Source organism: Schistocerca gregaria, chromosome 2, assembly GCF_023897955.1.
Source record: "Schistocerca gregaria isolate iqSchGreg1 chromosome 2, iqSchGreg1.2, whole genome shotgun sequence".
In the NCBI taxonomy this organism is placed as follows: domain Eukaryota; kingdom Metazoa; phylum Arthropoda; class Insecta; order Orthoptera; family Acrididae; genus Schistocerca; species Schistocerca gregaria.
Genome location: NC_064921.1, coordinates 955,730,246 through 955,802,334, shown reverse-complemented (window position 1 = coordinate 955,802,334; position 72,089 = coordinate 955,730,246). Strand labels below are relative to the sequence as shown.

General features: G+C 41.2%; 1 protein-coding gene across 1 annotated transcript; it reads right to left on the bottom strand.

Annotated features, from left to right (window-relative positions):
- Positions 1-35,324: 35,324 nt before the first annotated feature.
- On the bottom strand, positions 35,325-71,488 carry LOC126335433 (mitochondrial fission 1 protein). The gene is made up of 4 exons (XM_049998714.1): positions 71,337-71,488; positions 70,752-70,958; positions 44,993-45,098; positions 35,325-35,984 (listed from the first exon to the last, which is right to left on the bottom strand). Exons 1-4 carry the CDS (start codon positions 71,379-71,381, stop codon positions 35,890-35,892), a joined length of 453 nt encoding a protein of 150 aa, XP_049854671.1. The 5' UTR covers positions 71,382-71,488; the 3' UTR covers positions 35,325-35,889.
- Positions 71,489-72,089: the final 601 nt, after the last annotated feature.

Below are 72,089 nucleotides of genomic sequence, written 5' to 3'. Positions count from 1 at the left end.
GTACTCCTTAAACACAGCTATTGTTTCACAAGACAATAAACACACTGCTTTATTCCCAACATCAAAAACCAACTGTTAGTTTACCCATTTGTCATTAAACACATGGCATTCCAATTTGTTAGCTAGGTTGATAGATGGAGATATACAAAGTTAGAAGGAATGGAAAAACCCACAATATGAAAGTTTGCCCTTTGAAAAGTCCAACAAAGACCTAACAAAACTGCAGATAAAATTCTGTCTAATGATACACAACATTTCTACCCATGACTGGTAAACATCACTAACCTATATTACAGACTTAAGAAATGAAACTGCTTCAAGAAGATATGAAGCACATGTCAGTACATAAATAGATGAAAAATAAATTAAAAACTTCATAGCTAAGTCAGAAAGCAACCAAATATAGGAATATAGAAATGAAACAAGTAAAGCAAATATTGGTCTAATGAGATCTAGACAGCAATGAAATAAACTTAACAAAGATTAAAGAAAACAATGGAAACCAAAACTATACAGACCTCTTAACACCAACAAAACTAAGAAAGAAGTGAGAGGAATACAACACTATCATGACAAAAGCAAAGGAAAATGTGGTACTTATGGATAGTTAGTTAATTAGTTACATGTTCCATAGATAATTTGAACAATTCTTTTACTGGATTGTCGTGGAATGAGACAGTTTACAGGATACGTATAGATGATTAGCTCTTGCATATTTAGGAAATGCAAAGTCTGAAAGGCAAAGACCAGAAGCCAGAATGAGTAAGTTTTCTAGAAAGTACCTAGAGTATAAAGGATGATGATGATGATGACAGTGACAATGCTGGTTTGTGGTGCACTCAACATCGTGGTCATCAGCACCTGTACAAGTTCCAAATCTTTTCATTTCCACTCTCAGCACTTCCTGAATGATGATGAGATGATGGGGACAACACAAACACCCAATCCTCGGGCAGAGAAAGTCCCCAACATGGCCAGGAATTGAACCCAGGACCCCATGAGACAGAGGCAGTAATGCTAGGAGTACAAAATGAAAATGAGCATATGGCATCGTGGGGTGGGAGTCCCTCATTCGAAGAAGTTTGGCCGAAGGAGACACCACAGGTTGGTTTAGGTGTTGGCCACAAATGTTACACAGACTCACTAGCTATCATGTGAGCTCACATGGAACCATAAGGTGTGGCAATTAAGGGGCAGTGACCTTATATGGTCACACACTAAGCCCTGCAGGGAAGTGGCCGGAAGCACCAAACTGGATGGGGTGATGTGGCCTTCCTCACAGCAGAAATGTGGAGGCGGTGGTGCCCAAAAGACAACTGGTCTGGAGAGACAGCTGTGTTGGTCAGGCACAGGCCTTGGACTTTTAGTATTTGCTCTGGCTCTGATCACATTCATACTTAGCTCCACTGGAATTTGAGAATCAGGAGTAGTGTTCTTTCATTCAAGTCATTTATTAATTTTGTTGCTCAGATGAGAATTGAAGATTGTTGTTGTTCAAGTCTTGCCTTTTGTTTGTATACTTCCTGAGTGAGTTCCGTAACTCCTTCAAAGTATTCATTTAGCTATCTCTACATTAGCTAATTGGATGGTTAGTCCTCAGCTTCCTTTGTCATTAAGCATCTAGACCACTCTTTGAAAATGACATGAAGGATTTAATTTTCTGGTGCCAGGTGTTTGGTTCAGTAAGGTTTAGCACCCTGTTGTCATGCCATGAGTTACAGGGATAATTACCTCTCTTGGAAATACTGAATCTGCTTAGCTCAACACCACAAACATAAAATTTCCTGCCCTCCATGCATTAACGGAACAGGAGAAAGCTCAAATAACTGATACAATGGGACACACCCTCTTCCTTGTATTCCACAGTGCTTCATAGAGTACAAACGCAGATTTAGATGTAGACAGGCAAAGCACTTCTCAACCCATGATTTTGTGATGGGCTATTGTCTGATTTTATTAATCCCGTATTAGATGACACATCATCATCATCATCATCATCATCATCATCATCATCAGGATTTCCTTCCAGTGAGCCGGGTAGGAACTTTGGGAATGATATACCTCCATTGGTTGCTGTCCTGGTATAGCTTTTCCCTCTCCACAACATCCCATGTTACTCCTCTCCTCTTGAGATCTTCCTTAACCTGGTATGTCCCTCTCTTCCTAGGCAGCCCAACATGACTGAACAACTTCAATCTCAAAGCACTCATTCTATCCTCTGTAGTCAATGTGACCTGCAGGTCTCTCCTTACATAATCATTCCTGACTCTGTCTCTCCTGGTTTTTTGTAGAGCTGACCTAAGGAACTTCACTTCACATGCTTGTATTTGACTCTCTTCTGTCTTATTTAATACATAATGATTGGCACGAGATAAGTTTCATACGAGGTCTGTTTGGCTCTTTGAGGGACTTTCTTGTCCCAGATTAGATTTCGTACTTAGTGGAAGAAGCTAAATCCTTTTGCTATTCATGTAAAATTCAAGTGCAGATGGCCTGCCATTGAGCAGCAGAATGCATGAAGCTATGATTTCAGACATTTATCCACTGGGGAAAAATAGGAACTGTTCTATTTTGCCATGGATCTGCACACTCACAATTGAAGAAGTCAATGCATGCCCATGCAGAATGCATCATTTCGAGTGGGCTTTCTGCCTGTTAGTGTTTTCACGTATGGTAGGCAGACAACAGTTAAGTGAGCTCTTGAGTTTCAAATGATGGGCCACAGCATTAGCCATCCTTACCTTTCAGATTTTTTTAAAAGCAGTTAGAGGCCTTTTTCCCCTCACAAAAATGTCAGCTGCAACCTGATCAATGACCAGGTTGTGACACTCACCTACTTTATTTCTTCGTTGATAGTCTACATCTACATCACTACTCTGCAATTCACATTTAAGTGCTTGGCAGAGGGTTCATCGAACCACAATTATACTACCTCTCTACTATTCCACTCCCGAACAGAGCGCGGGAAAAACGAACACCTAAACCTTTCTGTTCGAGCTCTGATTTCTCTTATTTTATTTTGATGATCATTCCTACCTATATAGGTTGGGCTCAACAAAATATTTTCGCATTCGGAAGAGAAAGTTGGTGACTGAAATTTCGTAAAAAGGTCTCGCCTGTAATGACTTCCATCCCAACTCGTGTATCATATCTGCCACACTCTCTCCCCTACTACGTGATAATACAAAACGAGCTGCCCTTTTTTGCACCCTTTCAATGTCCTCCGTCAATCCCACCTGGTAAGGATTCCACACCGCGCAGCAATATTCTAACAGAGGACGATCGAGTGTAGTGTAAGCTGTCTCTTTAGTGGACTTGTTGCATCTTCTAAGTGTCCTGCCAATGAAACGCAACCTTTGACTCGCCTTCCCCACAATATTATCTATGTGGTCCTTCCAACTGAAGTTGTCCGTAATTTTAACACCCAGGTACTTAGTTGAATTGACAGCCTTGAGAATTGTACTATTTATCGAGTAATTAAATTCCAACGGATTTCTTTTGGAACTCATGTGGATCATCTCACACTTTTCGTTATTTAGCGTCAACTGCCACCTGACACACCATACAGCAATCTTTTCTAAATCGCTTTGCAACTGATACTGGTCCTCGGATGACCTTACTAGACGGTAAATTACAGCATCATCTGCGAACAATCTAATAGAACTGCTCAGATTGTCACCCAGGTCATTTATATATATCAGGAACAGCAGAGGTCCCAGGACGCTTCCCTGGGGAACACCTGATATCACTTCAGTTTTACTCGATGATTTGCCGTCTATTACTACGAACTGTGATCTTCCTGAAAGGAAATCACGAATCCAGTCGCACAACTAAGACGATACCCCATAGGTCCGCAGCTTGATTAGAAGTCGCTTGTGAGGAATGGTGTCAAAAGCTTTCCGGAAGTCTAGAAATACGGAATCAACTTGAGATCCCCTGTCGATAGCGGCCATTACTTCGTGTGAATAAAGAGCTAGCTGTATTGCACAAGAGCAATGTTTTCTGAAGCCATGCTGATTATGTGTCAATAGATCGTTCCCTTCGGGGTGATTCATAATGTTTGAATACAGTATATGCTCCAAAACCCTACTGCAAACTGACGTCAATGATATAGGTCTGTAGTTAAATGGATTACTCCTACTACCCTTCTTGAACACTGGTGCGACCTGCGCAATAAATACTTCAAGAATCCTAGTAGTTCTTCTTCCACATGTTTATAATTAGTACAGAATTTATATTTGTTTATAAGTCAACAATAGAACCTAAGTCACGAAACAACTACCAGTTTCACCCTATAACAAAAGATATTTATTAGGAATGGTCAAAATACATTAGGAAATTAATTACATACACAAAACTAATCACAAAATTAGACCAGCTGTTATATTCCTTAAGACAGAGGGCCAACCTTTCTCTTTTGTGGAAACGCAGATTATATTCATGCACATTAATGGTAATTTGGCAAAAATGAAAGTAAAGTGAATTTAAGGAGGCAGCCAGCAAAACAAGAGAGGAAAGAAAAAAAGAGATATCAGCTTTCTTCATCACAAGGTCATCATGAGAATTGAACAGTTTTGGGAATAGTTTGAAAAATGCTGGCTGGGAAGCAGTGAAGGGTATGATCAAGGGGGTTTGAAATAGCTCCTGCCGTATTGCCAATATGTAGCAGCCATTAACATAATACTGTACAAGTGGAATGGTTATGACATCGAACCCACAGAACTTTTTCCACATTATATGAATTTAGATGCATGTACGTTGTTAATGACAGCAACTCAGTATATCAGTTTTGTTGTATTCATTAAAATCTGTTTGAAATGGCACAGAGAATAGTATTCTCTACATCCATAATTGAATAGCAAGCCACCCCAACTATCAGCTTGCTAGCATTTGGCGTCATCTATGAACTACTCAATAAGTAAAAGGAACCACATACCTCGTCACCATTATTTAATAAAGAGAAAAATAATACAAAGGATAAAAATATTTAAATCAAACCAATTCTAACAGTTGCAGCATACAGCATGTGTCTGTATTCTGTAAATATTTTTTCCAAACTGACATTACCTATGTGTTTTAGAGAACAACAAAACAACTATCCCACAAGAAGTGAATATGGGAATTTTTTACATCTTCCAAGTTAACTGTTAAATGTGGCAGTAAGTCACACAACAATGTAAATAATTTTACTTGTATTTTATTTATGTTATTCCTATGCAAAGTTGAAGTATTTTTAGTAGAGACCATAACTGCTTTTCTTTGAGTGTTACATATTACTTCATATAGAGGGAGCCATACAGCCAACCAATGTGTTCTCCGCAAAGCCTACCTTCATTACCACAGTAGTCTTGAATGAACTGTGATAGAAGCTGAAACAACAAGGGACCGACATACTAGGTCATGTATTGGAAGTACGAAATAGTGGTATGTAATTTAATGTATAAGCATTATAGATTATACCATGAGTTGTAACTTTTTATACTATCCCCTGACTATGTACTACTTGTATTTTTTAGCATTGATAATGGTTAGGCACTAGCCGAAATCTAGATTAAAATGCTTTAATAAAATCAGCAAGGAACCGATGACTGATTACATTTTGAGAGTCATATCACAGTCAATGAATGCAACCACATTCTCAATGGAAGGTAACTTGGTGAGCTCTTGCACACTCTTTTGTCTATTGTGTGATATAGAATATACATTTCTTGATAATTTTAAAAAAATACAGTAATAAATGAATGAAATGTCTCTCTTTCTTGTATTGCTGTTGCGAAAAGCAGTATATCTAATGATAGCTTCTCACTGAAGAAAAGGAAAGGAACAAAGGAAGCACAAACATCAAAAAACATTTTGCATTACCTTGATTCTGAGAGTTACGGAACCTGTACAGAAAATTCTAATACAGATCAACAAACATAATTTCTGTCCTTTTTATTCCTCGTGGAAACCACACATTGCATGTTGTACCACCATACAGCGAGACCTTCAGAGGTGGAGGTCCAGATTGCTGCACTCACTGGTACCTCTAATACCCAGTAGCACGTCCTCTTGCACTGATGCATGCCTGTATTTGCCGTGGCATACTATCCACAAATTCATCAAGGCACTGTTGATCCAGATTGTCCCACTCCTCTACAGCGATTCAGCGTAGATCCCTCACAATGGTTGGAGGGTCATGTCATCCATAAACAGCCCTCTTCAATCTATCCCAGGCATGTTCGGTAGGGTTCATGTCTGGAGAACATGCTGACCACTCTAGTCGAGCAATGTCGTTATCCTGCAGAAAGTCATTCACAAAATGTGCACGATAGGAGAGTGAATTGTCGTCCAAGAAGATGAATGCCTCGCCAATATACTGCCGATATGGTTGCACGATTGGTTGGAGGACAGCATTCGCATATCGCACAGCCATTTAGGTGCCTTCCATGACCACCAGAGGTGTACGTCGGCCACACATAATGCCACTCCAAAACAGCATGAAACCTCCACCTTACTGCACTCGCTGGACAGTGTGTCTAAGGCGTTCAGCCTGACAGGTTTGCCTCCAAATGTGCCTCTGACGATTGTCTGGTTGAATGCATATGCGACACTCAGTGGTTAAAAGAACGTGATGCCAATCCTTAGCAGCCCATTCGGCATGTTGTGGGCCCATTTATACCATGCTGCATGGTGTCGTGGTTGCAAAGATGGACCTCACGATGGATGTCGGGAATGAAGTTGCACACCATGCAGCCTATTGCGCACGGTCTGAGTCGTAACATGACAACCTGTGGCTGCACGAAAGGCATTATTCATCTCAGCGGCGTTGCTGTCAGTGTTCCTCTGGGCCATAATCCATAGGTAGCGGTCACCTACTGCAGTAGTAGCCCTTGGTCAGCCTGAGCGAGGCATGTCATTGACAGTTCCTGTCTCTCAGTACCTTCTCCATGTCCAAACAACATCACTTTGGTTCACTGCAAGATGCCTGGACACTTCCCTTGCTGAGAGCCCTTCCTGGCGCAAAGTAATAATATGGACACGATCAAACTGCAGTACTGTCTAGGCAAGGCTGAACTACAGACAACACGAGCCGTGTACCTCCTTCCTGGTGGAATGACAAACTGATTGGATGTCTGACCCCCTCCGTCTAATAGGCACTGATCATGCATGGTTATTTACATCTTTGGGCGGGTCTAGCGACATCTGTGAACAATCAAGGGACTATGTCTGTGATACAATATCCACAGTCAAGTCTATCTTCAGGAGTTCTGGGAACCGGGGTGGTGCAAAACTTTTTTGGTGTGTGTAGAAGGTATGTGTGAGGTATGTAAGAAGGAAAGACATCCACATGTTACCCTAGGTACGCTGTACTATAATAAGGTGCATCCACAAATGTTAAATTCTGAGAATGTATGTTTTACATAAATGTGCTATAATTTTACTTTCAATTTGTGCACATATTACTGTTACTGGTGAAAGTACCACAAGTTTAGACTTGATTGCATCTTTTGTGTTATTTAAGCACGCCACGAAGGATGCTGTTAAGGAAATAACCACAAGAGTCGGAGATCTGTGCTGGCTGCGATCAGTGATGACTACAAAAGTCATTTTGCATCTTTGCGGTTACACTATTATGCTGAGTTGAAAAAGACAGAGGTGTAGCGCACGCACACACACACATACAATAGTATGTGCATAATCCAAGTGTGTAGTGGTTCCCACATTACTATGTCGTTTGCATGAATCACCATGTGCAGTCAAGCAACTTCTCAAGAAGCTGACGAAGTTCCTAGATTCCTGTGGATCTTCGGGCTCAACTATCATTAGCATGGGGTGTATGTCCCTGCCTTCATTCCTCCTTCGCAGCCAGGCTTGAACCCAATTCCTACTCCTGACATCTCCTCCTAATGACCACAGCGGCTAGTCTCACATCAAGTGCTGAATACATAATTTTGTCCTCCACATCCGATATGCTATGAAATGTAAACTCTACTATTTGCTTGTACCTGCATGACGTAAGACAAAAACGTGACTCCATATCTCTGTATATGATGTTGCAACACTATGTAAACATAGCTCAAACAGATGGACACAGTTGAATTCCATTTGTAGTTTTTGTGTATAAATTCTATTTTGAATCGTGTGACTGAATATAAGCCATATGAGTTGTTCTTTGGGATAACATATAACATTCCAGGGGCACTACAGAGAGCTCCAGCTTGACTGAGTTATAATTTTGATGATTATGTGCCACTACTTTATCTCTAATGGAGAGTGAAATAGATGATGAACTGAAAATCTTCAGTTCAAACGAAATATTTTGTGTTTCAGAAATAACTGGCTTCATTTCTTATTCTTCTCTGCCATGTCAGCTTTGAAAATCTCATGGGCACCAATATTCTTCGTACTAGCAAATTGGACCTCATAAAATTAAACATCTGGCAGGTTCTGAATAATTACTACAGTTCATACTGATCTCCATGAGAGAGCCATTATGATGGGTAAACAGACATCACCAAACTAATTATTCATATTTATACACCACGACTCACACACATTTTGACTTGTGCACCTGTCAATAACACATTAAAGAGATTAATGGTACTAAATAATAATGTGTCCAAATCTGCAAAAAATAAATGCATAAATAATTTTGCTCCCTAATATGAACTTACAATGATACATATATCTTAACAGACCAAGGAAAGTGAAGAGGTAAGTAACAAAAGAACATCAGATAAATAATAGAGATCACTTCACAAAGATATCTTAATTTGACTTACTTTCTACAGTTTAGAACACTATGTATTCAGATTTCACAAATAAAATTCCTTTCTTTATCAACATTGCCGAAGTGCATAATTAGATCATTATATTTAGAAAACAATAAAACTTTGCTAGTGCAGAAAAATAGGAAAAATTACTTGTGTGTTATAAGCTAAAGGAGCACATGCAAGAAATGCGCCCATGTGAGAGAGAACAGAATGCACAATGTAAAATAAAGAATAAGGAATACTATGTTAGAATGCAAAATCCAAAGGAATTCCGTTGAGAGGATAATGTTCCATTGTATAACTGCAGCACCAGAAAAGCAGATCGCTTGAATCAGATATGTAATGGTGAGGTCCACACACAGTAGTATGAGCACAGGGGCCTAATGTAGCAACCTGTCTGATATGAAATAAGTATATTGTGGTTCATGACAACAGGTTGAAGGAGTTTTTCTAGATGGAGTCATGCAGTATGAGCAACACTCATACAAGCAATAACAAATTGTCCATGTTGTCCTGACAAATGAAAATTTACAGCCTAACTTGGAAAACTGCAAGTTATTTTAATTTGATGGACTTGAAAGATAAATTTGGGCACGGTGAGGTTCTTATGCTGATGTGAAGATAAGTTGGCGTTACTGAAGAGTGCCACAGAGTACAAAATTGCACAACTCGCACTATGGCATGTAGGACAAATTGAAAAGGTACAGGGTCCAACTGGACAACTGGCACAAAGTGATTCCCTTATAAAGAAATGAGGGATCTTAAACTTTGTAGGCAAGGTCACTAAGAACTTGTCAGGAACAACGAATGAAGATGACACTATGTACTGCAAGCCACAGATAGATGTCTTAGAAGTGGAACAGAAACACACACTCAGATTTTTGAAGACGTAAGTGACGAAGTGTTAAGCTCCACAGCAAAAAATGAAGATATCACGCATGACATGAAACAATCAAGTTGGCACATTGTAGAATTTGAAAACAGTTCTATAAACAGTTGAGGAGAGCAGTAATTTTTATCACTGTTAATGAACAGCTAAACAAATTATGAGAATTTTCAATGAGCTAGAGTGGGAATATCACACAGTAATATCAGCAATTGACAATGTGAAAGGTATTTTGTAATCTTATCTGATCCACCCAGTTCAGACTGTAACTAGAACTAATAGAAGACAACATTGCTGCAAACATCTTAATTTGTGTTTCAAATATCCTCCTAAAAGAGGAATATGTATACAACCTCTTTAGGATACTACCATTGTCAGAAGAAGACACAACAAGGTCTCTGTGTATACTGCCCACAAGAAAGAGCTACTGCTAACTGATGGCATGGAAAGGCACAGGGTAATATGGTAGATCAGAGCTTCAGAATATACAAGCATGTATTTACGATTTTGTTCATATATTATCATGAGGAGTACAAGGCTAGGATGCTGCAACCCACCCAAGCAGTACCGGATGACTGTGTGCAGAAGCTAATGTCTGAATGTCTATGGACTATGTTAAATAATAATGAATGGCTCTTTGTTGCTCCTGTAGACAAGGGCATTACTGTTGTCTGTCATGAAAGAAGATGTGCAGCTATCATGCTCTGAGGCACAAGGAAGTTAAAATTTTTAGGGATATGTTGTGGACACAGCTCAAATAGTGAGACAATCTGAACATATAACAAGAACAGATGTCCCAAACCTGAGCATGTAAACAGACGCTGCATACTAAATTATGAGAGAAAAAAATACAAGGAACTTAAGATTTGACAATATGGCAAGCTGTTGAGCGGTTGGGTGAACTAACAGCTTGAACTGAACCTTCTTGTAGGAGAAAATTACAGAAAGGAAAAATCCATTCAAAGATGTGCATAATTCAAAAGATTCACATGTATGTTTTTCTGCTTGAAGAAATCATATTCCAATAGCAATGGGGTTATTTCTCATTCTTAGTTTTTCTGAGCAGCCTCAGTAAGAAAATTTATTTATTTTAAGATTAAATAAAGTTTCATTACTATTCTCCATCATTTTCATGTCAATGCACTGTGGTTGGCTTCTGTCATTGTTCGCTGCCTTTTGACCGTAAAACTTCAGTAAGTGATGGTGTAAAATAACATGATCGGACTTATTCTCTTATGAAGATGGGGTCTTTCTCTAATGTGAGAATGATTAACGGAAGAGCTAACATGGTCAATCATTTTATCACTGTGTTTGCAATCCTACTGAAGTCTGCCTCTCATGAAAACATCAACTAACAGTTCCACCCGATTACTGACACAGGAAGTGGGTATTTCATATATTTCTGCTAAATAAAACACATTACATATTTTTCTCAAATAAAGATACATCACAGAAAACTTACATATGCATCCACCAAATCTTAATAACAGAAACAGAGAATGAGAATGAGATAGGGTCTCAATGAGACACTAGAAGTATTCTAACATACTCTAGTTCCAAAAGAAATGAAGAGACTAAGCAGCGTCACAAAATACAATAAGTGATCTCTATGGGTTTACTTCTTTTTAGTGTTTTGTATGTGAGTAGCACAAAAACAGTCATATTTTCTTGAATGAGAAAAGGTATTGTTATAACCTGCAGGATAGAAACTGGACAAACCTATAAAACAAGACTGAATATGAGGAGATATGTGCCTTCAGCACATCATTTCTCATTTTCAAGTTTTGTGGGCTCTGGTGTAGTGATTATGTATGTTGTTTATGCACATACCTTAAGGGTTTCAGAGGTTGTTTTAAATGCGTGTTCAAAACAATGGGTGCTGATTTGTTGTATGAAACTATGTGTTAAAAACACTATCATAAGTCAGTACACAGAGAGGAATCTAGTCCATCATCATCCTAGCAGAAGGGCCTCTCGAGACAGTGAAGAGAGAATTTTTGACAGACTTTTGGTGCCTTCCACACACATGCAAAGTGATGTTAGAGATGTCATTTATTAAACTGTTAAAGCAAAAATGGGCACACTATGAAGAATGGTAACACTCGTAGCAAGTGTGGAAACTAGTGTTGAGTGTTTTCTCTTTCAAGTATTAAAAACTATAATCATGTTTTGCAATGCTCTTCAACATATTAAGTCCAGTTCATTGTGAAGTTGATTGTTAAATAAAAACATTATAAACCACATACCAGAAAAAGACAATATTAATAATATCCAATGTCTAATTGTGAAGTAAAATGTTTCTTTATTCCAGTTATCAGACTATTTAACAACAATATCAAATGTGAAATGTAAGTGTGTTTCCCTTACAGGAAACAACTAGTTTATACATATTTCTATTGTTGAGAATTGTAATGTGTTTTTGTAGGCAAATGTGTGTTTTCCATTAATTGACTAAGACCTGTGCAATACTTCTACAAAAATTTATAGTCACTGAGGACAGTGTCTGCAAATTTTTCCCTAAGTGGGGGAAGGAAATGGGGTGGGGGGGGTGGGGAGGAGGGAGGATATTTCGTGTATTTTGAAAATGCAATGCCTGAAAGGCAAGGAACAGAAGCCAAAATGAACAAGTTTTCTATAAAGTACCCACAGTACAAAGGAGCCACCACAGGATGGGTGTTGGTTTAGGTGTTGGCCGGAAATAATGTGTACACTTGCAAGTTATTAAGCCAGCTCATGTGAAGAAGCCACAGTATGTGGCAATGTGTTGGCAGTGACCATACGTGGTGTAATGTAATCAACTGTCAGAGATAAAGTTTATCCCATGCAAAGTACAATGGCCACAATAAAGAGGAAACATGCTTAATTTATTTAATTATGAATATTTCCTTTTATGATAAATAATGGACTTGTTTAAGATGTTAAATGCTGTATATTTCTATGTATCTTTAGAGTTTATTATGGTCAGTAGACCAAAGAATCTAGAATGCAGGAATGTCTGCAACTTCCGGGCACATGTTGGCTTGCCCGCCACTTCTTTGTCAGTGTTGAAGGGAGACGGGCGTGCTTATGTGAGGAGTGCAGTATAATGGATTTAGATTATCTATGTTCTTAGTGAAAATGGTGTAGTTCGTAACAAAAAGAGCGAATTATGTAATTTTTAGCTGAAAGTACTTCAGATCCCCTAGTGTTTATTTCAAACAAGAAGAAAACCCAGGCCATGCTTGTTGGAATGATTATTTTGCAGACAAAACTACGAGAACCCCCTAGAAAAACGAGATCTGCAGTGTGTAACCTTTCAGAAGCTACTAAAAAATAATTGTAGCTGAAATTGTGCTGGAACTGGGCACATTATTCCCATGCAAAAACATATGGTGAGGGTGGTACTACCACAATTTACTATGTAAGATTCCACAGACAATTTTTATGGTGAGGGTGGTACTACCACAATATACCGCGTAAGATTTCACAAACAATTTTTTAGTTATCTAAGAAACGATGACTAAGTGTCAACATGGAAGGCACGATGCGGCACACTGCACAGTATAAACCAGGAAGCAGTGGTGCGAAAAGAGAGCAGTTCAGATAGTGGTCCAGGAAGGACAACTGTTACGTCAGACCTGGTACCTGGACTTTTAGAATTCATTCTGGCTTTGCTAGTGTTCATACTTAGCTATGTACCTCCCTCCAAGGGAATTTCAAAATCAGAATAGTGAGCTTTCATTTATTCACGTTTTGCTGAGATGAGCATTAAAGATAGTTGTTATTCTTGAAGTCTTGCCTTTTGCTCATATTTCCCAATGGAGTCCATAACTCCTTCAAAATATTAAGTTAGGCACCTCCGTGTTAGCTAACCGGACAGACTTCCATCAGCCTCCTGTGTCATTAAGCATCCAGATGGCTCATTGGATGTGACAGTGTTAACATTAGCGAACACTTCTTTTTATTAGTCCTACTCATGCAACTGCTACATAAAGATTTTTTTCTCATCTAGCTATATGTTTTCACTTAGAAATTCCTTAATGGACTAAAAGGAGCTGACAGGAGAAGCAATTTTAAGTCAGATTTAAAACTCCCTTTGCTACCTATCAGACATTTTATGTTACTGGGCAACTGATCAAAAAATTTTTGTCAATTTATACTGAACTGACAGCTTTAATAGGGGGTAATAAACGTCATTTTCTCCCTAGTGTTGTAGGTATGGACATCACTGTTCCTCTCAAATTGTAATGGATTATTTATGATGAATTTTATCAGCAAATGTGTGTTGTGGTGGTGCACTTAAAATGCCTAATTCCCTGAAGAGGTATATACGTAACATTCGTGGGTGAACATATATTAATCTTACTGCTCACTGTTGTCCAATCACTAGTTTCTTTCTAAGTAAAAAGTTACCCTAGAAAATTATTCCATAAGACACGGAGTGGTAATATGCAAAATGTGTCACGATGTTGATTTGTTTCTTTGCAAGTTTAGCATTTATACGAAGAGCAAAAGTAGCTGAACTTAATGTCCAGGAAGCTCTGTAATATGCTTCTTCCAGTTCAAGTTTCCATAAATATATACAGGGTGTTACAAAAAGGTATGGCCAAACTTTCAAGAAACATTCCTCACACACAAAGAAAGAAAATAAGTTATGTGGACATGTGTCCGGAAACGCTTACTTTCCATGTTAGAGCTCATTTTATTATGTCTCTTCAAATCACATTAATCATGGAATGGAAACAGACAGCAACAGAACATACCAGCGTGACTTCAAACACTTTGTAACAGGAAATGTTCAAAATGTCCTCCGTTAGCGAGGATACATGCATGGAATCCCTGATGCACTTATGCAGGCCTGGAGAATGGCGTATTGTATCACAGCTGTCCACAGTACGAGCACGAAGAATCTCTACATTTGATACCGGGGTTGCGTAGACAAGAGCTTTCAAATGCCCCCATAAATGAAAGTAAAGAGGGCTGAGGTCAGGAGAGCGTGGAGGCCATGGAATTGGTCTGCCTCTATCAAACCATCGGTCACCGAATCTGTTGTTGAGAAGTGTACGAACACTTTGACTGAAATGTGCACGAGCTCCATTGTGCATGAACCACATGTTGTGTCGTACTTGTAAAGGCACATGTTCTAGCAGCACAGGTAGAGTATCCCGTAAGAAATCATTATAACGTGCTCAACTGAGTGTACGTGGAAGAACATGGGGCCCAATCAAGACATCACCAACAATGCCTGCTCAAACGTTCACAGAAAATCTGTGTTGATGACGTGATTGCACAATTGTGTGCAGATTCTCGTCTGCCCACACATGTTGATTGTGAAAATTTACAATTTGATCACATTGGAATGAAGCCTCATCCGTAAAGAGAACATCTGCACTGAAATGAGGATTTACACATTGTTGGATAAACCATTCACAGAAGTGTACCCGTGGAGGCCAATCAGCTGCTGATAGTGCCTGCACACGCTGTACATGGTACGGCACAACTGGTTCTCACGTAGCACTCTCTATACAGTGACGTGGTCAACGTTACCTTGTACAGCAGCAGCTGCTCTGACACTGACATTAGGGTTCTCATCAACTGCACGAAGAATTGCTTTGTCCATTGCAGATGTCCTCGTCGTTCTAGGTCTTCCCCAGTCGCGAGTCATAGGCTGGAATGTTCCGTGCACCCTAAGGCGCCGATCAATTGCTTTGAACGTCTTCCTGTTGGGACACCTTCGTTCTTGAAATCTGTCTTGAGACAAACGTACCGCGCCATGGCTATTGCCCCCTTGCTAATCCATACATCAAATGGGCATCTGCCAACACCGCATTTGTAAACACTGCACTAACTGCAAAACCACGTTCGTGATGAACACTAACCTGTTGATGCTACGTACTGATGTGCTTGATGCTAGTACTGCAGAGCAATGAGTCGCATGTCAATACAAGAACCAAAGTCAACATTACGTTCCTTCAATTGGGCCAACTGGCGGTGAATCGAGGAAGTACACTACATACTAACGAAACTAAAATGAGCTCTGAACATGGAAACTAAGTGTTTCCGGACACATGTCCACATAACATCTTTTCTTTATTTGTGTGTGAAGAATGTTTCCTGAAAGTTTGGCCGTACCTTTTTGTAACACCCTATATACATATAATAGACGGAAACATTCCACGTGCGAAAAATATATCTAAAAACAAAGATGATGTAACTTAACAAACGAAAATGTTGGTATGTTGACAGAGACATTAACCAACACACACACAAAATTCAAGCTTTCGCAACCCACAGTTGCTTTATCAGGAAAGAGGGAAGGAGAGGGAAAGACGAAAGGTTGTGGGTTTTAAGGGAGAGGGTAAGGAGTCATTCCCATCCCGGGAGCGGAAAGACTTAACTTACGGGCAAAAAGGGACAGGTGTACTCCCTCTCTCTCTCTCTCTCTCTCTCTCTCTCTCTCTCTCTCTCTCTCTCTCTCTCGCGCACACACACACACAAGCAGACATATTTAAAGGCAAAGAGTAAGGGCAGAGATGTCAGTCGAGGCGGAAGTACAGAGGCAAAGAAGTTGTTGAAAGACAGGTGAGGTATGAGCGGCGGCAACTTGAAATTAGCGGAGGTTGAGGCCTGGCGGATATCGAGAAGAGAGGATATACTGAAGGGCGAGTTCCCATCTCCGGAGTTCTGATAGGTTGGTGTTGGTGGGAAGTATCCAGATAACTCTTACGGTGTAACACTGTGCCAAGATGTGCTGGCCGTGCACCAAGGCATGTTTAGCCACAGGGTGATCTTCATTATCAACAAACACTGTCTGCCTGTGTCCACTCATGTGAATGGACAGTTTGTTGCTGGTCATTCCCACATAGAAAGCGTCACAGTGTAGGCAGGTCAGTTGGTAAATCACGTGGGTGCTTTCACACGTGGCTCTCCCTTTTATCGTGTACACCTTCCGGGTTACAGGACTGGAGTAGGTGGTGGTGGGAGGGTGCATAGGACAGGTTTTACACCGGGGGCGGTTGCAAGGGTAGGAGGCAGAGGGTAGGGAAGGTGGTTTGGGGATTTCATAGGAATGAACCAAGAGGTTATGAAGGTTAGGTGGACGGCGGAAAGACACTCTTGGTGGAGTGGGGAGGATTTCATGAAGGATGGATCTCATTTCGGGGCAGGATTTTAGCAAGTCGTATCCCTGCTGGAGAGCCACATTCAGAGTCTCATCCAGTCCCGGGAAGTATCCTGCCACATGTGGGGCACTTTTGGGGATCTTCTGTGAGAGGTTCTGGGTTTGAGGGGATGAGGAAGTGGCTCTGGTTATCTGCTTCTGTACCAGGTCGGGAGGGTAGTTGCGGGATGCGAAAGCTGTTTTCAGGTTGTTGGTGTAATGGTCGAGGGATTCAGGACTGGAGCAGATTCGTTTGCCACGAAGGCCGAGGCTGTAGGGAAGGGACCGTTTGATATGGAATGGGTGGCAGCTGTCATAATGGAGGTACTGATGCTTGTTGGTGGGTTTGATGTGGACGGATTTGTGAAGCTGGCCATTGGACAGATGAAGGTCAACGTCAAGGAAAGTGGCATGGGATTTGGAGTAGGACCAGGTGAATCTGATGCAACCAAAGGAGTTGAGGTTGGAGAGGAAATTCTGGAGATATTCTTCACTGTGAGTCCAGATCATGAAGATGTCATCAATAAATCTGTACCAAACTTTGGGTTGGCAGGCTTGGGTAACCAAGAAGGCTTCCTCTAAGCGACCCATAAATAGGTTGGCATACGAGGGGGCCATCCTGGTACCCATGGCTGTTCCCGTTAATAGTTGGTATGTCTGGCCTTCAAAAGTGAAGAAGTTGTGGGTTAGGATGAAGCTGGCTAAGGTGACGAGGAAAGAGGTTTTGGGTAGGGTGGCAGGTAATCGGCGTGAAAGGAAGTGCTCCACTGCAGCGAGGCCCTGGACGTGTGGGATATTTGTGTATAAGGAAGTGGCATCAAAGGTTAAAAGGATGGTTTCCGGGGGTAACAGACTGGATATAGATTCCAGGCGTTGGTGTCTTTGATGAAGGATGGGAGACTGCATGTAATGGGTTGAAGATGTTGATCTACGTAGGCAGAGATACGTTCTGTGGGAACTTGGTAACCAGCTACAATGGGGCGGCCAGGATGTTTGGGTTTGTGAATTTTAGGAAGTAGGTAGAAGGTAGGAGTGCGAGGTGTCTGTGGGGTCGGGAGTTTGATAGAGTCAGGTGAAAGGTTTTGTAGGGGGCCTAAGGTTCTGAGGATTCCTTGAAGCTCTGCCTGGACATCAGGAATGGGATTACCTTGGCAAACTTTGTATGTAGAGTCGTCTGATAGCTGACGCAGTCCCTCAGCCACATACTCCCGGCGATCAAGTACCACGGTCGTGGAACCCTTGTCAGCCGCAAGAATGATGATGAATCGGTCAGCTTTCAGATCACGGATAGCCTGGGCTTCGGCTGTGGTGATGTTGGGTGTAGGATTAAGGTTTTTCTGGAAAGATTGAGAGGCAAGGCTGGAAGTGAGAAATTCCTGGAAGGTTTGGAGACGTTCGTAACCTCTTGGCTCATCCCTATGAAATCCCCAAACCACCTTCCCTACCCTCTGACTCCTACCCTTGCAACCGCCCCCGGTGTAAAACCTGTCCTATGCACCCTCCCACCACCACCTACTCCAGTCCTGTAACCCGGAAGGTGTACACGATCAAAGGGAGAGCCACTTGTGAAAGCACCCACGTGATTTACCAACTGACCTGCCTACACTGTGACGCTTTCTATGTGGGAATGACCAGCAACAAACTGTCCATTCACATGAATGGACACAGGCAGACAGTGTTTGTTGGTAATGAGGATCACCCTGTGGCTAAACATGCCTTGGTGCACGGCCAGCATATCTTGGCACAGTGTTACACCGTCCGAGTTATCTGGATACTTCCCACCAACACCAACCTATCTTTACTCCGGAGATGGGAACTCACCCTTCAATATATCCTCTCTTCTTGATATCCGCCAGGCCTCAACCTCCGCTAATTTCAAGTTGCCGCCGCTCATACCTCACCTGTCTTTCAACAACTTCTTTGCCTCTGTACTTCCGCCTCGACTGACATCTCTGCCCTTACTCTTTGCCTTTAAATATGTCTGCTTGTGTCTGTGTATGTGCGGATGGATATGTGTGTGCGTGTGCGTGCCCGTGTGCGTGCGCGCGAGTGTACACCTGTCCTTCTTCTGTATCATCTTACTTTCTCTTTTTGTTTGTACAAGTAGTTTCACTTTGTATTCATCTTCCCTTTTTCCGTAATCTACCATACATTTTATCCTACCTAATTGTACTCAATAATACGTAATTTACTTCCAAACCATAACCTAAAAACTTAACGGTTTCAACATAACCGATGCTATAACATCCACTGTTCCAAGTTTACAAACATTTCGTGTAAACTCGTGAATACTATTTCACAGCTTCAGTTCCTTTCACCCATTAAACAACCATCTCAGTTAGTTCCAACAACTTTCATTTTATTTCCATTCCCGTTTTTCCCACTTAACCGATCATTTTTTAGCAGCTTCCTACAGGTTTAAACGTTATTATTTCTTCATCAAACAATTGTTAGCCTCATTCTCATAACCTGCCAGTACACAACCAGTCCTTTGAATACATTTACACACATATTTTTCGAGATTTTATTCGAAAAAATTTTTCTAATTATATTTTTCGAAAATTTTTTTCGAAACTTTTTTCGAGAAATTTTTTTGTCGAAATTTTCTTGAATTTCCCCACCCTTTAGCGTGTTCTGGAGACAACATAACTACCTAACCTTTGCACCCATTGTTGTTCACCAGCCTAAGTTCAGCACAGGATCAACATAGCTCATCTCAAACCAACACTTTTTCGACTTTTGTCATACCTTTATCTCTCTCTCTCTATAAATTTCTATTTACTTTCACTTGAACCTCATATTACCCTTTCCTCCTTCTAATACCATGTCAACCTCACAACATCCCTACAACGACCCCATTAAATTTTATTTACATTCCCTCCGCAAACATGCCTTCACCCTAGCCAGATTACGCTCCCATATTTTATTTACTCAGGCTTGTCTGACATTTGGCATTACCACCAAAGGCCTCACACTGAAAGTTCCCATCTCTGGCTGCAATCCTTCTTTCCATCAGTCCTTATACCAGTTCCAAACAGCACAATCCATAGCCCTCACCCCCCTAATCCTTCACCTATACATCAACTCGGCCAATGAACACAGCCGTCAACTCCTATCCCAAATCAAAGTCCTCAATCTTTCCTCTCCCACATCCACACTGGCTGTACATAGCATCATCCTACAGGCCAACCGCAAATTAGAACAGCATGCCACCCTCCACCTCAAAAAACTATCCAATCTCCTGGTTTCCCACCTCCGGAAAGGCAACTCACTCACCCTCCACAACCTTTCCAACAAACCTCAACCTCCTCTCATTGCACACAAACCTAGTCTCTCCCATCTACTCAATCTCCCACTTCCTGCTCCACTCCCCCAACACCTCAAAATTTTAGTCAACGCAATCTGGAACCACAACACCCCAATTCAGTAGTTAACCTTTCCTCCAACCCCTCTCCCAATCCGAAACCTCTGTCCTATCCAAAGGCCTCACCTTCAGCCCCACTCCCAGGTTCAACCAAACTGCCCTTGTCAAAGATTTACTGTGCTACACTCGTAGTCTCTGCTGGAAATATCACTTTGCCACGAAGAAAAATAATCCTAATCCCACTCCTAATGATCCAACTCCCCAAGACACTATCCAAATTGAACTCTGCCTGGAACAGTTCCGTCCTCCATCACAGCGGGACCCACCTCCTCTTCCTCAAAATCACCCTCTCCTAACCTTCCAGGAATTTCTCACTTCCAGCCTTGCCTCTCAATCTTTCCTGAAAAACCTTAATCCTACTCCCAACATCACCACAGCCGAAGCCCAGGCTATCCGTGATCTGAAAGCTGACCGATCCATCATCATTCTTGCGGCTGACAAGGGTTCCACGACCGTGGTACTTGATCGCCGGGAGTATGTGGCTGAGGGACTGCGTCAGCTTTCAGACGACTCTACATACAAAGTTTGCCAAGGTAATCCCATTCCTGATGTCCAGGCAGAGCTTCAAGGAATCCTCAGAACCTTAGGCCCCCTACAAAACCTTTCACCTGACTCCATCAAACTCCTGACCCCACCGACACATCGCACTCCTACCTTCTACCTACTTCCTAAAATTCACAAACCCAAACATCCTGGCCGCCCGATTGTAGCTGGTTACCAAGCCCCCACAAACGTATCTCTGCCTACGTAGATCAACACCTTCAACCCATTACATGCAGTCTCCCATCCTTCATCAAAGACACCAACGCCTGGAATCCGTACCCAGTCTGTTACCCCGGAAACCATCCTTGTAACCATTGATGCCACTTCCCTATATACAAATATCCCGCACGTCCAGGGCCACGCTGCAATGGAGCACTTCCTTTCACGCCGATCACCTGTCACCCTACCCAAAACCTCTTTCCTCGTCACCTTAGCCAGCTTCATCCTGACCCACAACTTCTTCACTTTTGAAGACCAGACATACCAACAATTAAAGGGAACAGCCATGGGTACCAAAATGGCCCCCTCGTATGCCAACCTATTTATGGGTCGCTTAGAGGAAGCCTTCTTGGTTACCCAAGCCTGCCAACCCAAAGTTTGGTACAGATTTATTGATGACATCTTCATGATCTGGACTCACAATGAAGAATATCTCCAGAATTTCCTCTCCAACCTCAACTCCTTTGGTTCCATCAGATTCACCTGGTCCTACTCCAAATCCCATGCCACTTTCCTTGACGTTGATCTCCATCTGTCCAATGGCCAGCTGCACACATCCGTCCACATCAAACCCACCAACAAGCATCAGTACCTCCATTATGACAGCTGCCACCCATTCCATATCAAACGGTCCCTTCCCTACAGCCTCGGCCTTCGTGGCAAACGAATCTGCTCCAGTCCTGAATCCCTCGACCATTACACCAACAACCTGAAAACAGCTTTCGCATCCCGCAACTACCCTCCCGACCTGGTACAGAAGCAGATAACCAGAGCCACTTCCTCATCCCCTCAAACCCAGAACCTCTCACAGAAGATCCCCAAAAGTGCCCCACTTGTGACAGGATACTTCCCGGGACTGGATCAGACTCTGAATGTGGCTCTCCAGCAGGGATACGACTTGCTAAAATCCTGCCCCGAAATGAGATCCATCCTTCATGAAATCCTCCCCACTCCACCAAGAGTGTCTTTCCGCCATCCACCTAACCTTCGTAACCTCTTGGTTCATCCCTATGAAACCCCAAACCACCTTCCCTACCCTATGGCTCCTACCCTTGCAACCGCTCCCGGTGTAAAACCTGTCCTATGCACCCTCCCACCACCACCACCTACTCCAGTCCTGTAACCCGGAAGGTGTACACGATCAAAGGGAGAGCCACGTGTGAAAGCACCCACGTGATTTACCAACTGACCTGCCTACACTGTGACGCTTTCTATGTGGGAATGACCAGCAACAAACTGTCCATTCGCATGAGTGGACACAGGCAGTGTTTGTTGATAATGAGGATCACCCTGTGGCTAAACATGCCTTGGTGCACGGCCAGCACATCTTGGCACAGTGTTACACCGTCCGAGTTATCTGGATACTTCCCACCAACACCAACCTATCAGAACTCCGGAGATGGGAACTCGCCCTTCAGTATATCCTCTCTTCTCGATATCCGCCAGGCCTCAACCTCCGCTAATTTCAAGTTGCCGCCGCTCATACCTCACCTGTCTTTCAACAACTTCTTAGCCTCTGTACTTCCGCCTCGACTGACATCTCTGCCCTTACTCTTTGCCTTTAAATATGTCTGCTTGTGTGTGTGTGTGTGCGCGAGAGAGAGAGAGAGAGAGAGAGAGAGAGAGAGAGAGAGAGAGAGAGAGAGAGAGAGGGAGTACACCTGTCCCTTTTTGCCCGTAAGTTAAGTCTTTCCGCTCCCGGGATGGGAATGACTCCTTACCCTCTCCCTTAAAACCCACATCCTTTCGTCTTTCCCTCTTTCCTGATAAAGCAACTGTGGGTTGTGAAAGCTTGAATTTTATGTGAGAGTTTGTGTTTATTAGTGTCTCTATCAACATACCAACACTTTCGTTTGTTAAGTTACATCATCTTTGTTTTTAGATGTAAATATATATATACATCTAGATATTTGGAGCATTCTACCCTATTTACTGATGCCTACTGAACTGTTACATCAGTTTATGATATGACTATTTATTGTACAGAACTGAATATAGAGTGTTTTTCCAAAATTTAGGGGGGAGACCATTTTCCGAAAACCACTTTATAATTTCTTGAAAAATACTTACCATATCTTCTGTTGCTTTCTCTCTAAAGGGATCTATCATAATAGAAACATTTTCAGCAAAAAGTACCAATTCTGCTTGTTGGATGTTATGCAGAAGGTCATTTCACACTTGTGAGGAAGAGGAGTGGACCCAGAATTGAACCCTGTGACACTACCTTTGTGATTTCTCTTCAGTCACTAAAATTTTCTACCGTTGCAACATTCTTTGAACTATTCAGCACAACCTTTTGCAATCTGTTAGGTACGATTCACATCAGCTGCGTGTAAAACCACCAATTCTATGAAACTTGCGTTTTTGTAGGAGAGTAACATGATCTACACTGCCAAACACCTTGGAAACATCACAAAAATTAACAACTGGTGATGTTTTATTACTAAGGCTTGCACTATTTGACAATTGCCTGTATAAATGGCGTTTTCGGTCAAACAACCCTTCTGTACTCCATGCTGTGATATGCGAAGTAAACTGTTTCCACTTTAGTGTGCAACTATTCGTATACATTACTTTTCTGAGTATTTTGGAAAAAGATGTCAGTAACGAAACTGAACAGCAATTGTTTAAGTCTGTCTCATTACCTTTCTTATGAAGAGCTTTCACAGCTGCATATTTTAAACTGTCTGTAAAAATCCCTGTGCCTGTGGGGCATTATGTGTATCACCAAAGGCATTAATGACTGAATTGCAACTACTTTTCAGAATCCTGTCTAAAATTCAATCACCACCACGCAAACTTTTGTTTTTTACAATTTTTATACTTTATTAATTGCAGTGAAGGACATTAGTGCTGCTACAAGTTGCTGAAAGTTTGATGGAATGACATTTTTAAAGTGGTCTCTGCTTCATCAACTGAACTATTTAATCTCTTTGTTGTGCTGCATTTAGAAAGTGATTGTTAGAAGTGTTCACAACTTGTGAATTAGGAGCAATACATTAGTAAAGATATGGATTTGTCCCAAAAAATAAAATTATGACACTAATATCAGATTGGTTGGTTGGTTTAAAGGCGGTAGAAGGGACCAAAACTACGGGGTCATCGGTCCCCTGTTCCTAATAAAACAATGCCACAAGTGTGAGAATAAAATGGACGAAATATGTAACATAAAACAGAAAGAAAGGGAAAGTCACAGGAACGAAGGGAAGGGAAGGAACACTAAAAGGAAGAAAAGAGGGCAAGAAAACAACAGAGACGCTAGAAACAGAAGAGAGTAAAACATGAAAGCAGATTACAGTGACTGGCCAACCACAAGAATCAAAAGGGAAGGCAGCCACTCTGAAACACATTAAAACCTCCTCCCTAAAAGCACTAGGGTTGAGGGGAGAGAGGAACAAAGGACATGTGCTAAAACCTACATAAAAGTATAAAACCCACTCTCATGGATAAAACGTAAATGTATAGCTGCTGTGGAGGCACTGTCGCCCAACAATGAAGGCAGGGTGCTGGGAAAGATAAAAAAAGTCTGCCACAGAGCAGCTAAAATTGGGCAGTCCAGCAAGAGGTGGAAAACAGTCATTTGGGAGCCACTGTGACACTGAGGTGGGACCTCGCGACGGAGTAGGTAACCATGCGTTAGCCACGTATGGCCAATGCGGAGACGGCATAGGGCAACTGATTCCTTACGAGAGGCCTGCATGGAAGACTTCCACACATTCACTGTTTCCTTAATGACACGCAGTTTGTTGTGCATGCTGTTATGCCATTCCGTCTCCCAAAGCCAGAAAACCCTGCGGTGTAAGACAGAACGCAGGTCATCTGTTTGGCCAGCCTGTTGACAAGTTCATTGCCGGGGATTCCGACGTGTCCTGCGGTCCACACAAACACAACGGAACGCGGGACTGTTCCATGGCATAGATGGACTCCTGAATTGATGCTAACAGAGGGTGGTGAGGGTAGACCTGGTCGACAGCTTGTAGGCTGCTCTATGAGTCGGTACACAGAATAAATAACTCGTCAGGGCATGAGCGAATGTACTCAAGAGCACGTGATATGGCCTGCAACTTTGCAGTGAAAACACTGCAGCCAACTGGCAACGAGTGCTGCTGAATATGTCCTCCATGAACATATGCGAAGCCTATGTGACCTTCAGCCATTGAGCCGTTGGTGTAAACCACTTCAGAGCCCCGGAACACATCAAAAATTGAGAGGAAGTGCCAGCAGAGAGCGGCGGGGTTAACGGAGTCCTTAGGGCCATGCAAAAGCTCCAGACGAAGCTGAAGCCGAGGCGTACAACATGGAGGCGTACATGAACAGACTGCAAGTAGTGGTAGAAAAGGGAAGGACTCCAGTTCAGAGAGCAGGGAGTGCACACAAACCGCAATCGTTAGCCCCAATCTGGGCCGCCACTGTGGGAGATGGACTACCGCGGGCGGAAAAAGGAGACGGTAATTCGGATGCTCAGGGGAACTATGAATGTGTGCTGCATAACTGGCGAGCAGTTGAGCACGTCTGATCTGCAGTGGAGGGACACCAGCCTCCACCATTACACTGGTCACCAGACTCTTCCTAAAAAGCTACTGTCGCTAATCGAACCCCATAGTGGTGCACAGGGTCAAGTAAATGCAACGCTGAAGGCACTGCCGAACCATAAACCACACTTCATAGTCAATTTGGGATTGGACAAGGGCTCTGCAGAATTGCAGCAGATACAGCAATCTGCACCCAAAATGGTGTTGCTCAGGCAACGGAGGGGGCTGAGGTGTCACCAGCACTTCTGCTTAAGCTGACAAAGATGAGGGAGCCAAGTCAACCAAGCATCGAAAACCAGTCCTAGGAGCTGATATGTCTCCACTACAGTGAGTGGATCGTCATTAAGCTAAAGTGCAGGTTCCAGATGAACGGTACAATTTTGAGGCTGAAAACTGGAAGCCGTTGGCTACAGCACACGACTGCACCTTGAGGATGGCTACCTGGACGTGCCGCTCAGCAACAACAGTACTGGAGCAGCAGTACGAAATGCAGGGGCTCAAGCAAAATGCTTGGCTATCACGTTTGCACATAACTCACCATTTATGGTAACACCTGGGACAGCTGTTGGAGCGTGGTACCCGAAAAGACATTTGACCTTTGCCCAGACTTGGTAAGGTGACGTGTGGCACCCAATGATGGAGACGTATCTCTCCCAACACTCCTCCTTCCGTTAACTGATAAGGTAGCGAACGTGAGCACAGAGCCGTTTAAAGGCCATGAGGTACTACAAGGAAAAGTGCCTCTTATTGCCGCTGTAGAGCTCACAGACACTCCTTAATTGCTTCAGCAACTTCTGGCGAGCGACCACCAAGGGACTGCCTTACGCCTTGGGCACCCTGAAGAGTGAGAGATCGCATTTTCTGCTGCAGAAACAACTGTGCTAGTCACACACTCAACCATCACTTCGATGTTACCATGTTGGGGAGATTCAGCAGTGACAGCAGACGTGAAAGTTTCCCAGTCTACCTTGTTCAAAGCGCATCTGGGCAGGCGTCCATGTGCCTGACGCTACGGCAGTGACAGGAAGATGAGGAAGTGGTCACTACCACGCAGGTCGTCATGTGCTCTCCAGTGGATAGATGGGAGAAGTCCTGGGCTGCAAATTGATAAATCAATGGCCGAGTAACTACTGTCAGCCACAGTGGGTGGCCCCAGAATTTAAGAGGCAGAGGTTGAATTGCGACAGTAAAGCTTCGACATCTCTGCCTCAGCCAGTAAGCATGGTACCACCCCACAAGGGGGTTATGGGCATTAAAATCTCTCAGAAGTAGGAAAGGTTTAGGGAGTTGATCAATCAGTGCAGCTAATACATTCAGGGGTACTGCACCATCTGGATATGGATTGCAACTGTTATTTCCTGTGTTGTCCTTATACCAACAGCCACAGCTTCAAGAGGGGTTTGAAGGCGCACATGTTCACTAAAGACCAAGTTTAGGACATAAACGCAAACTGCACCTGACACTCGATTATAGACGCTACGGTTCCTGTAATATCCCCTATAACCACGGAGGTAGGGGTCCGCATTGCTGGGAACCAGGTTTCCTGGAGGGTAATGCAGATAGCAGATGTAAAGCTTAACAGTTGCCGTAGCTCAGCTAAGCGGCGGAAAAAACCACCGCAATTCCACTGGAGGATGACATCGTGAGACTGGGAAGGCATGGAACATTCATTCAATGAGGCAGTTTACGCCTCAGAGTCACCTGCTACCACCAATTTATTGGCTGAGCAATCTATATCCTTTGTGTCTGAGGGTCTGGCGAGATCCAGGTCCTCAGTGGACGCCAAAATCTCTATCCCACCCTCAGCCGCAGAGCTTGTAGGTAGCAGTGGTGTGGCTGCCACTGCGGTTTCCTTGGTCTTAAGGTTTATTTTTTATTTTATTTTTTTATTGATCTTGCTGCTCCTTGGGTTTTCCTGGCTGGGAGGACTTCACTGGCTCAGTCTCCAGGACTGAGGAGCAGCGTGAAACCCTGCGACAAGCTGCTTTTGGGCTCTTCAGCCACTGGCGGGTGTCATCTTTCCCAATAAAAGAAACTTGAGAAGGGAGTGACCCATGGGATCTCCTTCCTAGTGAGAGAATCTGAAGAAGACTTATGCTTCTCCAGCTTAGAAGTCCCCAATGTTTTTTTTTTTTTTTTTTTGAGGGGGGGGGTTCTTGCTCCCGAAGTAGGTGGTGCAGGAGGAACAGGAAGGGAAATGCCCCCTCCCCACCATCAATGGGGCAGTTGTAGTCATCCAGCTCTGAGAGGTGACCTGGGTTGGCAGAGCTGATGGTGCCAAAACTTGTAGTGGCGGTGTAACACGATGTCATACACACACGATGCAGGCGTTCAAATTTTCTCTTAGCCTCAATGTAGGTCAGTCAGACCACGGTCTTGTACTCCATGATTTTTCTTTCTTTCTAGAGAATCCTGCAGTCATGCGAGCAAAGCGAATGGTGCTCTCCGCAGTTGACACAGATCGGAGGTGGGGCACATGGAGTATTGGGATGTGATGGGCGCCCACAATCTTGGTATATGACACTGGAAGTACAGTGGGAAGATGTATGGCCGAACTTCCAGCACTTAAAGTAGCGCATTGGGGAAGGGACATAGGGCTTTACATCACACCGGTAGACCATCACCTTCACCTTCTTGGACAATGTATCTTCCTCAAAGGCCAAGATAAAGGTACCACTGGCAACCTGATTATCCTTCGGACCCTGGTGGACACACTGGACGAAATTTACAACTCGCCGCTCTAAATTGGCGCGCAGCTCATCGTCAGACTGCAAAAGAAAGTCTCTGTGAAATACGATACCCTAGATCATATTTAAGCTCTTGTGGGGGCGTGATGGTTACAGAAACATCCACCAGCTTGTCACAAGCGAGTAACTCCCGTGACTGGTCAGAGGATGCTGTTTTAATGAAGACTGACCCAGATCTCATTTTGGACAAGCCCTCCATGTCCCCAAACTTGTCCTCTAAATGCTCAACAAAAAACTGAGGCTTCATTGTCATGAAAGATTCCCCATGAGCTCTCGAACATACAAGGTATTGGAGCGAGTAAGATCTGGTGTCATCCTTAGCCTGACGTTCCTCCTATTGTGCAGCCACGGAGGGGAACAATTTGGGGTTGTACTTCTGTGCATTGAATTGAGCACGTGATTGCTTTGAGACAACCAGCAAGAGATGATGGACTACACGTCATCACGTGTCATCCGCCCTGATGCCACCCACTCCGACCAGGGGACCTCCCAAGAGTGCCACCCAGCCGCAGCAAAGGCCACCTGGCAGGATGGCCATTGCTGGGAGTCTATGTCCCAGGGGGATGCCCATCTACCCCTTGGCATACATAGGGAGACAAGGGCGCAGGCATCAGCAGAGAGATCCCTGTGTGGTCAGGGGGCTACAACCAACAGGGTACAGGGCGGCCCCACCACAACAGACTGGCTACCGTGCTGGGTATCAGGTGCAAAGAAGCCCATGGTCATCATCGATGCAGAAATGTACACTGCACAGTGCATGGTGGAAAATGCATCCAGGAAGGTGTCCTCACCCAAGATATGGAGAATGGGCAGGACTGCAATGCGACGACGAGAAAGTGCACTAAAGATCTCAATGCACGATGGACACAATGCTCCTTGCAAGGTCCCCTTCCCCAATTGGCTTGCTCTTTGGGATAATTTTGAAGAATGGAGGTCAAGCCCTACAGGGAACCATCACAAAGGCTGAAACGTGTGAAACTCTTTTCAGTCGCCTCATACGACAGGCAGGAATACTTCGGTCCTATTCTAACCCACAGACCTGCAGGGGGGGGGGGGGGGGGGGGGTGTCTAATATCAGAGGTAACTAACAGATTCCAGATTAAATTTAGAAACATTCTGAAAGGAATGCACTAGAAAACAAATGAAAGATATTAGAAATCAATCCCAGCACACATCTGATCTGATATCGAATTCACGCCTTTTGTTAACTATAGGAAAGTTCCAATATACTCACTTGCAAGAAATGTTACAGATGTGTTCACAAAACTACAAATCACAAGAGGGTAGAACTACAAAATGACTAGCCAACTGATTCAATACACAGAAGACATACAGATTAGAGGCACAACCATTCTTTCACTTGATGTACACAATATGGGTTCTAATAGCTGGCCGCTGTGGCCGAGTAGTTCTAGGCGCTCCAGTCCGGAACCGCACAGCTGCTACAGTTGCAGTTTCGAATCCTGCCTCAGGCATGGATGTGTGTGATGTCCTTAGCCGAGTTAGGTTTAAGTAGTTCGAAGTGTAGGGGACTGATGCCCTCAAATTTTAAGTCCCATAGTGCTTAGAGCCCATTATTTTGGGGTTCTAATGTAATAGCAGAAACAATCAGAGAAAGAATCTTCATACACAGTACAATTCCATTTGAATAAAACACAGAACCATAGTTTGAGCTAATAACACAGCATGACTATTTCCTGTTCAATACTGTAGTCTATTAACAAAAAGTCATTTAACAAAAGAGTGCCAAACACATACTACATCATCATCACTCTGTGTCTGATGGATGAATCACACAGCAAAATTGAGCAATTACGTGCCAGCATAAATAACACTATTCATGATAAGATAAATTTTAAAGTGGAAAAAGAATAAAGTAGGCAGTTGAATTTTCTTGGACAGCAGAATAAATATCCATAACAACCAACACACATCTGAGATATACCGGAAACCCACAACAAGTACAATAATGCACAACAGATATCTTTTTAACCCCAATTCATACAAGAAAGAAGCTCTTAAATACATCTTCAACAGACAAAACACACTACAATTGAACACAGGTAACTTACCAACACAAAATTAATATAATAGTAAGAGCACACACATACACCTATCACAAGCATACAGCCTCACACAAACATACAAGACAACAATAGGAACAAAAGTGTGAGAAAGACAAAGACTGGTATAAAATGGACAAATACATACACAGAATGTTTAATATTTTCAGAAAAATGAGTGTGAAAAAAGCTCACCAATCAACAATCAATCAAAAACTACTTCCCACTAAAACAACAAAAAAATCATCAACATTAGAAACCAGGAAGCTATCAACTAAAATGTAATGTTTAATGGAAGACACCAGAAGAACATTTGGTGAGCATTTAAGAGCAGGACTGCAAAGAAACCTTTCAACTTTTGCCCAAAACTTACACCAAAACAAAATTATCAGATGCACAGAAATGGTAAATCTTAACCATATATAAGAAGAAAAGACTTCCTGACTCCATCAGAAAATGTCTTTCTTAAAACCAAAACAGAAAATAAAGAGCTCTTAGAGCTCATAAATAATCGGGCCAGCCTTGCAAACCACAAACTTTAAATTACTAAATCAATCACCTAGTATATTAACCCTTTGAAGTATAATGGCTTTGTTTCAGTCCACTTAGCCTTTTATTTTTTTCTCGGTTGAGTGACAATGGCTTCAAGTGAATCCACTGCTCTCAGGCCTACAGTGCTGACATTTGCAGGAATTTGTGTAAATAGGACCACAATCTTATTTGTTGTTGTATGAAAGTTTCTAGTATTGGTGTTTACTTCAGTTATCATGGTTGCTGTTTAATTTACTCAAGCAAACATTTATGTTTGAAAATGTTAAGACAATGTATCATCATCATCATCATCATCATCATCTTTGACAGTTTCTAACCTCTGGTTGGGTCTGTAGAGAACACAGGCCTCGTCTTCTGTCTTGCCTCCATCTCTCCGTCTTCACCTTGGTTCAGTCTTCTCCTTTCTTCTGGACGCATTCCTCTACTACTTCCAGCCATCTGTCTCTCGGTCTTCCTCTTTGTCTCTCCTTCCAGTTTCATCTTGTGTATCCTCTTCTCCTCCATTCTCTAAAGTGTCCATACCATCTCAGCCTTGATTTCTCTATCTCCTCCTGTAATGGTTCCACCTTCATTAACTCTCTGATCCTCTCATTTCTTAACCTGTCTATCTTTGTCACTCAAATACTGTTTCTCAAGATTTTTATCTCACTAGCTTGTACTTTGCTTTTCTCTCTTCCTTTCATAACCCAGGTTTCTTATGCATATGTCAGGGTCGGGACGTATCATGACTGGTATATAACCTTTTTACTAATTTGTGGTACATCCTTGCTCCATATCAGGCTTCTGACACTCTTCCGTAATGCTTCTGCTTTTCTCCCAGCTCGTTTATTTCCTGTCTTTTTCCATCTTCCTGTATCAGGCTTGCTACGTACTCTATGCTCTCCACTCTCCTCAATCGTTATTCCCATTGTTCCTCTCCCCTCCTTTCTTGTCTTGATCATCACCTCAGGCTTACTTATACTACATTTCATCCCATATTATTGTACTTACCAATCCCCGTATGTCCAACTTCTCTTGTACTTCCTCCTCCTTACTCTCCCAAATCACCAGATCTGCAAACAACATAGCTTTCATCTTCCTTTCACCAATTACTTCAATTACTTGTGGTACTGTACTCATTGTATCATCCATCACTACAATGAAGTGTAATGGTGGAAGTGCACTTCCCTGCCTCAAGCCATTCCTCTGTTCAATCCAAACTGATCTCTCTCCTTTCACTTTCACACAGCTCACACTTTCTTGGTACATTTCCCTTATCCTCCAAATAATCTGTTTTGCTACTCATCTGTTCTCCAGGGCTTTCCACACACTGCTTCTACGCACAGGAAGGTCATTAGTAGATCTATTCCATATTCACAGTGCTGTTCCTCCAGTAGTCTTACAGCAAAAATTAGATCCACCGTGGACCTTCGTATTCTGAAGCCATGTTGCCCTTCTCATTCTTCCTTTTAATTTTGCCCAAATTCATGCTTCCAAAATTTTCGCAAAAATCTTTGCACAATGACTCATCAATGTTATCCCCCAATAGTTCTTGCACTCTTTTCTAATTCCCTTCTTAAAGATAGGGAAAATTATTCCCTTTTTCCAGTCTTCTAGGTTCATCATCTGTCCGCACACAGTTTTCATTACTTGATATAGCCATTGTATCCCCACCTCTCCTGCTGCTCTCACCATCTCTGCACTTAGCTCATGCAGACCTGGTGACTTCCGTCCCTTGATCTTGTCCAATGCCTCTTCCACTCCTCCCCATGTAAGGTCTTTTCCTATTTGCTGTTCCTCCTCTTTTTTTCTCCTCAGCTTGTTCCTCCTCATTCAGGTCTACATTCTGATTCAGGAGTTCTCCAAAATACTACGTACACATTCTTGAGTTTCTCCTTATTCTCTACATCTTATCCACTTTTGTTCACCATTCAAGCATAATCTGTTGTACTGTTCTTCCTCTTACTTTTAATTACCCCATATAAAACCTGTTTTTGAACATTCACTATCCTCCTCCATCATTCTGGTCCACTGTTCCATCCACTTTCTTCTTTCCTCCACCACCCCTCTTTTTGCTTCTTTCTTGCTTGCATGATACTCTTCTCGTGTCTACTGTTCTCTTCTAGAACCATACCCTCAAGGCGCTATTCTTCTTCTGCACTATATCCTCTGTTTTATCATTCCACCCGGGTGTTTCTTTCCACTTTTTTTTGTTGCTTGTCCTCCAACATATTGCTTCCACCGCACTTACTAATGTTCCCTTGAATCTACCCCATTTCTCTTCTACCGTTTTTGGTTCATCCTTTGGGATGCTTTCCCTTTACTACTTGTAGGTACTGTAGCCTGCTTTCTTCCCCCTTCAACTTCCATACCCTTATACATCTTTCCTGGTTTTCTGTCCCTTTATTATCCTTAGTCCCTCTCAGATTCATTACCAGCAAACTGTGGTCGCTATCCAAAGCCTCTGATGGTATTACCTTAATGTCAGTGATGTTCCTATTTATCTCGGTATCATACAGGAAGTAGTCAACTATCGACTTTCTCTAAGTCTTGACTGTGCCATGTAATGTAATCTTGTGGCTCTCTTTTCCTGAACCAAGAGTTCCCAACCAGCAAGCCATTCCTTTCACAGAACTCCAATAGTCTTCCACCTTCCTCATTTCGGCAGCCCAACCCTCTGGTCTAAGCACACTTTCACAGCCTTGTCTCTCTCTTCCAACGTGTGCGTTTAAATCTCCCATTACTATCACATTCTTCCTTCCCCATCTGCTTCTGCATTTCCTCTTCAAACCCTTGCTTCTCCTCAGAAGTGCAACCCACCCACACAGCATACACTTATTACCTCTATGGTTATCCCATTGAGTGATATTTTTGGTCTTCAGGTAGCATAATATGCACAGTAATGTGGTGGCTTCATATAGAGCCACTGTGCTCACCCACACATGTCCAACCCTAACCTGTAGTTTTTCCTCCCCAGCATACATCATCTAGACAAACACTGTCTGAAAAAGAAAATTCAGAAATTTTGTACAAAGTTACACCTGAACCCGACTTAGAAAGTGAACTTGATGCCAATTTTGATCCTGGCCTGTGTTACTGCTGAAGAAGTAACATTGGAATGCCAACACTCAAAATGCCAAGAGGCATAATTAATTCTGAGAGTAAAAGAAATTATGATGATAGTTTTAGCAGTGATGATGATGATCCTTTATGACACAGCATGGGCCTCCAGAAAATGGCCCCACATTGATACAGATGAAGTTTTAAAACATGTTGCTTGTTATCTGACAAGAATTGTTTCATTCTTTGCCATAATTAAGTTATTTTGAGTCTATTCAGGGTAAGTCCTGTGTTTATGTACTGTGTGTGTGTGTGTGTGTGTGTGTGTGTGTGTGACCAAGATTTGACACAATGGTCAAATGAAGCCACCACCAAATTCGTATGGAAATGTAGGGAAAAATGAACACAGTGTCATTTTCATTTCCTTGCTGTGTATTTGTTTTAATTCCCACCTGAAATTCAGTGGCTTTATGTTCTGTGCTTCAACGGGTTAAAATATGGATATATAACCCCCATCTACCATTGCCACCCATCACTGCTGTTCTTCATCCCTCCTCAGCCTGTGTTTTTTTCTCTTTTTTCTTCCACTCCCCAATACCACCTCCTCCCTGCTGCTATACCTATGATCACTGATTTCCCCCCCCCCTCCACTCAAACTCAACCCCAACTCCTCTCATCTCGTCTGAATGGGTAATAATTCATGAATCACAGTTAATAAAATGTATTCACAAGCTTGGCGGCACCCAGACTCCACAAAAACTATGGAACACACAAAGAGCACAATTCCGAGCATCTAAGTTCTACATATTTATTTTATGACAGTTTTGTGAAGTTTTGGTTTTGGAAAAGTGCAAAAAACACAAATGCAGATAAGGTGGGTCATAAAAGCCAAAAATTCATAAAAGATGAAAGAGAAACAGTGTTTTTCAAATTCAACCACTGCTAACAAGGAAAAAATGCAATGCACTTGAGAGCATGTGAAAAAAGAGGACAAAAATTAAATAAATTGCACATGAAATTTATAGAGAAAAGCATTTTTAAATCTAAAAAAAGAGAAAAGTTGCATCATTTGTATACCATATTTTCAGAGTAACCATTGAAGAAGTTTTGTAAATAGATCCAACATGCATCTGGTGAAACACAAATTTCAGGAAGTTTGAGAGAAAAACATTATCTATTCTTGGAAGTTGCCCATGAAATTCCTGTTGACCACTATGCACATTTCAAATGATTCTCGTGCAACCTCTCGTTTGCTGATTCAGAATGGTAACTGTCCACTCTTTTCAATAATATCAAACCATAATAACCTTCCCTCATTTTATCTCTGTTAGGTTTTAATGTTCAACATAGGTATGAACTCAACTACCAAAATGTAACAAACATGTTGTAAAAGGAAAAAAGGTTAAAAAATTGTACACCATCATATTATAATGTTTACATGTTGTGTGCTTTTATTGCATATAGTATTCAATGTCTATACTGAAAAAATATTTCATTTTTTTAAATATATGAATAGGTGACTTATGGGCCATATACATATAAAAGCAAGTTAATCAGTCTCTAAATAACTTATCTTCAAAATGTAGCTGCAAATATTTTTAAGAAATAATTATGACATTTAAAATCACACTGTTCACAGATGTCTCAATTACGGCTACTCTCACAGAAAAGTACAACTGTACTATAACAATATTATGAGAAAAGATTTATTTCATAAATAAAATTATCAACAAAGCTGTACATATATAATTAAAATATAATAACAAATAGTAATAATGGCAATATCTACTAAGTAGTCAACAGCAGACTCATGGGCACAAACCTGCTGCACAAAATGAAGTGGCAAAAAATTTTGTACAAAGTAAACTAAATGTGGAAAAAATACATCTTTATATAATGTGCATTTGGAAAAAAATAGCCACTTTGACTTGACTGACACTCATATGGAACTGGTTATAGTGCAGCAAAATCACCATTGTGACTGGTACACTTAAGACTTACGGGCAGCCATAGCCACACCCATACCAACTATGGCACCCACAGCAAGTACAACTCCACCAGCCAGAGCCATTCCAGCCAGCCCTTCTGCAAAGAAACGAATGTTAGCATTCTGACAACACAGATTACTACGCAAAAATTTGTAAAATAAATAAAACAACTAAGTGCTCATACCAATGAAAATGATACACACATCAATTTGAATACTGTTGATTCTATAAACTTTAAATTACCTTATACTTGGTACAATGAAACTGTATTTTTTAGATCGATGTTCACTGTGTCCTGTTTTACACGGTCTGGCAAAGCAACTTCTTCTCGAAAACATTTATGTCCACTAATGCTACATAACTGACAAAGTGCTGAATAAACTTTTTGTCCACTTATGACTTGCCAATTATTTGTTATAGTACAGCAGTCACTGTAGTAAAAATATACATAACCTGTTGTATTTCTGACACTTTACATGCTGTAATTTCTCTTCCTACTCCAGCAGAACTGATAATGGCAAATAATGCAGCTTACATTTAATGTACACAGGAGAAATTTATTTTTTCTACATTATGGGCAGACAGCATTTCAACAGCACATGTAAATCAGTGTTTCTTCTAGCATCAATGTCTTGACTGTAACAGGACATTTGGTCCAGTGTGGAAAATAGTTTTCTTTCTCCTAGTACAAGTAACATACATTGTATTTTAATGTATCATAATTCTAGTGTTTTATCTTTTCTCCTTTTCCTTCTATTAGTATTACTAACCCTACTGAGGGTTGAATGGCAATGCAAGATAGCACTTCTGACCACCAAGTCAGAGTGTCGCATCATACAGCATAAGGCGCAGACACCATCAAATTCAGCACTAAAGCCTCCTTAGCATAGGGTACACAACCGACCATCGCACTTGCTGTTCACAAGACGCAGGTGGCCAGACGCAGCATGGTAGTTATGCAACCTGTAATACTTTGAGGCATTTAAATAGGCTGCCTTCACAGACCAACTGAGGCAGTAAATTTCACCTCACTAGACCCTTAATGCAAATGCATGGTTAGTTGATAATATCTTAACATACTTAGTGGATCACATGCTCACACTGTGTAAAACTTATACGCTGTTAAGCTACTGGTCAGAATTTATGCACTCTGTACGAAAAAATGCTGCTTGCTGGACACTAGTATTCCCCTTAGGTCTCCAATTCTGTCTTTCATCATGTGCCTGTAAGTCTGAATTTTAGAATTTTCATTATCACATCACACCATCAGTTTACAACCTTGTGATGTATGTGCAACAACATTGCCATGACAATCATATAAACAATACTGAATGAAACAGTACACATGATGAATGCCAAAACATTTGCCAGCGTTTGCGTTGTTAGTTACAAACTGTCGTGATATTACAAGCCTCAAAATTTTATCTGCATATCTATGCAATACTATATGTGTTTCATGAAACGCATTTAATTTGGCAACTTTTATAGTTCCACTTACAACTTTTCTTGATTTCTTATGCTCCTCACAGAAAATAGCCACAGAAAAAGCAAATCATTATACTTGCAGAGCACCAACCAGGGATCATGATAAGTGCATACTTAAGTTCATCTGGGGGTTTGGGAGAGAATCCCAAACCCTAACGAAGATACTGAAAGTAGTACTACAAAATCTGAGTAATCAATGTCACTTCTACATACGGAAAGATAAGATAAGAGGAACATGAAGGGAAATCACACCGATTTTTGTTCAAAAAAATTTGTGTGAAACCTTATGGGACTTAACTGCTAAGGTCATCAGTCCCTAAGCGTACACACTACTTAACCTAAATTATTCTAAGGACAAACACACACACCCATGCCCGAGGGAGGACTCGAACCTCCGCTGGGACCAGCCGCACAGTCCATGACTGCAGCGCCCCAGACCGCTTTTTGTAATTAATGGTGAAGCATTAGCTCAGGTAAACAGGATAAGGGGCAAAATACTGTCTGCTTGAAGAAATTTTATATTCTTTAATGGATTATACAAAGCAGTGAACACTGAACAGAAACAAGTGACAAGTTGACAGTGAATTGGCATGTAAGGCACGAAAGGACAGCACACTGCCTGCAAAATGCAAGGTTCCTAATTTAGAGTCCCAGACAGGCACGCAACACTAATGCATTACTACTATGTTTACCAACCAGCTAGTTGGTGATGGTTCAGGTAGTTTTTTCCTGAACTGGTTCAGCAAAATAATGAAAAATTTTAACTAATATGGGTGCAGAGATAGCAAATCTAACTATTACATTAATCAACAGATGTCCAATGGAATATCCCATAGGCTTAAGAATATATTTTGGACTGTTTCATGAAAACTGTGATTTGAGTCAAGTCCTCTTCTGTTGCAAGTTTGAATATACTTGTTTTCAATTATATAATACCTAATAGGATCGGTTGGTAGGACATGTTCTGAGGCATCAAGGGATCACCAATTTAGAATTGGAGGGCAGCGTGGAGGGAAAAAATCATAGAGGGAGACCAAGAGATGAATACACTAAGCAGATTCAGAAGGATGTAGGTTGCAGTAGGTACTGGGAGATGAAGAAGCTTGCACAGGACAGAGTAGCATGGAGAGCTGCATCAAACCAGTCTCAGGACTGAACACCACAACAACAGAGCACAACAACAACAATACCTAACACCTTACCCACATGGAATAAATTACTATACATTAGCTTGTAGTGTCACATCCCAAGAGGTGACACAGGAAAAACATATGGTAGATGAGATACAGATAAGAATAATGCACCATGCAAAGCATTAAAGTTAATTTTATTATTAACAGTTCCTAAAATCTGTGTCAATTATTCGCATGCACCCAAGGGGAAAAAAGTGGGTAAACATGTCAGTTTCATGGACTAGCAGATGAATTAAGACATTCATCACATAACTGGCATGATAAAATTAAGATTCCAGGTAAGTTCCCAGAGAGCTCTTCATGAGCCACTGTCTACTTAGATATACAGGTAGAAATTCCTGCTGTTGAGAGGAAGTAGGGGGGGGGGGGGGGGGGGGTGAGAATTTAAGATAGATCCTGCCACATTTTCTGTTTCCCCCGTTCAACAAGGCAGTTTCTTCACTCAGCATTAAGTCAAGTAAAGATCTGTAGTAGAATGCTGTTGTATTTTTCTTGGGAAGCTGAGCTTTATATGAGCCAATAACAAGACAAAAGACACAGTGCGTCCAGTTTTACTAAAGACTCCCAGTTCCTCAGTTCAGTGGAGTCAGCCGTTCTGTACTAGTAATGTTAGGCTGTTCGGATTGATTATGCAATACCCTATTATGTATCCGTGAGCTACAGTTTTTATTATTTGGTCTCATCTTCAAGCACATACTGAAGCTATCAGTTTACATAACCTTACCACTATTTACACAGACGAGTCATCACGGAATATCAGTGACCATTTCATATTTTATTATATACTTCACCCTCATGTCACAAATTTTGTCATTACTGTTTTTGACTTACTAACAAGTCATTTTCAGGCAATTTATTTAAAAAGGATGAGAAAGTGTGAAATGAAATATTAGAAAACTGTATTTTATATCACACCCCCATGCATAACTACACACACATTACATAGTAATTCATCACTAACAAGCCATGTCTACACTCAGTGTTGGAAGTGAAGGCTTCAGTTGATTATGTAATAGTATAAAGTTGGTAAATATACAGAAACATAAATTGAAACTACTACTCTTTATATTATTCCACTCCTTTCAGTAACACTTTTCCTTGTTTTTCAGCTAACTGTCCTTCTGCAAGAAAACTTAAGTTCGCACATACTCAAAATGATTAGTTTCTTATAATATTTCGTGTAATTTCATACCTTGTGCCAGAATTTACCAACTGCTGATTACAGTGGTGTATTTAGTTTTGTTGAAAACTTAACTGGTTACATGGCTCTTAGAATAATGTGTAATGGTGAAATCCAAATGAGATAGTCAGTAGTTTTAACAGTATTGACACCAATAATTAGAAACTTTTGAGAGCGTTCTTTCTAGTAATCTTTCTCAATTTTCCAAAACTAATTAACTTAAAAGATATTCATAATTACAGAGCACTTACACCCAAATTTACTTTTGCCAACTGACTTCTTACGCTTGCTACGTTCCAGGATTTGACTTTATGTTGCTCTAATTTTTATGAATCAGGTAACACTGTTCATTATTCAATTTATCCCATAATTGAGAAATTGCATTAATTAACAAAATTTCTAACAAGGCAATGTGCTTGTGTGTTTTCCATTTTTTTCTGAAAAAGGTTTTGGCAGTAAGTGTGTTTTCATTGTGCCTGTCTGCAACTCAATGTGTTATCTTTACAGCGAGTACAATCTATCCTTTCCATAATTTTTGTATACTTTTAAATACATAGTTCACCATGTAGGCATACAGTGTGCCAAACAAATAGTACTGGGACCTTTCATAATTTTTGAACAATATTTAGTTAAATCACATCATTGGAACCTAGAGATCATTTACATTATTAAATTTTCACCCTGTAGTTTTATAAACTGTAATACAATATCTGAAATCACAAAATATCATTACACCAGTCTTAATACCACTGCAACCCCGCAGCACATGAATAACAACTTCATAAAAGTTCTATTCACATCATATTATAAAATGTCCATGACCAAAAGTTACAAGATCGACATAAACGAAACAGAATCCACACATTGCAATGGTCGGTTGCTTATCTATGACAGTTCACAGATAAAAGACACTAAATTAACATTTCTTCATCACAGTATTCTTGAAAGTTGAACTTACTGAATATCTTCAGGAATTGTCTTTGATTATTAACAAATGCACATGAAATGCATCTACCAATCTGCACTTAATACACCGTGTTATTACTTTTAAAATGTAATTGGTGACTTATTCCAAGAATTGTGCATGATTGACTATTATTTGCAGAATTATGATTTTTGGAAGATGGAACATTACAAAATTTGTTGCCACCGACATCAACAAGAAATGTAAGTGCCAGTCAGGTGGTGGCAGAATCAAACCGAAATGTTAGGTAAACTTATCACCATCCAAATGAAAATACGTAATTTGAATGAATGTGGAATTGTGAGAAATGTAGCAACTGCATCACATTCCTCACTGAAATGTATGTCTAACAATGAAAGCAATTACACATTACGAGACTTCAATTCAAAGCGTGCAATTCACAAACACGTTAGACAACAAACAAAGGATAAAAAGTCTTCGCAATATAAAAATTATGAGAGTAAGACACATCTAAGCAAGAACCAGTAAAAATGCTGAATTATTGGCGTAGATATGCTAGATCTGGATCAGAAGCAGCACAAATAACATCCAGCTGTAGAGTGGATTTGCAAGTAGCAGATTACCAGGGACATTAAATAAGTAATGCAACACGTCTCTCTCCCCTCTCCCCCCCCCCCCCCCCGCTCCCTCACAAACAGAATGCTTATCTCTTGAGGAAGGCATCACGCCAGTATGACAGTGGTCGTTCGGCAGCTTCTGCAAAGAGATTCTCAATTGGGTTAGTGTAATAGGCAGCAGTGGTCATAAGTATTAAACAATGGTAATGTGGTAACACAGTGAAAGATGAACAAATGTCCAGCTGAATAAACTACATATCCATAGTCAAGTTTTGAATGGACAAGGGATTGGTGTAAACAGAGGAGGACTGTCTGATGATTTAAGTACCCTTAGGATATGTAGGACATTGAGGGACTGGGTATAGCATGTGGCCAGGTGAGACACTGGGAAGACCAAGAAAGTTTCCTACCAAGCATAGGCCCCATGGATTTTGTAGTTTTGGCGAACAGAGGGCACAGCCCAAAGCTGTACAGATGGTGGAAGAAACCCATTCCTGCAGAATCTTCCACTGGAGTTTATCTATCATCTCCGTAACGCTTTCGCGATTACTAAATGATTCTGTAACGAAGTGCACTGCTCTGTTCGATCTTCTCCATCTCTTCTATCAACTGTATCTGGTACAGATGTTACACCCGTGAGCAGTATTGAAGCACTGGGCGAACAAGTATACTGTAACCTACTTTTGTTTTCGGACTGAATTTCCTTAGGATTCTTCCAACGAATCTCAGTCTGGCATCAGCTTTACCGGCGATTAATTTTATATGGTCATTCCATTTTAAATCACTCCTAATGCCTACTCCCAGATAATTTATGGAATTAACTGCTTCCAGTTGCTGACCTGCTATATTGTAGCTAAATGATAAAGGATCTTTTTTCTGTGTATCCGCAGCACATTACACTTGTCTACATTGAGATTCAATTGCCATTCCCTGCACCATGCGTCAATTCGTTGCAGATCCTCCTGCATTTGAGTACAATTTTCCTTTGTTAGATCCTCTCTTATACTAAAGCATCTTCTACAAAAAAGCCTCAGTGAACTTCCCATGTTATCCACAGGGTCTCATATATATTTTTTATCAATAGCAACGGTCCTATGACACACCCCTGCGGCACACCTGAAATCACTCTTACTTCGCAAGACTTCTCTCCATTGAGAATGATGTGCTCCGTTCTGTTATCTAGGAACTCTTCAATCCAATCACACAATTGTGTCTGATAGTCCATATGCTCTTACTTTGTTCATTAAACAACTGTGGGGAACTGCATCAAACTCTTAGAAGAAGTAAAGAAATACGGCACCTACCTGAGAACCCGTGTCTATGGCCCTCTGAGTCTCGGGGACGAATAGCGCAAGCTGGGTTTCACACTATCATCTTTTTCAAAACGCATGCCAATTCCTACAGAGTATATTTCTAGTCTCCAGAAAATACTCAAACATAATATATGTTCCAAATTTCTACAACTGATCGACGTTAGAGATATAGGTCAATAGTTCTGCACATCTGTTCGACGTCCCTTCTTGAGAACGGGGATGACCTGTGCCCTTTTCCAATCTTTTGGAATGCTACGCTCTTCTAGAGACCTACAGTACACTGCTGTAAGAAGGGATCAAGTTCCTTTGCGTACTCTGCGTAAAATTGAACTGGTTTCCCATCAGGTCCAGCAGCCTTTCCTCTTCGGAGCGATTTTAATTTTTTTCCCTCCCCTCTGTCATCTATTTCGATATCTACCATTTTGTCATCTGTGCGACAATCTACAGAAGAAATTACAGTGCAGTCTTTGTTTGCAACCCATCAATCACCTTGAATAAGAATGTCCACACATTCCAACACTGCAGGAGTATCAGCTGTGTGCAACTGGTCGGTGCAGAGATCTGACAGGCTTGTGCAACCTTGACGCTACGATAAAAGATGCCTAGACAAATGACTCGCCATGCTTCTGTCCACTTCCAGGTCTCCATAAACATTTTGCAAATGCCTACAAATATCTGTGATGCTCTTGTTTTTCCACCAAAAGAAACTCAATGAGAGCTCTCTGCTTGGAACACACCTCTGTAACAGAAGCCGTTTTGGAGGCTATATATAGCGCCATCTACTATCTGAAATTCATAGAACTACAGAGGCTGAAGTGGTAATATCCCATGTCATGACGCAACACATTTTTTTCAACCAAAATTGGCCGAGAAAAAAAGTTGCATTACTTATTGAATGCCTCTCATAGCATGTAGGAAGTTCACGAAGTAAGTTACACCTGTCACCCCACTCCAACATCCTTACACAACAGGAATGCCACACAGGAGTACATGTTCCGTATTTCCTGCAGTGACATTTGTGCTGCATTTCTGGTAACAGATGCACCACTGGAAACCTACTCCAAAGTTCAAGTATGTGGAACAGTATAATTTATAAGCCGAATGTCTAAACTGCACACAAATTCACTGTGAAATTCTGCAGTATATTGACCAAATCGAATTTCATGTGCAGCCATAGTGAAATTATGCGAACAAGTTGACTAAGATCGAAAGAGACATTGGTTATGCTCGTCAGGATATCCAGATTTTGCTTCGTGCTAGACCACCTGTGGAGGAATATTTTCCAATGATAACATTTACGCAGTTCTTCAAATGCTCCATGACCAAGGAGCAGATTTCTATCATTGATAGAATGTTCTCCACTGATCAGTATGATCACCATTGTTATGATCAACTTGTCCCTGGGTCACTGTATCTGTTATTGGAAACTGAAGTATTACACCATCCCTCACCAGAGTCTTTCGCATGTTTAACACATACACTTTCAGCTTTTCTTTCAGTCTTTAAAAGTTTCCATCATCAGCCTATTCCTCATGGAATTAACTCTCATTAGTTAATTATGATTTGGGATGAATAGCATAAATGAAGCATCATGTTCAACCACTCACCTTAATGAAATCATTTTTAATTCTGGTGATGCTCAGCATCTCCTGCCTCAAAGTTTATGAAAAGTCATTGATCTTTCAGTGTGCCTTAGTAGACAGACACCTACACGAAAGGCAATTTAAATTCTCAGACAAGTTAATAGATCTGGATACCCTTCTAGGTGAAACCCTTTTGTAAGGTTGCAATTCCGTGTGAAGATTATTAAATGTTCCAGTCCACACAATCTTAAATTCTACTTTAATTGCACTGTGAAAATCTGCAGCATCTTGCAAGCTGACAACAACTTATCTAGTAGTATCAGACTGACTGACACACACTTCATTATACTTTCATATTTCCACAGTATTCTGTTGCTGGGCTTCTTGCCTTGTCCTCAGTTTCATAAGTTTCTGAAGCCTCTTTGGTCTACAGTGGATGTACAAATTTACTACCAGTGAATGTCACTTCAAGTTACAGCAATATTCTTTTTCCCTTATCACACTGTCAACAAGGTTTATCTCTCCAAGGATGGAGTCTCCTTCAGCTAAGCACTTTGACTGTTAGTCCTGACAAGTCATCTTACCACAGAAATATGGATTTGTTCATAAAAACACACACACACACACACACACACACACACACACACACACACACAGAGAGAGAGAGAGAGAGAGATGAAAGTTATCTTGCAGAGCACAGAAATGAAGCTATCTGTCAGCTACATTATCTACTTCCAACAGTCCAATTACCTGTGGCTAATTTAGAATACAAGTAAATAAACCTAGAAGATAAAAATCCAAGGACATACCTTTCTCCATCCGTTTCTTTATCAGTCTCTCTAAGCCCTGAACTTGTTGGTTTCCAGGTTCAACTTGTAGGAACACTCTACAGTATTGTAAAGCTTTGGTGTATTCCTGTAAACAACATGCATCATACATGAACTTTCATGAACTCAAAACCTTGACTCAATTTATAGAAGAAAATCAGTAATACTTTAAAAAGAGCACTAACTTCCTTGGAAATTGCCTTATTATGTAGGAAACTTTACACAGACAACTTCATGTATACTTTTTTGCAAATTATGTGCCTAAGGTGGAACTGTGTGACACATTAAGTTTTTTAATCTTCTGGAAATTTCTCAGTCTGTCATAAGAAGATGGAAGTCACTTGCCATAGACCCCTTTCCCGCAAATGTTTTTTAAGAAGAATCAACACTGAACGGAAAAAAAATTAAAATCAAAACAACCCATAGAAAAATGTTATGTAGCGAGTTTAATCTCTCATAGGTTATGTCAGCACACACAAATATGCTAGATCGGATGATTACACACAGGCTTGAAGTGTGTTTCTCCCTTCTCCTCCACTGAAACCTTAGTAGGGGAAACCATCTCTAACTAACTACAAAACTTCTAGATTAGAGAGAAAGCATTCCGGCACAAAGAGCAGGAAGTAAATATTTGGGTTTGTTTATAAAATAACCGTTGCCAGACACACACATTTCTTTTTATTATCTTCTGCATGACGCATTTCATGGAATGACTTCAAATTCATTTTCTATGAATAGTGCCATGAATTTGTGATGTTTTTGGTATGTGGCATAATACACAAAAAATGGTTAAATTTTCCTGAAATGTATCAAGCAAAAGATAGATAAAAAGAAAATCTTGAGTGGTGCTGGAAAAAGTTATTTCATAAACAAACCCACTGTCTTAGTCACAGGCTTTCACCAACCGTTTCTGATGGGTAAAATAAAGTAGAATGTAAATCATTTGTGGAAAGAGCTCAACCTATTTTGCGTACTGATATGCTGTTTTTCTCTTTACCCTATGTCCTGAATATCTCAACTATAGGGAGAAAAAGTAATGATAAAATTCATCTGCTCCTACAAAAGCTTATTTCATTAGGTAGTGCACATTTCAAACCAGAGCCTCACTGTCAGTGCTTCAGTTGACTATAGGACTTCATTCAAAGTTTCAATTAAATGAAAACCGCAATGATGGTCCTTCCACTGAAGTGCTGACAAAGTTATCTCTCATCAAAAATTGCCATGACTGTCAAAGATATCAGCAAATCCTAGACCCTTTAATTGCTACAGATGCGCTCTCTGCAGTTCTTTGTTTTGCCTACTGCTTGCCTAATGCTGCTACTTGTGCTCAGCGACAGTGTTCCGGCTGCCGTGAAATACTTCTCATTCAATTCAAATACTTTTAATTCATTTTTAAGGAAACTATTTGGGGAAACATTTTGATGTTTGCATATATTAAGCCACTAGCCCAACACACAAGTTAGCATATCCACACACTTAAGTTGGAAATGCTACTTACGAGAATTTCAAGATGGCAACAAACAAAATTAAGTGTACAGGAGTTAGACAGCTTTTAGCTGAAGCACTTGTAGTTATGATAAAGAAGAAAACAAAATCCCCTGAGAATTTCAGGTGTGAGGAGGCAGATTGTGTCAATAAGCTCCTGATACATTAAAGAAAATGAATGGTGAGCTAGAAAGTGAGGGGGGCAGCAAACCACAATGACTTTCTTCCCAGCCGAGCTATGTGCCAGTCATAAGCAGTAGTTTAACCATAGTTTTTTTTTTTTTAACTTCAATAATTTATACAGAATAACATTCAATAATTAACAAACTTTGAAATATTAAGCATTTTAAAATTTGTCACTTATAAAATGACATAAAATTGAATTTCAATGCTTTCCCAAGATTTCATGAAATTCTCCAGAGAATCGCCAACCTGCTGTGGCAACCTGGCTGCCCAATCATGTATCTGCACATCAAGATACAGGCACAATGATTGCCATATTTCATAAATGGTTCAAGATATCGAAACAAGGTTTCTTTTTGCAAATGACAGCACACAAAGATGAATGTAAATGGTTCAAGATATCGAAACAAGGTTTCTTTTTGCAAATGACAGCACACAAAGATGAATGTATATTTTATGATGAATACAGAAAACAGTTTTATTCACTGTTGGATGTGAGTTATCCACAGCAATTAGAGGGTTGGCAGAACAAATATTTCAATAGCACATAAGGAAGACCCAGATGCTACCTTTAAACACACCCCCAGCACTTCAGAAGCAGCACAGCGTAATGAGTTAATTCATCCACAGTAGTCAGAGGGTTTAGTACAGATGATGGTAATTCATGTACTTCACTACGAAAATTAGACATCCAGGTAGTTGGACGACAGTACAGAAACACCATGAAAAATATGTGCTTGAACATAACACTTAGCCATGAACAGCACCTGCTCATTGTTCTCAATATGTTGCAGCAAATGTCAGTTGTCATCAAAACAGTGTTCTATGTTGTTGCGAGTGCATTGTGTCGGAGCTCACTGTGTTCAATCATGGGCAAATGGTTGGTGCTTGTATAGTGGGTGCTTCTGTAATGAAGATAATCAAAGTGTTTGGTGTTTGAAGCAACACTATATCGAAGGTCTGTACCAATACAGGGAAGAAGGTAAAACTTCAGCTAAGTCAACGTGATGTGGGTGAAAGGGGGGTGGGGGAGACCACAGCCACCAGATCTCAATATTATTGAGCCTTTGTGGTCTACTTTGGATATGGGTGCACGATTACTAACCACTTCCATCTTTGTTACCTGAACTTGGACCTATTTTGAAGGAAGAATGGTGTAAGATTCACTTTAAAACCACACAGCACTTCTATTTGCCCATTCTGAGACAACTGCAAGTTGTTTCAAATGCCAACTGTTTTCCTGCATCATATTAGGCATGGTAATGTGTTTCCATATTTTTGTCTACCCTCATACATTCAGTAGCTTTTATAGTGACCATTCCTTGTCGAATGAAATCTTTTCTAAAACACCTGTAGAAGGTCCACATTCCAAATCCTGTCACATAATGAATGCATTGAGGAGCTGGCCCGTGTGTCGTGGTTCTTATTTCTTGTATATCATGGCAGATTACACTACCAAATAATAGGTGAGTAAGATTTTTGTTTCCTGGATAATGAAGGTGCACTTTCTCAGATTAATGCTCAGAAAAGCATCTTGGGCATAGCTGAGCACATCTGTCAAGCAACTTTGTTGCTTTCTCAAATGTCTTCCCAAAAACTGTCATCCAGGTAGTAAAGATATAGACAACCATCTACTCGCAATATTTTTATCTGCTTCATTTTACGGATCTGAAAGTAACTTTATAAGAGTTACCATCTCAAATCTCTCTGCAATGGTTGATCTTAATCATCATCCCAGACCCCCAACAGAACAAATTGTCACATTTTTCTCCAATCTGGATACAGAAATTTTAACTCCCAATTCCATTCAAGAGATGGCTTAAATTCTGAGCTGCCCCCTAATTAATCATTTAGAGGGCAACATTTCTTTTCTATCCCAAAGAGATGTGGGCCAGTTGCTTGCTTTTACAGGCCACTAGCTGATGACTACGATTATGCAACAGCCATTGGCAGTAAGGGACTGGCCAACTAATGTTTTAACTACAAGAGAGCATCACCAATTTTAAGCAAGGGCAATCACTGTATTACAAACCGAGTTTTACTGCCTGAATACACTAAAATACAGAGGCAGGGTGTGTACATGGACATGAAAAAAAATTTCCTTATTTCTCAGTTAAAAAGCACTTTTTTCCAGAGTGAAAATACATATTTCCAGGTTATGTGACAATATACTTTCCATTGGAGCTGTAAAATTTATCAACTTTGAATGATAAAGGTTTTATACACCAATTAGAACACCACAACATGTTAGGAAACTAAATAAACCAAAAAGAAACATGTTTGGGAAAGAACTTTAATACGCAGTAACATGTACACTATGTATTTTCTTACTGTGAAAGTATAAATACAAATTCCATCATATACAGCTCATTAGCTTCCGAAGCACATAAGTTGAGATTGCAATGCACTTTGTCAGGCAATCATGTCACATAGTTTCACCAGATGATGACAGCATATATGACTGTTAAATAACGCAAACACACAAATAGGAGAAGTTGATGGTTTAAATTAATATACATAAGCAAGTTAAGCTTTCACATATAATATTGGTCCCTTTTAGCAGTGTTACTCCTTAAGATATGTCAACACAAATGTGATAGTAAAATTTTAAATAATGACATAAATGGCAAGTCTTCTGGTCCCAAACCTTTTTTAAGTGGCTGATCCTCAAAGTGTCGAGTTCTGAATTAGAGTCAAACAATCTGTTATTTAAGGACGTCATCGCACACTCTCACAAGTAATAACTCGTCTTGCGTAAAAGGAAATTTACTTTGAAATTAACACTTCCCAAACCACCACTCTCAGTATTTTCCTGTGGCCTGTTAGAAATAGGTTCAACTGAACATTTGCCAGAAAGCACTAGAAAAAAGGTGTTACAGCCTATGCGCAGTTAGAATGATGTAGGAAGCCCATGCTTGGCGTTTGCTCTGCTCATATGCCTTTTGTCGTACTTCTGTTTAGAATGTTGAGCAGAGTGGGGCATTGTGTGACAATATATAGCACTACATCATTTTGTTCAGAGGACATTTATGGAGTTATTGTAGTTAGTGCAATCATACCGAACTCAGATAAGAAATGCCAAATAAGACAGCTGTCCTTGGCATAACATTCATTTCAAAACTAGACTCTACAACTTAAAGTACTCTAATATTTTGGTATGTGGTGACAAAGATTTTTTATTAGTATTCTGCAATGGTATTACCTAGCATTTCCAATCAGGTTTACATCCGCACAGCACAGCTAAAAGCTTTTAACAAGGAATACCAATTTCTTGCAAAAAATAAAGAAACTTATTTGTAAACACCACAACTAAAGATAAGTTTTTCCATCAATATTTTTAGATGGTATAAAAATCAACAAGATTATCTGTGAAGCCAAGTAACTGAATAACTGGCAGTCTACATTCTACTCCAGGAGTAGATACAAGGCCCTGTGCTGGATTACTATGATAAAACATAGTGTGCTGCAGGTCTTTAATTCCCTGAAGAATGACGTCTGTAAACTTAAGATGTAAAGAACACAAATTAAGAAATGAGGTCATGCATAGGGGAAGTAACAAGTGTTGAAACACGCCTTGTGATTGAAAAGCAGTCTGTTTCACAGAATGCAGATTTATAAAATTCTGCTAAATCTGTCAACATATTTGAAACAGAACATTTTACTCAATACTATTGACTAAATTTGCCTGCTTAGCTTCAAGTGAACATTTAAGAATTGTTCATATGTACATATACTATTATCAGATATCTATAAAAGACACGGGACATCAGAATACTATAAGAGCATCAGAATTTTGCTAACCATACTAAATTGCTTAATTCTGCTCCAGATTCACACTGAATTAGGTCCCTATCTGTTACTAAGCTTTTCAGTGTGATTTTTGGGATGCCAATTTTCTTGGAGTACTGTTTGTTGTTGTGGTCTTCAGTCTTGAGACTGGTTTGATGTAGCTCTCCATGCTACCCTATCCTGTGCAAGCTTCTTCATCTCCCAGTACCTACTGCAACCTACATCCTTCTGAATCTGATTAGTGCATTTATCTCTTGGTCTACCTCTATGATTTTTACCCTCCACACTGCCCTCCAATACTAAACTGGTGATCCTTGATGCCTCAACTCATGTTATACCAACTGATCCCTTCTTCCAGTCAAGTTGTGTCACGAACTTCTCTTCTCCCCAATCCTATCCAATACTTCCTCATTAGCTGTGTGATCTACCCATCTAATCTTCAGCATTCTTCTGTAGCACAACACTTCAAAAGCTTCTATTCTCTTCTTGTCCAAACTATTTATCGTCCATGTTTCACTTCCATACATGGCTACACTCCATACAAATACTTTCAGAAATGACTTCCTGAGACTTAAATCTATACTCTATGTTAACAAATTTCCCTTTTTCAGAAACGCTGTCCTTGCCACAACAGTGTACATTTTGTATCTTCTCTACGTCGACCATCATCAGTTACTTTGCTCCCCAAATAATGAAACTCCTTTACTACTTTAAGTGTCTCAATTCCTGATCTAATTCTGGCAGCATCACCCGACTTAATTCGACTACATTCCATTATCCTCACTTTGCTTTTGTTGATGTTCATCTTATATCCTCCTGTCAAGACATGTCCATTCCATTCAACTGTTTTTCCAAGTCCTTTGCTGTCTCTGACAGACTTACAACGGCATCGGCGAACCTCAAAAGTTTTTATTTCTTCTCCATGGATTTTAATACCTACTACGAATTTTTCTTTTGTTTCCTTCACTGCTTGCTCTATATATAGATTGAATAACATCGGGGATAGGCTACAACCCTGTGTCACCCCCTTCGCAACCACTGCTTCCCTTTCATGCCCCTCGACTCATAACTGCCATCTGGTTTCTGTACACATTGTAAATAGCCTTTCCTCCCTATATTTTACCCCTGCCACCTTTAGAATTTGAAAGAGAGTATTCCAGTCAACATTGTCAAAAGCTTTCTCTAAGTCTACAAATGCTAGAAAAGTAGGTTTGCCTTCCCTTAATCTTTCTTCTAAGATAAGTCGTAAGGTCAGTATTGCCTCATGTGTTCCAATATTTCTACGGAATCCAAATTGATCTTCCCCATGAGGTCGGCTTCTACCAGTTTTTCCATTTGTCTGTAAAGAATTCATGTTAGTATTTTGCAACCGTGACTTATTGAACTGATAGTTCGGTAATTTTCACATCTGTCAACAGCTACTTTCTTTGGGATTGGAATTATTATATTCTTCTTCAAGTCCAAGGGTATTTCGCCTGTCCCATACATCTTGCTCACCAAATGGTAGAGTTTTGTCAGGACTGGCTCTCCCAAAGCCATCAGTAGTTCTAATGGAATGTTGTCTACTCCCGGGGCCTTGTTTCGACTCAGGTCTTTCAGTGCTCTGTCAAACTCTTCACGCAGTATTGTATCTCCCTATTCATCGTCATCTACATCCTCTTCCATTTCCATAATATTGTCCTCAAGTGTATCAACCTTGTATAGACCCTCTATATATTCCTTCCACCTTTCTGCTTCCCCTTCTTTGCTTACATCTGGGTTTCCATCTGAGTTCTTGATATTCATGCAAGTGGTTATCTTTTCCCCAAAGGTCTCTAATTTTCCTGGAGGCAGTATCTATCTTATCCCTAGTGAGATAAGCCTGTACATCCTTACATTTGTCCTCTAGCCACCCCTGCTTAGCCATTTTGCACTTCCTGTCGATATTTTTGAGACGTCTGTATTCCCTTTTGCCTGCTTCATTTACTGCATTTTTATATTTTCTCCTTTTATCAATTAAATTCAATATTTCTTTTGTTACCCAAGGTTTCATACTAGCCCTCATCTTTTTACCCACTTGATCCTTTGCTGCCTTCACTACTTCATCCCTCAGAGCTACCCATTCCTCTTCAACTGTACTTCTTTCTCCCATTCCTGTCAATTGTTCCCTTATGCTCTACCTAAAACTCTGTACAACCTCAGGTTTGGTCAGTTTATCCAGGTCCCATCTCCTTTAAATTCCCACCTTTTTGCAGTTTCTTCAGTTTTAATCTGCAGTTGGTTTGTTGGTTGATTGTGGGAAGAGACCAAACAGCGAGGTCATCGGTCTCGGCGGATTAGGGAAGGAAGTCGACCATGCCCTTTCAAAGGAACCATCCCAGCATTTGCCTGGAGTGATTTAGGGAAATCGCGGAAAACCTAAATCAGGATGGCTGGAAGCGGGATTGAACCATCGTCCTCCCGAATGCGAGTCCAGTGTGCTACAACTGTGCCACCTCGCTCGGTAATCTGCAGTTCATAACCAATAGATTGTGGTCAGAGTCCACATTTGCCCCTGGAAATGTCATACAATTTAAAACCTGATTCCTAAATCTCTGTCTTACCATTATATAATCTATCTCATACCTTCTAGTATCTCCAGGATTCTTCTATGTATACAACCTTCTTTCACGATTCTTGAACCGAGTATTAGCTATGATTAAGTCGTGCTCTATGCAAAATTCTACCAGGCGGGTTCCTCTCATTTCTTAGCCCCAATCCATATTCACCTACTATGTTTCCTTCTCTCCCTTTTCCTACTCTTGAATTCCTGTCATTCATGACTATTAAATTTTCGTCTCCCTTCACTACCTGGATAATTTCTTTTATCTCCTCATACATTTCATCAATTTCTTAATCATCTGCAGAGCTAGTTGGCATATAAACTTTTACTACTGTAGTAGGTGAGGTCTTCGTGTCTATCATGGTCATAATAATGCGTTCACTATGCTGTTTGTAGTAGCTTACCAACATAACTATTTTTTTTTATTCATCATTAAACATACTCCTGCATTACCCCTATTTGATTTTGTATTTAAAACCCTGTATTCACCTGACCAGAAGTCTTGTTCCTCCTGAAACCGAACTTCACTAATTTCCACTATATCTAACTTTAACCTATCCATTTCCCTTTTTAAATTTTCTAACCTACCTGCCTGATTAAGTGATCTGACATTCTACGCTCCGATCCGTAGAACACCAGTTTTCTTTCTCCTGATAATGACGCCCTCTTGAGTAGTCCCGGCCCGGAGATCTGAATGGGGGACTATTTTACTCCGGAATGTTTTACGAAAGAGGACGCCATCACTATTTAACCATACAGTAAAGCTGCATGCCCTCGGGAAAAATTATGGCTGTAGTTTCCCCTTGCTTTCAGCCGTTCGCAGTACCAGCACAGTAAGGCCATTTTGATTAGTGTTCCACGGCCAGATCAGTCAATCATCCAGACTGTTGCCCTTGCAACTACTGAAAAGGCTGCTGCCCCTCTTCAGGAACCACACGTTTGTCTGGGCTCTCAACTGATACCCTTCCATTGTGGTTGCACCTACAGAACAGCCATTTGTATCGCTGATGCACGCATGCCTCCCCACCAACAGGAAGGTCCATGGTTCATGGGGGAGTACTAGTAATATATTATCTTACATCTGGTTCTTTATCGTGTCATCATGCCATATGTGTCAAAACACATGCACTTGAAATTCAGTGAACAGTAGAAGTAAGCCACAGTGTGAATTGAAACACTGTTTCAAATAAATTGGCTGCCTCTCCAGAGAAGAGGAGCCAAATTTCTTTACCAAGCCAACAAAAATAACTTCATTGTCCTGCAAGAAGATTAATGTTAGATTGCCCAATAATGTGGAGCAGGGTGTATACGTGGGCAAGAAAAAAAATTCCCGAATTTCCCGGTTAAAAGTACACTTTGTCCCGGGTGAAAACATACTTTTCCCCTATTAACTGACATTATACTTTCTCTCGGAACTGTATAACGTATCAGTCCTTTGAATGATTATGGTTTTATACACAGGCGTAGAATTTCCCGCCACTTTAGAAAACGAAACAGAGGGGGAAAAAACATGTTTTGGAATAATCTTTGATGTGTCGCATATTTTCGCATTATGAAAGTATAAATTCGAATTCCACCGAACGAACGTTACTTTCCGAAGCATTGAAATCGAGATTGCCATACGCTTTTGTAAGCCAGTGATAGCTTATGTCACGTGATCTCGCCAGCTGATGACAGAGGATATTCAGAGCTTAGAGCACATGATGTAATCAGCCAATGGCAACATCACTGTTAAGTAGCACGAGGACACAAACAGGAAAAGTTAGTGGTTTAAATTAATATACATAGTGCCGCTACACGGAACACAAAGCTTTCGCATGTAATATTGGTCTATAAGATTAATACGCTGCAAGAGAAGCTAAGCTTTCACATATGATGTTGGTCTTTTATGTGCTTATTACAATTTAAGATAGATCACACGAACGTGCCAGTAAAATTTTTAATAATGACATAAATGTCTGATCTGGGCTCTAAATTCATCTAAATGGCTTGTCATCAACAAGCTGATTTTTTAAATGACAAACACTCTGCGATTTAAGAAATTCATCTTACATTGTCGCACATAGTTCAACTTGAGTAAAACGAAATTTACTTTGATGGTAACGCTTTTCAAACCACCATTCGGAATATTTTCCCATCACATGCTAGAAACAAGTTCGTTTCTGCAATTGCTAGAGTGTCAGATGACAGGCATCACTGTTCTTGCGCAGCTACCATGTCGTAGGGAGACCGTAAGTTCGTATGTGTAAAACATTAAAAGATCTTACATTATGTCATAAAAGAAGGATACTCCAAGAGCACCGAAACTTCTGATCCATACTAAAAAGTTCACATTTAAAGCGCACATTCGTATGTCCCGATTTCCAGAGAAGTAGGCCACGACCTGATATTAAGCTTTTCAATGTGGTTTTCGAGCTGTAAAATTTCTTGGAGTATCAGTAATGTGTTATTTCATGTTTGGTTCTTTACTATGGCATAATGCCATAAGTGCTAGGAGTTGAAAACGTTTCAAATATATTGTCTGGCTGAGCAGAAAAGATTAATAAAAGAATATTTCTTTAGCAAGCCGACAAAAATATAATCATTGTTCTGCAAGGCAATTAATGCTTGACTGTAAGTAAGGTGGAAATAAAATAAAATCTGCAACTAACAACACATTTTAGCCTCCCGTAATTATATGAATGTATTTTAATTCAGTTGATAGCTCCCGGCCACAGAAATCTGTTTTGTTTTCATTTGACGTGAGAGCAGTAAACAAAGAGGGAACAGCAAAATCACTAAATGTAAATACGGGTCACGTGGTGACTATCCACTTCCCCGCTATAACTCAGACTGCTCTGCGCATCACCCCCGATTCTACGATATTTCCGAACCAGGGCAATACCCCGCCACTCCCTCAAGCGTTTAAGATAGGTCGTCAAAATTTTTTAAAAATCTAATTTTTTAAAATATGTTCATTTTTAGCACACATCTTTCCGAAGAGTCTGATGCATGAAACATACGTGATGGAGGAAATGTAAGACATGTTATTTGGTCGCATGTGAGCCAAAGTGCAGCTCCTCGCCTCCTCACACAGCATTCTTCTATCGCACGTCACTGTACTTCGCTCTGCAAAATTGAAACCTGTATATTTTGCAATGGATGTCATCAAAGCATATTCTGGACAGTGGAAATTAAAATGTCCTGTGGTGCCTCTCCTACTTACAGTCGGCCGGTTTAAAAAACTCTCAAGAACTCTTCAGAAAATTTGCACACTTTATTGCCTATCAGCTAACAACTTGCTGTTTTGTATGACAAAGTTAAATATAGTAAAAACAAAGATTCCAAGACTTACGAAGCGGGAAAGCGCCGGCAGACAGGCACAATGAACAACACACACACACACACACACACACACACACACACAGAATTACTAGCTTTCACAACCGATGGTTGCTTCTTCAGGAAGGAGAGGGAAAGACGAAAGGATGTGTGTGTGTGTGTGTGTGTGTGTGTGTGTGTGTGTGTGTGTGTGTGTGTGTGTGTGTGTGTGTGTGCGTGCGTGCGTGCGTGATAGTTTACACCTGTCCTCTTTTTCCCCTAAGGGAAGTCTTTCCGCTCCCGGGATTGGAATGACTCCTTACCCTCTCCCTTAAAACCCACATCCTTTCGTCTTTCCCTCTCCTTCCTGAAGAAGCAACCATCGGTTGCGAAAGCTAGTAATTCTGTGTGTGTGTTTGTGTGTTTTGTTCATAGTGCCTGTCTGCCGCCGCTTTCCCGCTTGGTAAGTCTTGGAATCTTTGTTTTTAATATATTTTCCCCATGTGGAAGATTCTATTTTATTTACAAAGTTAAATATAGGATACATAAACCCAGTAAAGACATGAGATAAGCAAGACAATACACGTTTCTTCAATCCTTAGCTCCTAGAATTTTATTCTCTCTAAAATTGCTACAGTTTTACACGGCGTGCTTTCCTTTCTGCGAAAGAATCTGTTACCTTATCAAAGTTCGTCAAACATTTTGCTACATGAAAAATCAAAAAGTCTTTATCTAACACTGAAAAAGCTGTTAACACAGTAGGACCCAAGATTGGTGTAGTTTTCCGATCTGATTAGGTCTATTTTGTCACTGTCTGCTAGATAAAACAAAACACGCCTTTCTATTGCTGCAATAATTGTACACACACAAGATAAACGAGACTGTTTTGGCACAAACGGGCTTTTTTTTGTAACGCCAGAATATAAGTCACAAAGCACCAATATCAAATGCCTATTAGGCCTACTACAAGCAAAAAGCTTTACGGTAGGAAATAGTTTCACAATTAATTCGTCCCCTCCAGTTTCTCAAGCACGAGATCGAAAAGTGGTAGTACGAAATTTTTATACAAACTTTGAATCATCATATTGTTTCATAATTTGTGTGATGTTCCCGTTTCTTCTCCTTCCTTGTTCTGACAAACAGTCTTGTTATCACTAATTCTATAACTATTCCTGGAAATGTCAAAGCTTATTCAAAGGTTAACTTCACTAACTCTGCCAGAATCACCGGTTTAGTTCCCCACAGTTATTCTCCGGGTAGGGGTTGTTACACGTTCGTACAACGTGATTTCCGCGCTTCTTTCAGAATATAACTTAAAGCAGCTGCTAGCCGGGGACTGTATGACTGGCCCTTACTAGTATAGTGATCTGGCCAAAAATTTTCTGTCAAAATTTCATTTCCTTGGATACACCAAGAAGGTAATATGTAATCTTTCTTACCTGTTATTCATTTATTTCGACTCCTGTAGTCTGAATCTACGGATTTCGCTAGTAATTGTAACAACGCTCGTCATTCGCAAACCCAATCAACCGCACAATCAGACAGTGGTTGGCATTCATCCATTCAGCATTAACTGCGCTCAGCTCGTATAGCTGATTTTGTCTGTAGAAAAGTTTGTTTCTACATGCGACGAGGATTCCCCTGACAGAGACATCACGTAAACTACGCACACATTCACAGATCAACTTACGATTCATTCAGAAATCAACTTAGAAAGTGTTCAATAATGTTCAAAAACCGACAGGGATGTATTTCAAAGTCATATGAATAATCTATAGACTAACGTGCGTTGGATGCTAGTCGCTTTGTGAAACAAGGTTTTTCCCCCTCAAGAATATGAATTTGTCGTCCCCCTTCCCCCTCTTAGATCTGGGCCTGCTGCGCAAGCATGAATCTGGCAGCTTGGGCGCTCCAGTAAAATTTTTCCCAGTATCATCTACCTGCTTGCTGTGACTGCTCACACAACCAACAGCCACATTTCTGTAGCCAGAAGCGGGAGAAAGTATTACTCAACTGCGCATGATCCTGCTCGTAACTGCTACAGCGAACCTAATGTAAACAGTTGTGATGTCACGCTCATCAGAGGCAATTTGTTGTTACAGAGCCTTGCATAGTCTTCCCAAAGCCTCTGCATATATTGCTGTTGGCAGTCGCTTGTATGAGCACAGTGTTTTGTTGCTGTATATTGCACATTCCCTCTGCAATTTAAGTTTTATTTGCTTTTTTTCTCTCGTTCGTGTTTTATTGCTGCAGTATTAGTCTGCAGTAGTAGGATACAGTAATATCCTTGTTAGAGTATCAGTTCTTACCAGTCAAAATTTAAAATTTTTTAACTGAAAACAAAAACAATGAAACATTCCCAGGTTTTTCCCGGATCTCCCAGTTGTCCAGGTCATATACACCCTGTGGAAATAAATAAACTGAAACTAACAACATATTTTAGTCTCTTTAATCATGTGAATGTATTTTACTTTACTTTGTAGCTCCCAGCCACAGAAATCTGTTGTTTTTTCATTTGACATGAGAGCTGTAAATGAAGAGCAAACAGCAGAATCATGAAACGGTAATACAGGTCCTGAATTATCAATCATTCAGCTAGATACATTCATTATGAGTACTGACTGATAGAAGGCATGATCTACAGTGTTGATATGGTGCTACACATTGCACTGCCTGGTCTTCCTCATTTTCTCTCTTGACTTAATGTGCCCAAAAATAGATGGAAAAGGGCCACTATTTTCTCATGTTCTTCCTTAGTCGAGCTGAGAGCACCTCGATAGTTAATTTCTCTGCTGGGTCATTATTATTGGTAGCACAACATGATTCTCCATTGGTGGCACTGAGCAGACCTACCTGGAGAGGAATTGTGGCTGTTTGTGACCCAGAGCTCTCCTTGTCCTCATATGATTGGTTATTACCATCAATGCCATATAAATTTCTTATAAAGACTGTAACCAATGCTGATAGGTCACCAATAACAGTCAAAGATGTTAGTCAAACTTCATTGCATTACATGTTTCGCGGATAGCCCATCATCGGTTCGTGTGTCAAAAAATTATTATACATTCATGAGCACACAGGGAATCCACACCAAGTCTTAATACAAAAATATGTAACATGACAATGTAGAATCTGCAAATTACACACATCAAAATACGAAGTTTATGAAAATTTTTTAAATGCGAACTATGTCATACATAAAGATGCACAGTAGGATGTTAAAGTGTCAAGTGATCAACATCATCAATATGTAAGTGAAGGAAGCGATTCATCTAAAAATAAGACAGATTACACTCACCAGATGGCAAACAAACCAGTGGCACTCCATTACATACACGAAAGAACTTTTTTTTTTAAATATAATTTTGAATGTGCCATAACTAATACCAAAGAAACCAAGGAAACTTACTTATAAAGGATCAGTAGTACAAAATAAATACATAAAGTATCATTAACATTTGAAGCACTATTTTATAGGCACCACCACGTGGCAGAGAAATCTACTTTCAAAGCGCAATTTTCATTATTGTTTCATAGGTCAGTGAAAATAGATTTGGATAATGATGTAGTTAATAAGGAAACAAAAAATGATACAGTTAGGACAAGCCAATGGCTATTTGGAAAAGGTCATAAGTGAGATGAGTAGAAAAATTCTTAACAAGCAACATTAGTTATATTTTTCAAAGGATAAAATTACACACATTGCCTTGTCCTACTTTGGTCCTTGACACAACAGGATTGCACAAGCCTTCAGAAAAGCAGAGCTTCAGGTGGATTTCTGCACATGAAAGAAACTAACTTGCTTTGTGGCATAGTCTCAATGATAAAACTACTACCGTAAGTCTCAAACTGCTGAACCGTAAACCAGACTCCCAAAGTCAAGGCGGGCTTGAACAAGGGCTCTGTAGAGCTGCAGCAGTGTGGAGCGATCTGCACCCCCAGTTGGTGTTTCTCAGGCAGTGGAGGGCATAAAGGTGCTGCCAGCACTTCCACTTAATCTGACGAAGGTGAAGAAGTCAAGTCAATCGGGCATTGAAAACCAGTCCTAAGAATCAATGTGTCTCCACTAAAGTGAGTGGATCATCATTAAAGTAAAGTTATGGTTTTGGATGAACGGTGGGATGCTGACAGAAGTGCAAACACACGACTTTGCGACTGAAAACCGGAAACAGTGGGCTAGAGCCCATGACTGCGTCTTCTGGATGGCTCCCTGTATGCGCTGCTCAGCAACACCAGTACTGGTGGAGAAGTATGAAATGCAGAAGTTGTCTGTATACAGAGAAGCCGAGATGGAGGGCCCTACTGCTGCTGTTAGACCACTAACGGCCACTAAAAATAGACACACACTCAATACAGAGCCCTGCCAGAACTCATTCTTTTGGATATGGGTGGAACTATGGGAGGCACCAACTTGGACACAGAGTACGAAGCGTAAAGAAATTTTAGATAAAAATCGGGAGCGGGCCTCTAAGATCCCACTTGTATAATGTGGCGAGGATATGATGTCGCCAGGTGGTGTCATACACTTTACGTAAATCAGAAAAGACGGCAACCAGGTGTTGGCATCTGGGAAAGGCTGTTTGGATGGCACACTCAAGGGACACAAGATTATCAGTGGTAGAGCGACCCTGGCAGAAGCCGCTCTGACATGGAGCCAGTAGGCCACGTGACTCCAGGATCAAACCCAACCACAGACACACAATACATTCCAGCAGCTTATAAAGGACGTTGGTGAGGCTGATGGGCCAATAGCTATCCACACCAAGGTTTTTACCGGGTTTGAGCACTAGAATAATGGTGTTCTCCAGTCATTGCGATGGAAAGACGCCATCACACCAGATCCGAATGAGGAGGATGAGATGTCAGTTGCAGTCAAATAGATGTTTAATCATCTGACTGTGGATCCGATCTGGTCCAGGAGCTGTGTCGGGACAATGTGCAAGGGTACTGAGGAGCTCCCACTCTGTAAATGGAGCGTTATAGGATTCACTGTAGTATGTAGTGAATGAGAGGACTTACACTTCCTGCCGCCGTTTGAGAGCGTGAAAGGCTAGGGGTAATTTCCCAACGCAGAGGCTCGAGCAAAGGGCTCGACAATTGTGTTTGCATCGGTAGATAACATGCCATTTATGTTACCACCGGGAACACCTGTTGGGGTCTGGTACCCAAAAACACACTATCTTAGCCGAGACTTGAGAAAGTGACGTACAGCACCAAATGGTCGAGACGTATCTCTCCCAACACTCCTGCTTCCATCGTCTGACAAGTTTGCGAACGCGGGCACGGAGCTGTTTAAAGGCTATGAGGTACTCCAGGGAAGGGCGCGCTTATGCCACTGTAGAGCTCACCAATGCTCCTTAACTGCTTCAGTGACTTCCAGCTAACACCAAGGGACTGCCTTTAGCCGGGGGCATACTAAAGAGCGTGGGATCGCGTTTTCTGCCATAGAGACAATTGTTGTAGTCACCTGCTCAACCATCACATCAATGCTACCGTGTGGGGGACATGCAACGGTGACAACAGAGGTGAGAAAGTTTACCAGTCCACCTTGTTTAAAGCCTATCTGGGCAGGCTTCCTGGGCCTGACACCGGGCCAGTGACAGGAAGATGGTGAAGTGGGCACTACTACACAGGTCATCATGTGCTCTCCAGTGGATAGATGGAAGAAGTCCTACGCTTCAAATTGATAAATCAACGGCCACACTGAAATGTGTGGCAGGGCAGCACCAGTACGTAAGAGACAGAGGTCGAAGACAGTAAAGTTCCAACATCTCTGTCTCGGCCAGTATGCAAGGCACAATGTCACAAGGGGTTATGGGCATTAAAGTATCCCAATAGTAGGAAGGGTTTAGGGAGGCAATGAATCGGTGCAGCTAATACATTCAGGGGTACTGCACCATCTGGAGGAAGATATACACTGCAGACAGTTACTTCCTGCGTCGACATCATTCTGACAGCCACAGCTTCTACAGGGGTTTGAAGGGGCACAGTTTCAATACACACAGTTTAGGACATAAACGCAAACTCCACCTGACACACTATTATAGTCGCTACGGTTTCTGTAATATCCCGTATAGCCGCAGATAGCTGGGGGTCCGCATTGCCGGGAAGCAGGTTTCTTGGAGTGCAATGAAGCACGTGTAAAGCTTAACAGTTGCCATAGCGCAGCCAGGCGGTGGAAAAAACTGCCTCAATTCCACTGGAGGATGACATCATTGTGAGACTGGGAAGGCATGAACATTCAATGAGGCAGGTTATGTATGCCTCAGTGTCACCTGCTGCCAATGACTTATTGCCTAAGCAGGCTGTATCTATTGTGTCCGAGGGTCCAGCAAGATCTAGGTCCTCAGCAGATGCCAAAATCTCCACCTTATCCTCTCACGTAGAGCTTGTAGGTAGCAGTGATGTGGGTGCCATCGGAATTCACTTGGTCTTTGGAATCTTCTTTTTGGATTTCTCTCACTGTTCCTTGAACTTCCCTGGCTGAGAGGACTTCCCTGATTTGGTCTCTGGGAGTGAGGATGAGCGTGAAGCTTTTGGGCTCTTCAGTCACCAGCGGGTGTCATCTTTCTCACAAAAAGAAGGGAGTGACCCAAGGGACCCCTTCACCCCTTCCTAGCGAGAAGAGTCGAAGAAGACTGTTGGGCAGGGGGAGGGGGGTGTGGGAGCAACAGCGAGGGAAGTACCCCCCACCCGAGATCCACAGTGTCAACAGTGCCGAGAACTCAAAATTTGAGGCATTGCGTCTCACCAAGGGCAACTCATTGGCTGACAGCCTTCAGACACTGCACGAAGTAACTGCAGAAATCAATGTGAGATGTATGACAAATAAATCTATTAGGACAGTACAGCAAAATTTGATGTTAATCGGCTATGGCAGTTTCAACTGAGGGTGCCTTTGCTAACAATGTATCACCTGCAGTGATCGTCCTGGACTTGTGACTTTGTTGGTTGGACCCTAGACAGCTGGAAAAATATGGTCTGGTCAGACGAGTCTCGATTTCAGTAGCTAAGAGATGATGGCAGAGTTTGAGTGTGCCACAGATCCCACGATTCATGGACATGGTGTTAACAAGGTATTATGCAAGCTGGTGGTGGCTCCATAATGGTGTGATGTATGTAACATGGAATTGACTGGGTTGTTTCAGCCAGGTGAACTGAGTGGAAATGATTATGTTCAGCTACTTTGAGACTATTTGCCCCTTTCATGAACTTAATGTGCCTAAAGAACAATAGAAGAACAATAGAATTTTTATGGATGACAATGCACCCTATCTTACCAGGCCACAGTTGTTCGCAGTTACTCTGAACATTTTGGACAACTTGAGCGAATAATTTGGCCACCCAGATTGCCTGATATTAATCCCACGAAACAGTTATGCAACATAATGAAAAGGTCAGTTTGTGTAAAAAATCCTGCACTGGTAACACCTCCACAATTATCGATGGCTAGAGACGCAGAATGGCTCAATATTTCTGCAGGAGAGTTCAGACACTTGTTGAGTGCCTGCCACGTCAAGTGTCTGCACTGCACTGGGCAAAAGTAAGTCCGACACGACATTAGGATATATCCCGTGACTTGCCACCTCATAGTATGTTCACTCTTATAATAAAAAATAGCATACTCAAACAAATTATGTGACAAGATGAATTGCAACAGTTATGTTATCAGCAGTAACTGACATCCACAGACAATGCAACAATGTCATACAGACTGTGCATCCAAGTTCTTCTCTGGTTAGCTGCTGCTGTGGTAGCTCTCTTGCGAACAAATAGTGGTCAATCACTGCTCTTCTATACTGCATATAACTTTTGATTCCTGAGAAGTAGTAAGCAGTCCTTCCAGAAGTTGTAGCAGGAACAGAGTTTGACTGAGAACATTATTCTAACAGGCCCTGCGATGAGTGTCCTACAGCAAATGAAAACTAGACTAAATTACAGCCACTATACTGTCCAAGGGTAATCATCTGTTCTGTATGGTACACTTATGGCATTTTATCGAGAAATATGTTCTGGATGTAAATTAGCAGTATTTTTGGACCTCTGGATAGAGGCTACTCAGTACGGTGTGAGGTATGCAGGTTACAGGTTACAGGCTTCCATTTAGGTGAACCACCAAAATGGAAGAGTGTGGGCCATTCTTAATTCCCATGATACTGTGGCACATAAATGAGATTGATTATTATTAGCATCATCATCTATATAATGCCGCAGACCAAGATGTATGGACTGTTTTTCCTCTGTGGGAAGACCAGGTGGCACCTGTTACCTTGATATGTTGCAGTTGTGATTGTTCCCAAAACCATCTACATCTACATCCGTACTCCGCAAGCCACCTGACGGTGTGTGGCGGAGGGTACCCTGAGTACCTCTATCGGTTCTCCCTTCTATTCCAGTCTCGTATTGTACGTGGAGAGAAGGATTGTCGGTATGCTTCTGTGTGGGCTCTAATCTCTCTGATTTTATCCTCATGGTCTCTTCGCGAGATATACGTAGGAGGGAGCAATATACTGCTTGACTCTTCGGTTAAGGTATTTTCTCGAAACTTTAACAAAAGCCCGTACCGAGCTACTGAGCGTCTCTCCTGCAGAGTCTTCCACTGGAGTTTATCTATCATCTCCGTAACGCTTTCGCAATTACTAAATGATCCTGTAAAGAAGCGCGCTGCTCTCTGTTGGATCTTCTCTATCTCTTCTATCAACCCTACCTGGTGCGGATCCCACACTGCTGAGCAGTATTCAAGCATTGGGCGAACAAGTGTACTGTAACCTACTTCCTTTGTTGTCGGATTGCATTTCCTTAGGATTCTTCCAATGAATCTCAGTCTGGCATCTGCTTTACCGACGATCAACTTTATATGATCATTCCATTTTAAATCACTCCTAATGCGTACTCCCAGATAATTTATGGAATTAACTGCTTCCAGTTGCTGACCTGCTATTTTGTAGCTAAATGATAAGGGACCTATCTTTCTATGTATTCGCATCACATTACACTTCGCTACATTGAGATTCAATTGCCATTCCGTGCACCATGCGTCAATTCGCTGCAGATCCTCCTGCATTTCAGTATAATTTTCCATTGTTGCAACCTCTCGATACACCACAGCATCATCTGCAAAAAGCTCAGTGAACTTCCGATATCATCCACCAGGTCATTTATGTATATTGTGAATAGCAACGGTCCTATGACACTCCCCTGCGGCACACCTGAAATCACTCTTACTTCGGAAGACTTCTCTCCATTGAGAATGACGTGCTGCGTTCTGTTATCTAGGAACTCCTCAATCCAATCACACAATTGATCTGATAGTCCGTATGCTCTTACTTTGTTCATTAAACGACTGTGGGGAACTGTGTCAAACGCCTTGCGGAAGTCAAGAAACACGGCATCCACCTGTGAACCCGTGTCTAAGGCCCTCTGAGTCTCGTGGACGAATAGCGCGAGCTGGGTTTCACACGATCGTCTTTTTCGAAACCCATGCTGATTCCTACAGAGTAGATTTCTAGTCTCCAGAAAAGACATTATACTCTAACATAATACGTGTTCCAAAATTCTACAACTGATCGACGTTAGAGATATAGGTCTATAGTTCTGCACATCTGTTCGACGTCCCTTCTTGAGAACGGGGATGACCAATCCTTTGGAACACTTCGCTCTTCTAGAGAGCTACGGTACACCGCTGCAAGAAGGGGGGCAAGTTCCTTCGCGTACTCTGTGTAAAATCGAACTGGTATCCCATCAGGACCAGCGGCCTTTCCTCTTTTAGGCAATTTTAATTGTTTCTCTATCCCTCTGTCGTCTACTTCGATATCTACCATATTGTCAACTGTGCGACAATCTAGAGAAGGAAGCACAGTGCAGTCTTCCTCTGTGAAACAGCTTTGGAAGAAGACATTTAGTAATTCGGCCTTTAGTCTGTCATCCTCTGTTTCAGTACCATTTTGGTCACAGAGTGTCTGGACATTTTGTTTTGATCCACCTACCGCTTTGACATAGGACCAAAATTTCTTAGGATTTTCTGCCAAGTCAATACATAGAACTTTACTTTCGAATTCATTGAAAGCCTCTCGCATAGCCCTCCTCACACTACATTTCGCTTCGCGTAATTTTTGTTTGTCTGCAAGGCTTTGGCTATGTTTATGTTTGCTGTGAAGTTCCCTTTGCTTCCGCAGCAGTTTTCTAACTCGGTTGTTGTACCACGGTGGCTCTTTTCCATCTCTTACGATCTTGCTTGGCACATACTCATCTAACGCATATTGTACTATGGTTTTGAACTTTGTCCACTGATCCTCAACACTATCTGCACTTGAGACAAAACTTTTGTGTTGAGCCGTCAGGTACTCTGTAATCTGCTTTTTGTCACTTTTGCTAAACAGAAAAATCTTCCTACCTTTTTTAATATTTCTATTTACGGCTGAAATCATCGATGCAGTAACCGCTTTATGATCGCTGATTCCCTGTTCTGCATTAACTGATTCAAATAGTTCGGGTCTGTTTGTCACCAGAAGGTCTAATATATTATCGCCACGAGTCGGTTTTCTGTTTAACTGCTCAAGGTAGTTTTCAGATAAAGCACTTAAAAATATTTCACTGGATTCTTTGTCCCTGCCACCCGTTATGAACGTTTGAGTCTCCCAGTCTATATCCGGCAAATTAAAATCTCCACCCAGAACTATAACATGGTGGGGAAATCTACTAGAAATATTTTCCAAATTATTCTTCGGTGCTGAGCCGCAACAGCTGCTGAGCCCGGGGGCCTATAGAGACATCCAATTACCATGTCTGAGCCTGCTTTAACCGTGACCTTCACCCAAATCATTTCACAATTCGAATCTCCCTCAATTTCCTTCGATACTATTGCACTTCTTATCGCTATAAACACGCCTCCCCCTTCACTGTCCAGCCTATCTCTGCGGTATACATTCCAATCAGAGTTTAGGATTTCATTACTGTTTACGTCTGGTTTCAGCCAACTTTCTGTTCCTAGTACTATATGGGCGTTGTGACCGTTTATTAATGAGAGCAGTTCTGGGACCTTTCTATAGACGCTCCTGCAGTTTACTATTAGCACATTAATATTGTTATTCCTTGTTGCATTTTGCCTACTCCTGCCTTGCCGCGTCTCAGGAGGCGTCTTGTCGGGCCTAGGGAGGGAATTCTCTAACCTAAAAAAACCCCATGTGCACTCCACACGTACTCCGCTACCCTCGTAGCCGCTTCCGGCGTGTAGTGCACGCCTGACCTATTCAGGGGGACCCTACATTTCTCAACCCGATAGCGGAGGTCGAGAAATTTGCACCCCAGCTCTCCGCAGAATTGTCTGAGCCTCTGGTTTAAGCCTTCCACTCGGCTCCAAACCAGAGGACCGCGATCGGTTCTCGGAACGATACTACAAATAGTTAGCTCTGATTCCACCCCCGAGCGAGGCTTTCCACCTTCACCAACTCCGCCAACCGCCTATACGAACTGAGGATTACCTCTGAACCCAGACGGCAAGAGTCATTGGTGCCGACATGAGCAACAATTTGCAGTCGGGTGCACCCAGTGCTCTCTATCGCCGCCGGTAGGGCCTCCTCCACATCTCGGATGAGACCCCCCCGGCAAGCAGACATAGAGTGAACACTGGCCTTCTTCCCCGACCTTTCCGCTATTTGCCTAAGGGGCTCCATCACCCTCCTAACGTTGGAGCTCCCAATAACTAATAAACCCCTCCCCCCGTGTGCCTGCTCGGACCTTGCTGAAGGAGCAGCCACATGTCCACTCACAGGCAGAGCGGGCGATGCCACATGGCCAGCCTCCACATTGACCCTCCGCCTCGTGCGCCGCGAACGCCGCTGAACCCGCCACTCCCCTTGGGGAGAGGGTGGCCCAAACGCGCCCGGTACCCGCGAAGATGTCTCGACAGCAGGGACAGTGGGTGAAGAATGTAACACCTGGGGTGTACCCTGCGACGCACCAGACTCCCCACTGCCGCTACACTCCGAGGCAGCAGCCTGAAGACGGCTGACCGCGGACATCAACACGCTCAGCTGTTCGCGAAGAGTGGCCAGCTCCTCCTGCGTCCGTACACAGCAGCCACACATCCTAGCCATCCTAAGAAATCAATTTACTATAGAGTGTTAATCAGCTTTTAACTAGACTGCTAATTCACTAAAGGCGGTTGATTATTGACTAAACTGTGATTGCTAACCACTTCATGTAGAAACAAGGAAAATAGCACTACCTGTCTCTGGACGGTATTGAAAACAAACACTAGCACTACTAGCACTATGGCTGACTAAAGGGACACTCTGACTGTATTCAAAACAAACACTAGATCTATGGAACACTTAATAGCACTCTACTATTAAAGCTTCCTAAAAGCAAAAACACGCAGAAGAAGAAGTGATAAGTAAGAAAAATACAGATAATACTTAAATTAAGGTAGCTCGCTGCACAGAAGACGTGAAGCAGACGGCGGTTAGGGCGACACCAACTGCAGACTCTGAGAATTTCACCTTCCAACAAGACTGAGCACTTGTCTCTTTGGAGCATTGATGTTCATAGTGGTTTAAATGACAGACTTACATATCACTAGCGGTAAAAATTATGTCTTCCTTCGTCCTCATCACCTGATCTGACACTTTCTGACTCCCTTCTTTGTGGGTAAATTAAGAACTGTGTTCATGTCCCCACCCCTCCCCCCTGTCAAAATACTAACAGTTCAGAAAATTGCATCAATGCTACTGCAACGACCAATGACAGGATATTGCTGCACAAGGTATTAGACGAAATGAACTAGACTACTGCTTGGAAGTATGTTGTGTGACCAGAGAAGCATCCTCAGAGCATTTGTAGAGTGCTAAATACAAACTTCGTAAGTTTATTCACGTATTCAAGCGTCAATCACAAGTTAATGAAACCACTAAATCTCATGGGTGGTGGAGGCTTTTTTTAATAAAAAAAACCGCTACTTAAAGTGAATGGATTTGTACATTTAGATGAAGCTTGTCAGAATGTTGACTGGTAAGCATTGTTCACAATTCTGAAGCTCTGATAAAATACAGAGTGTGAAAGTTTTCTAATACTTATACAGATACCGAATAGCAATAGTTACAGCCTACAGACACACAAACAAACAAACAACCAGCATGGAAGGACATACAGACTTTTAGTTATCCCCATGTCAGTCAACCTGAACAAGTATCAAGCAGTAAAGAAAACCAAGAAAAAATTTACAAAGTGGATTAAAGTTCAGAGAGAAGAAAAATTCTTCACACTTTGCCCAGGATAATTCTATCAGAGGCAGCAAAGGGACTAGTTGAAGAGAACATACCTTTAAGGGGTTGTAAGTGGAGTAACAACAAAAGTAAAATGACGGCAACAAAATGTACTCCATATCTATCAACACAGAGGTAATTAGATTAAGAAATGAGACACAAATAGTAACTTAGACCTATATGGGTATCTATTAACTAGAAAAGTTTTCATTCTCTTGTGCTCACCTGTGAACAACTCAACGCTTCTGCTACGCAGCGAGTGGTCTTTACTCCCAAAGAATATACAACACATTCTACCATAAATTTCTTCACTATAAAAAACAGTTATTTCTGCAAGGTCAATATTTCTAGTTACTTATTCACTGTGCTAGTTCTAACTAGTCTTGAGAGCCGCCTTCCACTGAAGTGCAACGCAGACAATTAACACTTCAGACAAGAAGAAAGGAAATGCTTTTGGGTACATTTTATCCAATTTTTTATAATTTATGTGCAATAGAAGTATTTAATATGCATGAAAATAATATGAAGCTTCTTGACTTTGCCTTACAGTGTTAGCGTATGTTGAAAATTTCGTTAAATATAGTGTGATCATGATCATTATGCTAAGGTCCAGATCAATCTGTTACCACAATATTTCACAGTCACACATAGGCCCCCTATTGTCTTCATGAACTCTCAACCAAGTTACCTTCCAACCTAACCAACACCTACAGCCGCACTACAAGTCAGTGTCACCACAACCAAGATCTCAAGGAGGGGAGGTAGTGTCCAATGTACAGCATTAGGCAGCTTTTGAAACACGATATTACATAATAATGCTGAAGATTACGTGTGTAGCAAGGGTAACTAAAAATGAGGTGCTTATTTAAACTGGGGAGTAATTTGTGACAAGCTGACTAAAAGAAGGGGCAAGTTGAGAGGGCATGGCCATAAGCATTAAGGGAGTAGGCAATTTGGAACAGCTGGCAGTTTGAGTAAGGGAGGGAGGGAAAGCAACTGCAAATGGTTACCAAAGCATTATCACAGTAAGCCGGTTCATGTGGATTATTGTTATGCACAGACGGAAATATTTGTGCAAGACAGAATCTTGAAAAGCCACTTCAAACAACTACTTGGACTGTAGCTACACAATTACACTCACCTTTATCCTTGCAGAACCAAATGCTAAATAGTATAAACAATCTCTCCTTTGTTCCTTCTCTCGTTCGAACAAGTCTTCTAGGAGAATTATTCCTTTGCGAATATCTGCAGAATATTTACTTCGCACCAGACACCAGGCATACTCAAACTGCGCTTTATCCGTTACCTTTCCATTGGCCAATTGCTGATTGTAAACCGTCTCAAATTTCTGAAACCATATCAACAATTAGAAACAATGTACTTCCGTCGTCGCACAAAAACTCTCAGCAAAAATTCTAACACACGAGAACGTTTAGTATATTGGTAAGCGATTAGCCACATCAGGCAAACACAGCAAAAATAAGACCATGAAGTGTGAAAGGGCCTGTGTTAAGTTTCAGTTGTACATTTGTGGGCTTTGTGACTTGCAACGACTGCTAATCAAATACCACGTCCATATTACAATATAAACATTACTTTCTTGTGTGAAAACTGCGAAACAAAAACAATCGTGAACAAATAACATTAATCACATAACCGGCTCATAGCAACAAAATTTTACTATTGTCAATAGATTTCAGAATAAACTGCGAGTCATTATCCCAACCTTTATATCATCCGAAGAAACAACTTCTTCGAAAATGTCTTCCATGGCTACTCCTGTAGCAGAACTTCATCTACTATATATTTCGGTGATGTACATTACTCCACAGAGTTTAAGTTTACGTCATTCACTTCTGACCAATCCAGAGATATTATGCAGGATATGTTACGAGTTGTCTGTCAAAGGCAGAGTAGAGCGACCTTCTGCGTAGAAAAATTAATGTTTGCAACACAGTCTAGTACTGGAAGGATAAATCTTATTACCTTAATTACAGACCGTTTTATGGCATAATAATCATGGAAGAATAATATATAATAAGAACTTATTTTATGTTTACGCTCTAGTTAAAATAATTCCTTTTCACAAATCCATAAATGAATAGCGTGTTAAATTAATGTTTCATTTATTTATTCAAAATATAATCACTGCTCGTAGATTTTCATACAAAAGCTTGGAAGAACTTTTTCGTAACCAAAATAAACAGAAAGCCCCACAAAACCAGCTTTTCTGAGCTACCCGAGACCTATAGGACTGAAGTAATGTTTCTGCTTTTAAAACGAGGTGTCATCTTAAGGCCCGTCCACACGCAACGATCTGTCTGCACAAATGTCTGCGCAGACAGATCGTTGCATGTGGACAGAAGATTTGCACCAACATGAGGTGTGTGCAAACCTGGAAGTTGGAGTTGGAGGGTTGAGCGAAACCTATCAAATCTGTAGGTTCAAACCACATCTGCGCAGACAAGTTGGAGCGTGT

Bases quoted from the DNA above. Each gene is read 5' to 3' on its own strand.
- LOC126335433 (XM_049998714.1), bottom strand. From the start codon at position 71,381: ATGGAAGACATTTTCGAAGAAGTTGTTTCTTCGGATGATATAAAG. The intron at 70,959-71,336 runs GTTGGGATAATG...ATATGGTTTCAG, and splicing joins TTTCTTCGGATGATATAAAG to AAATTTGAGACGGTTTACAA. The intron at 45,099-70,751 runs GTGAGTGTAATT...TGTTGTTTACAG, and splicing joins TTGGTTCTGCAAGGATAAAG to GAATACACCAAAGCTTTACA.